The sequence below is a fragment of the Papaver somniferum genome, chromosome 4, assembly GCF_003573695.1.
Source record: "Papaver somniferum cultivar HN1 chromosome 4, ASM357369v1, whole genome shotgun sequence".
NCBI classification, from domain to species: Eukaryota; Viridiplantae; Streptophyta; class Magnoliopsida; order Ranunculales; family Papaveraceae; genus Papaver; species Papaver somniferum.
Genome location: NC_039361.1, coordinates 102,157,458 through 102,229,546, shown reverse-complemented (window position 1 = coordinate 102,229,546; position 72,089 = coordinate 102,157,458).

Sequence of the window (72,089 nt, the reverse complement as noted above, 5' to 3'; positions counted from 1 at the left end):
TTTGCATTTTCATAAGCATCATTCCTCAGTTATTCCAACTCGTTGATTTGGAGTTTCCGTTGGGTACCTGCCTTATCAAGAGAAAAGTTAAGTTTTTTAACTGCCCAATATGCTCGATGTTCTAGTTCAACAGGTAAATGACAAGGTTTGCCATACACAAGTCTGTATGGAGACATGCCAATAGGGGTTTTATATGTTGTTTTATAGGACCATAAAGCATCATTCAATCTTAATGACCAATCTTTCCTAGACGGGTTAACAGTCTTTTCTAGAATGTGCTTTATTTCCCTATTAGAAACCTCTACTTGGCCACTGGTCTGTGGATGGTATGTGGTTGCGACTTTATGAGTTATGCCATACTTTAGAACTAACGACTCAAAAGACCTATTGCAAAAGTGTGAACCACCATCACTAATTATAGCTCTAAGTGTGCCAAAACGAGAAAATATGTTTTCTTTTAAGAAGGACAGAACCACCCTATGGTCATTTGTTTTGGTCGCAACTGCTTCTACCCACTTAGAAACATAGTCAACAGCAACAAGGATGTATAGCTTACCTTCAGAATTGGGAAACAGACCCATGAAATCAATTCCCCAAACATCAAACAGTTCAACAATCAAAATAGGGTGCAATGGCATCATGTTTCTCTTGGAAATACTTCCTAGTTTCTGACAACGCTCACAAGCAATACAATAAGTATGACAGTCTTTGAATAAAGATGGCCAATCTGCAAGACTTTTACAGCAGTCGTCTTGGAACTGAAATGGCCTCCACATGCTTGGTCGTGACAAAAAGATATCACATCTCTTTGTTCACTGTTGGGGACACATTTCCTAATGATTTGGTCCGGGCAGTACTTAAACAGGTACGGGTCATCCCAAAAGAAGTATTTAACTTCAGCCAAGAACTCAGAACGGTCTTGTCTAGACCAATGCGAAGGCATTCTTCCTGTGGAAATATAGTTCATAATGTCAGCAAACCAAGGATACTCAGATACAAGCATTAGTTGTTCATCAGGAAAAGACTCTCTAATCTGCACGGACTCATCAAAAGACTCAACATTTAATCTAGACAAGTGATCAGCAACCACATTCTCAGAACCTTTCTTATCTCGAATTTCGACATCGAATTCCTGCAATAACAATATCCATCGGATGAGACGAGCTTTAGCATCCTTCTTAAAAAGAAGGAATTTCAGGGAAGCATGATCAGTGTATATGATGACCTTAGACCCTATCAAGTATGACCTGAACTTGTCCAATGCAAAAACAACATCAAGCAACTCTTTCTCAGTAGTTGTATAGTTAAGTGGAGCATCATTAAGAGTCTTGCTAGTATAGTATATCACATATAGAAATCTATCGACGCACTGTCCTAAAACAGCACCAACAGCAAAATCATACGCGTCACACATGATTTCAAATGGCAATTTCCAGTCAGGTGGTCGGACTATAGGGTCTGAAATTAGAAGAGTTTTGAGTTCTTCCCATGCACGCACACAAGCATCATCAAACACAAATGCAACATCTTTACCAAGTAGATTACACAATGGCCTTGAGATCTTACTGAAATCCTTAATGAATCTACGGTAGAAACCAGCATGGCCTAAAAGTGATCTAACCTCCCTCACAGAGTGAGGTTGTGGCAAGTGTTGAATGAGGTCAACTTTAGCTTTATCTATTTCTATTCCATTTTCAGAGATAATGTTTCCTAGAACTATGCCTGAGTTCACCATAAAATGACACTTTTCCCAATTCAAAACCAAAATTTTCCCTTTACATCTAATCAGCACATGAGTGAGATGGTTCAAACATTCATCAAAATAATGTCCAAACACAGAGAAATCATCCATAAAGATCTCAAGGAAGTTATCTATCATGTCAGAGAAAATGCTCATCATACAACGTTGAAATATGGCGGGTGCATTACACAACCCAAAAGGCATACGACGATAAGCAAATGTTCCAAATGGACATGTAAATGTAGTATTTTCCTGATCTTCAGGTGCAATATGAATCTGGTTGTAACCAGAAAAGCCATCTAAGAAACAATAGTAGCTATGCCTAGACAACCGTCCTAGCATTTGGTCTATGAATGGAAGAGGGAAGTGGTCTTTCCTTGTTACTGTGTTCAACTTCCTATAGTCAATGCAAACTCGCTACCGTGTGGTTACTCGAGTAGGAACTAACTCGTCTTTATCATTTTGAACTACAGTAACACCTGATTTTTTCGGCACAACCTGAATGGGACTAACCCATTTGCTTTGCTACCTGAGATTGGGTATATGATACCTGCATCAAGTAGTTTTAGAATCTCACCCTTAACAACCTCTTTCATGTTAGGATTGAGTCTCCTCTGCATTTCCTTAGATGGTTTACCATTTTCTTCAAGATTTATATGATGCATGCACACAGTGGGACTTATGCCTTTAATATCTGAGATTGTCCATCCTAATGCTTCTTTATGCTCCTTAAGTACTTATAAAAGCTTACTCTCATGTTCTATGTCTAAGGCAGATGAAATGATTACAGGAAAAGTATTAGAAGATCCCAAAAATTCATATTTAAGAGTGTCAGGAAATGTTTTCAATTCGAGCTTTGGTGGCTCAACAAGAGACGGGACAGACTTGGATTCAGAGAGTGGAAGTAGCTCCACTCTAGCTTTTAATTTGGTGATGTCCATGAGAGGTACAAATTCAAGAAAAGAATTCACTTCACTTATGTATTCATCATCAAAAAGATCCAAGTTAAAATTATTCAAACAAGCATGCAAAGGGTCAACAGACATGCTACTAGACAACGAATCCTGAATCAAACTTTCAATCATGTTGATTTCATGCACATAATTATCATCATCGAGATCTAAATGTTGTTGGATAGCATTAAAAACATTCAACTCCACAATAATGTTACCAAACGACAATTTCAACACTCCATTACGACAGTTAATGATTGCATTGGACGTCGCTAAGAAAGGACGTCCTAAAATGACAGGAATGTGACAGTCTGGGTTCTGCACAGGCTGAGTATCTAATACAATGAAGTCCACAGGAAAATAGAACTTATCAACCTTGATTAGAACATCTTCTACCACACCACGAGGAACTTTGACGGATCTTTCCGCCAATTGTAGAGTTATATGTGTTGGTTTTAACTCTCCAAGACCCAACTGCACATACACCGAATATGGCAGTAGGTTAACACTTGCCCCTAAGTCCAGTAACACCTTATTGACCGTATGTTCACCTATCATGCATGTGATTGTGGGACAACCTGGGTCTCTAAACTTAGGTGGAGTCTTATTTTGAATGATAGAACTATGCCTAGACAACCGTTCTAGCATTTGGTCTATGAATAGAAGAGGGAAGTGGTCTTTCCTTGTTACTGTGTTCAACTTCCTATAGTCAATGCAAACTCGCTACCCTATGGTTACTCGAGTAGGAACTAACTCGTCTTTATCATTTTGAACTACAGTAACACCTGATTTTTTCGGAACAACCTGAATGGGACTAACACATTTGCTATCTGAGATCAGGTATATGATACCTGCATCAAGTAGTTTTAGAATCTCACCCTTAACAACCTCTTTCATGTTAGGATTGAGTCTCCTCTGCATTTCCTTAGATGGTTTACCATTTTCTTCAAGATTTATATGATGCATGCACACAGTGGGACTTATGCCTTTAATATCTGAGATTGTCCATCCTAATGCTTCTTTATGCTCCTTAAGTACTTATAAAATCTTACTCTCCTGTTCTATGTCTAAGGCAGATGAAATGATTACAGGTAAAGTATTATAAGATCCCAAAAATTCATATTTAAGAGTGTCAGGAAATGTTTTCAATTCGAGCTTTGGTGGCTCAACAAGAGACGGGACATACTTGGATTCAGAGAGTGGAAGTAGCTCCACTCTAGCTTTTAATTTGGTGATGTCCATGAGAGGTACAAATTCAAGAAAAGAATTCACTTCACTTATGTATTCATCATCAAACAGATCCAAGTTAAAATTATTCAAACAAGCATGCAAAGGGTCAACAGACATGTTACTAGACAACGAATCCTGAATCAAACTTTCAATCATGTTGATTTCATGCACATCATTATCATCATCAAGATCTAAATGTTGTTGGATAGCATTAAAAACATTCAAATCCACAATCATGTTACCAAACGACAATTTCAACACTCCATTACGACAATTAATGATTGCATTGGACGTCGCTAAGAAAGGACGTCCTAAAATGACAGGAATGTGACAGTCTGGGTTCTGCACAGGCTGAGTATCTAATACATTGAAGTCCACGGGAAAATAGAACTTATCAACCTTGATTAGAACATCTTCTACCAAACCACGAGGAACTTTGACGGATCTTTGCGCCAATTGCAGAGTTATAGGTGTTGGTTTTAACTCTCCAAGACCCAACTGCACATACACCGAATATGGCAGTAGGTTAACACTTGCCCCTAAGTCCAGTAACACCTTATTGACCGTATGTTCACCTATCATGCATGTGATTGTGGGACAACCTGGGTCTCTAAACTTAGGTGGAGTCTTATTTTGAATGATAGAACTATGCCTAGACAACCGTTCTAGCATTTGGTCTATGAATGGAAGAGGGAAGTGGTCTTTCCTTGTTACTGTGTTCAACTTCCTATAGTCAATGCAAACTCGCTACCCTATGGTTACTCGAGTAGGAACTAACTCGTCTTTATCATTTTGAACTACAGTAACACCTGATTTTTTCGGAACAACCTGAATGGGACTAACACATTTGCTATCTGAGATCAGGTATATGATACCTGCATCAAGTAGTTTTAGAATCTCACCCTTAACAACCTCTTTCATGTTAGGATTGAGTCTCCTCTGCATTTCCTTAGATGGTTTACCATTTTCTTCAAGATTTATATGATGCATGCACACAGTGGGACTTATGCCTTTAATATCTGAGATTGTCCATCCTAATGCTTCTTTATGCTCCTTAAGTACTTATAAAATCTTACTCTCCTGTTCTATGTCTAAGGCAGATGAAATGATTACAGGTAAAGTATTATAAGATCCCAAAAATTCATATTTAAGAGTGTCAGGAAATGTTTTCAATTCGAGCTTTGGTGGCTCAACAAGAGACGGGACATACTTGGATTCAGAGAGTGGAAGTAGCTCCACTCTAGCTTTTAATTTGGTGATGTCCATGAGAGGTACAAATTCAAGAAAAGAATTCACTTCACTTATGTATTCATCATCAAACAGATCCAAGTTAAAATTATTCAAACAAGCATGCAAAGGGTCAACAGACATGTTACTAGACAACGAATCCTGAATCAAACTTTCAATCATGTTGATTTCATGCACATCATTATCATCATCAAGATCTAAATGTTGTTGGATAGCATTAAAAACATTCAAATCCACAATCATGTTACCAAACGACAATTTCAACACTCCATTACGACAATTAATGATTGCATTGGACGTCGCTAAGAAAGGACGTCCTAAAATGACAGGAATGTGACAGTCTGGGTTCTGCACAGGCTGAGTATCTAATACATTGAAGTCCACGGGAAAATAGAACTTATCAACCTTGATTAGAACATCTTCTACCACACCACGAGGAACTTTGACGGATCTTTCCGCCAATTGTAGAGTTATATGTGTTGGTTTTAACTCTCCAAGACCCAACTGCACATACACCGAATATGGCAGTAGGTTAACACTTGCCCCTAAGTCCAGTAACACCTTATTGACCGTATGTTCACCTATCATGCATGTGATTGTGGGACAACCTGGGTCTCTAAACTTAGGTGGAGTCTTATTTTGAATGATAGAACTATGCCTAGACAACCGTTCTAGCATTTGGTCTATGAATGGAAGAGGGAAGTGGTCTTTCCTTGTTACTGTGTTCAACTTCCTATAGTCAATGCAAACTCGCTACCCTATGGTTACTCGAGTAGGAACTAACTCGTCTTTATCATTTTGAACTACAGTAACACCTGATTTTTTCGGAACAACCTGAATGGGACTAACACATTTGCTATCTGAGATCAGGTATATGATACCTGCATCAAGTAGTTTTAGAATCTCACCCTTAACAACCTCTTTCATGTTAGGATTGAGTCTCCTCTGCATTTCCTTAGATGGTTTACCATTTTCTTCAAGATTTATATGATGCATGCACACAGTGGGACTTATGCCTTTAATATCTGAGATTGTCCATCCTAATGCTTCTTTATGCTCCTTAAGTACTTATAAAATCTTACTCTCCTGTTCTATGTCTAAGGCAGATGAAATGATTACAGGTAAAGTATTATAAGATCCCAAAAATTCATATTTAAGAGTGTCAGGAAATGTTTTCAATTCGAGCTTTGGTGGCTCAACAAGAGACGGGACATACTTGGATTCAGAGAGTGGAAGTGGCTCCACTCTAGCTTTTAATTTGGTGATGTCCATGAGAGGTGCAGATTCAATCAAAGAATTCACTTCACTTATGTATTCATCATCAAACAGATCCAAGTTAAAATTATTCAAACAAGCATGCAAAGGGTCAACAGACATGCTACTAGACGACGAATCCTGAATCAAACTTTCAATCATGTTGATTTCATGCACATCATTATCATCATCAAGATATAAATGTTGTTGGATAGCATTAAAAACATTCAACTCCACAATCATGTTACCAAACGACAATTTCAACACTCCATTACGACAGTTAATGATTGCATTGGACGTCGCTAAGAAAGGACGTCCTAAAATGACAGGAATGTGACAGTCTGGGTTCTGCACAGGCTGAGTATCTAATACAATGAAGTCCACAGGAAAATAGAACTTATCAACCTTGATTAGAACATCTTCTACCACACCACGAGGAACTTTGACGGATCTTTCCGCCAATTGTAGAGTTATATGTGTTGGTTTTAACTCTCCAAGACCCAACTGCACATACACCGAATATGGCAGTAGGTTAACACTTGCCCCTAAGTCCAGTAACACCTTATTGACCGTATGTTCACCTATCATGCATGTGATTGTGGGACAACCTGGGTCTCTAAACTTAGGTGGAGTCTTATTTTGAATGATAGAACTATGCCTAGACAACCGTTCTAGCATTTGGTCTATGAATAGAAGAGGGAAGTGGTCTTTCCTTGTTACTGTGTTCAACTTCCTATAGTCAATGCAAACTCGCTACCCTATGGTTACTCGAGTAGGAACTAACTCGTCTTTATCATTTTGAACTACAGTAACACCTGATTTTTTCGGAACAACCTGAATGGGACTAACACATTTGCTATCTGAGATCAGGTATATGATACCTGCATCAAGTAGTTTTAGAATCTCACCCTTAACAACCTCTTTCATGTTAGGATTGAGTCTCCTCTGCATTTCCTTAGATGGTTTACCATTTTCTTCAAGATTTATATGATGCATGCACACAGTGGGACTTATGCCTTTAATATCTGAGATTGTCCATCCTAATGCTTCTTTATGCTCCTTAAGTACTTATAAAATCTTACTCTCCTGTTCTATGTCTAAGGCAGATGAAATGATTACAGGTAAAGTATTATAAGATCCCAAAAATTCATATTTAAGAGTGTCAGGAAATGTTTTCAATTCGAGCTTTGGTGGCTCAACAAGAGACGGGACATACTTGGATTCAGAGAGTGGAAGTGGCTCCACTCTAGCTTTTAATTTGGTGATGTCCATGAGAGGTGCAGATTCAATCAAAGAATTCACTTCACTTATGTATTCATCATCAAACAGATCCAAGTTAAAATTATTCAAACAAGCATGCAAAGGGTCAACAGACATGCTACTAGACGACGAATCCTGAATCAAACTTTCAATCATGTTGATTTCATGCACATCATTATCATCATCAAGATATAAATGTTGTTGGATAGCATTAAAAACATTCAACTCCACAATCATGTTACCAAACGACAATTTCAACACTCCATTACGACAGTTAATGATTGCATTGGACGTCGCTAAGAAAGGACGTCCTAAAATGACAGGAATGTGACAGTCTGGGTTCTGCACAGGCTGAGTATCTAATACAATGAAGTCCACGAGAAAATAGAACTTATCAACCTTGATTAGAACATCTTCTACCAAACCACGAGGAACTTTGACGGATCTTTGCGCCAATTGCAGAGTTATAGGTGTTGGTTTTAACTCTCCAAGACCCAACTGCACATACACCGAATATGGCAGTAGGTTAACACTTTCCTCTAAGTCCAGTAACACCTTATTGACCGTATGGTCACCTATCATGCATATGATTGTGGGATAACCTGGGTGTCTAAACTTAGGTGGAGTCTTATTTTGAATGATAGAACTCGCCTGTTCAGCATGAAAGGCACGCTTATGCACATTAAGCTTTCGCTTTTGTGTGCACAGATCTTTCAAGAACTTAGCATAAACAGGGATCTGCTTTATTGCTTCAAGAAATGTGATGTTGATGTTAACTCGTTTGAACATCTCTAACATCTCATCGTAATGGGTACCTTTCTTCTGCTGCACCAACCTTTGAGAAAATGGAGCAACAGGAACATTAGCTGGCAAAGAAACATTAACATCAGTAGAATTTTTAGATATACAAACATGCTCAGAATCATTTTCTAAAATGGATGTTTTCTGTAAAGTTGTATGCAATGAGGAGTCTGACTCAGACTCACTAGTCTGTGGTACGCCTACATTGTTATCAACAATTTTACCACTACGAAGAGTGGTGACAGCATGTGCAGTATCATTACAATTAGATGTACTTGCCTGAAATGTTCCTTTCGGATTTTGCTGAGGTTGACTAGGGAGTTTACCCGTTTCCCTCTCATTTAGAGCATCACATATTTGGCCCAATTTAAGTTCTAGACTAGTAAACCTTTGGTCATTCAACTTCTGATATTGCAAATTTTTTTGACTCATTTGGTTTACACCATCATCAAAGCTAGGCCTTTTCTCTACAGGGTACTGTGTGTGCGATTGTACTTGGGGGTTTCTAGGATATGAATATCCTTGTGTGTTTCCTGAATTTCCCCCTTGTGCAGGGCCCTTGGACCATGAAAAATTAGGGTGGTTTTTCCACCCTGGGTTATATGTCTGAGAATAGGGGTTATTCTCATGCTTTTGATACAAAACATTAGCTTGTTCAGGTTTGGACTCTTGAAATGCATGCAATTGTGGGCAGTTATCAACAAGATGATCAGAACTATTACACGCAGCACAAATAGAAACCTCAACTTGGTTGCAAGAAGTAGTTGCAGCAGATTTCACACTTTTCTCTAGTTCTAAATCCTCAACTCTCCTAACCAATGATTCTATTTTAGCATTACCCTCAAAGTCAGACTCTATTTTATGCACATTACCCCTGATGGTCGACTTTCTAGCTTCTATATCAGACTCCCATTGCTGAGTTTTCTCGTCAACTTCATGCAAGAAGGCTCACGACTCGTCGGCACTTTTATCTGTGAACTCACCATTGCACATAGATTCAACCAAGGTTCGAGTGGCGAAATCCAACCCTTCATATAGAATTGTTGATAGTCTCCACTGTCGAAACTATGGTGAGGACATTGCAGTAACAAATCGTTAAACATTTCTAAATACTTGGACAATGTCTCACCATCTAGTTGAACAAAACTATTGATATCCTGACGACTGATGGCTGTTTTGTGATTTGGGAAGAACTTTTTGAAAAATTCTTTCGTAAGTTCATCCCAAGTTCTAATGGACCGAGGCCGCAAAGCATATAGCCAAGATTTGGATTTTTCCTTCAAAGAGAAAGGAAACAAACGCAATTTCAGGGACTCTTATGTCAACTGATTGAATCTGAGAGTCCCACAAATCTCCTCAAAGTCTCTCACGTGATGGTAAGGGTTTCCAGCATCAACCCCTCGAAACACAGGGATCATGTGTATCGTGCTCGCCTTTAACTCAAAATGACCAGAAGTTTCTGCTGGAACAATGCAAGAGGGATGGCTTGTCCTCGTGGGGTACAAGTAATCTTTGAGACTGCGGGGTTGGACTATCTCGTCACCCATTGTCTCAGGTTGGTCAGGTCTTTACTTGATAGACACAGGAATCTCAACTACGTCCTCTCGCTGAATTCTAACTAGGCGATTGGTCTGGTCTCGAAAAGTCACAATCATTGCTCAACAAACATACCATTCAACATGTTATACACCCAGTTAACCAGGCAAAAATTCAACTCAATTCAGAAACCAAGAACAACACAATTCCGAGTCTCAATTCATGGTTTATGTGAATGAATGTCTAGACTATGCAAGCATACATACAGATATCATGTTATGCAAAAATTGATAGTGCACAGTGAAATAAAAACTTCAACTAGCAAGTAAATTACCCAAATATCACAGGATCATACACAAAGATGTTATAAGTGGCAGGGATTTGACAATGCATTGCAACTAGTTTAGTTTACATGCAAGATGGTGTATCATTCAAGACAAGGATATTAAAGTTGAGGCACGATATCGCCGGTATAAGACCGGGTTTATGAACAACCAACATGTTATCTCGCAATCTTTTTCTCCTCACCTTTGGTTTGAAAAGCAGCACCACAGGTACCTGTTGATCTCAAAAGACGAATTTCAGTAACCAGATATACGCCGGTAAAGCAAAATCACGACAGTACATACACTGATTATGAATAACTGAGAAATGACTCTACAACATGACTATGATTTTGATTTACACTGATTTGCTAATCAGGACAGATTAAGCTATCAGTAACAAGGCAGTCACGATAGAACAGGATGAAGCTAACACAGACTACAAAGAGTTACAGAGTCTCAGACAAATTTCAAAAATGACAGATGAAATGTGAAACAACTATTTGAACTGATATTTTACAGGGTGGTATTGAACTATTTTATACAACTACAGGATTAGGCACATGAACTGACTGATATGCAAAGATTGAAACTACAATAATAATATGAACTATAAATGCAAATAACTAAGACTAGCTTTGGCAATGATACAACTAACTGAAACAAGGTGCAGATATGCGATGAAACTGAAAATCAAAAACTACAGATAAAGTAACACTAAGATGCAGACTTAACGCTACCGAATGCAACAGACTCAAAATGGTTTAGACTTGCAGGAATGATGAACTAGTTCTCAATGTGTAACCAGCTATGGATGATTTTGATTTACATAAATTGCTACAATACAAGACAGATGCAAGGACAGTTTCAACAAAGCAAGATATATGAACAAGTTAATTAACTAAACTACAATACAACAACAACGTTACAGACGGTAGTATGCTTTAAACTATGAAACCAAGAGATTCAACACTTGTGCAGACTAAGTTACAGGACACAATTTAGCTATGACGCACATAATAAGATTGGATTTAACACAAACAACACTATAGACAATGGTATTACTAAAACTAACTAAAATGATATGCAAGATTGGTATAGTACAGGTGATGAAAAGCTAAATGATATAGATTCTTAAATCTACAGCTAAAACTAGTACTAAGATGCAGATCAGGAGAACAAATAACTGACGCAACTGACAAGCCACAACAATACAAATAGAAGCAGTTTTTAAGTGAAGCAAGATGTATGTGCTAATGAACTTACTACTAAAATGATGATTGTATGAGAATGCAGGAATGAATCAGGTGGATTTAAACTAAAAAGATGATGCAAAGGTGCAGATATATGACTGAATGAAGTTTACAAACTAGAAAGAGACTAGTAGCAGATGCAGATAACTTTAAACTAGATACGAGATAAGATGGAATGCAGATGACTAAAAATGAAAGAAATTTAAATAGATGCAGGTGACTATGACTGAAATCTAACTTATGCTAATGATGCAGTTTATACAATATGGATTATAGATGAACAGTGAAACTACAATGGAAGGCTACAGATTTCCTAAACTAATAAGCACAATACAACAAGAATTATTTTATTTTTATTTCTTTACAATGATGTTGAAATGAGAGTGCAAGCTAACAAAATAGTTGAAGTTAAAAGAAAAGATGCAGCTACTACTGCAGCTAATATGCAATAGAACAAGCTACAACTTACGATGCAGGATAAGATGCAAGATGAACAGGCAGCACAGTTGAGTTATACTAACAACAACAGAAAAACAAAAGAAAATCTAACACATATTTACAACACTAACTGAAAATCAGTAAAGCTACACTGAAGATATATGACAGGACATACTTTCAATATGCACTGCAGCAAATCGAACAACACGCGATATATATAAGATGGATTTAACATCTAAGTTATACTTTAGCAGTAAAATCTAAACAATTATATATACAGCCTACAGAAGAAGAAACTTGAAAAATTAAAACTACAACTAAACACTTATATATAAAACTTGAAATGAAATCAGTAAGATTAAACCAAAGAAACAATTACACCGCTACCAAGTCCCCGGCAGCGGCTCCAAAAACTTGGTAGGACTAGAAAGTTACCTAAAATTATATTGCAAGTGCACAGAGTCTATAGTAGATAGGGAAAATACAGGTCGATCCCACAGAGACTAGGGCGATGTAGAGTTGATTATAAGGTCTAACCAGATTAAGAGATTATTGTCGATACGACGAAACAGTTGATATAAAGTACAAACTAAAATGAAGAAAGCAAATGAAATACAAGATTTAAACGCACAAACAAGAAGTACTAAGGCATTTGAATCCAGTACTTAACCTAGCCTAGATAATTTAGCTAACAGTGTTGTCCCTTGAATCGGCGGTAGAGATACAAGTCTTCCGTTCTTCCAATATTGTAAAGATTCTTAAGTAGAAGGTTTATTGTCAACTAAAGGATTAATCCCTAGAATTAGGTGTCTTTTTACAGCACAACTAATCACAGACCAACCATATCAAATGAAGCACACGTTGGAGTAACATCGATGTTCTAACGACTACGGATGCAAGACATTCGAAGTGAAAGTTATATGCTGGCACACAAATACTAAACCATTCCATATGCAGTAGATTTCAATTTGAACAACAAAATCAGCCAAAATAATCTAACTAGATTAAGACCTTCATCTCAACCCTAGCTGCAGATTTAGAACATGGCTTTAATAGAAATAGCTGAAATATGAAGTTTTGATATTGATAAACTCATTGATGCAAGTTCATCTCTTTTCAACTGAGTTCTACTAAGTCACTCAACAACAAAAGCAAAGGATAGAAACAAGGAATGGGAACTTATTTTCTACTCTTTTTCCTCACTCACTGCATACCCAAATACATCATAACAACCCCTATTTATACAAAGATTTCTCCCCCAATTTTCAATCCCTATTCTGATCAATAAAAACAATATTAAATTTTGGGGATTTTTTTCTCGAAACTCACCACTTTGTAAGACTCATCATTCATGCACCGCCACTGCACTTATCTTCATCCTTTTGACTAATGTTGTCGCTCTTTGAACTCAGACCTAACTGACATTTTCTTAATCATCACTGCTACCCTATTTCCGTCGATTGCGCGTTGTTGTTGCTGATGTTTGCAGAGAGTAACAAAATCAAATCCCTAGCTTGTCCTATTTGTATAAGTCAAATCCTAGGGTTATGACTTAAAAGATAATAGAAAAGATAAGCAACTAGTCTTGACAGGGTAAAAGTGGTGATAGAGGTATGGGTTTGATAGATTTGACATGAAGCTTGTTATTGATGAGATTGGAAGAGTTAGGGTTGATGATTGAAGGGGGGTTTTCGGGTGTGTAGGAGAAAGTGAAATGAAATATGGATTAAGGGTATGTTTGGGTGTTGTTTGGATTAAGGGTCTGTCTTTGGTATATGAGAATGGAACTTGGGCTAGGCTTGTTTTCTTTAACTCCCCAAATGGGTATAACTTGGATTATGGACCAATATTTCATTTCATGCTCAGATAATCCTTCTTCTTGAGCTTCTCATCCACTAGTAGATTCATTAGTTTCACAAGTCTGCTGGCACCCTGGTTGCCTTCTCCACTACACGCGTCTGGCTAACATCGACTTGGTATCTAGCTCGACAGGGCATTGTAGCTCCACTTCCTTCATAGCACATGTTCAAACCATTCTTTTCATTCCCCTGGTATTACAAAACAAAAGTCAGGACAATTGCCACACATTTTACTCGCAACGAATAAGAAGTACATAGTATATAGTTTGGCATAATTACAAGCAATTAGTGCAACAAAATACCCTACACCTACAAAATGATATGAATGTATGCAATATTAGGTGCCCATCACCCACCGGACGGATGGTCATGCCGTGGCCCGTCCCACACCTATATTTTGTCATATTTTTATTATTTTCCTTCATCTCATGAAAATCCCTTCATTCTAACAAATATCCTTCATTTAAGGAAACTCCTCAGTTTCATGGTATTTCCTCTGTATCAAAGAAATAATACAAATTAGGAAAGGTGTCGCGGGACTAAACCTACTAGTTGTCCGGTCATGCCCTAGTTGTGGCCGGTCCCACACCTTGCATTCCTTATTATTTTATTATTATTTCCTTCATCCCATAAAATTCCTTGATTTTATGATATTTCCTTCACATCAAGGAAAAGATATAAAATTAGGGAAAACTCGCGGGACCAGGCCCTAGCCGGCCGACCATGCCCTAGTCGCGTCCGGTCCCACACGTCTTTATTATTATTATTATTATTATTATTATTATTATTATTTGTTTCCCTCATCTCATGGAAACTCCTTCACTTTAAGGAAACTCCTTGGTTCGAAAAAACTCCTTGATTTCATGATATTTCCCTAAAATCATAAAAATAATATAAAATTAGGAAAAGTGTCATGGGATCGGGCTTATTGGCCGGCCGGCCAAGGCATGTCCCACACTTCATGATTCATTCATTTTATTATTATTATTTCCTTCATCTTATGAAATTTTCTCAGTTTGAGCAAAAACCTTGATTTCTTCATATTTTCTCAAAATGTTGCTCAAACGCACATCAGAAAATATCAAAATTCTCAGGACTGAGACACGAACACTTTGGTAATATGAACATATTACCTTGACCGACCAAGGTCGAATCTTTGGCTTGCAAGAAGTCGGTCCCACATATTTTCATCATTTGACCTAATTTGTTCAAATTAGGTTCAAACTCTTCCAAACAACTTGGAATTTCATGAAACGATCGTCATTCGGTCCCATGACCAACCAGGGCTGGTTTCATGACCCCTTGGTCGGTGGTCCCTCATCTCTTTATATCAGGTTTTATCACCTAAGGCTCAGACGAGCATTATTTAATGAATGATTAAATCAGCATTTAATCATCCTTTCACCAACTGGTCTTCGAGAGACTTTGGTATTTGCTCACTCGAGCATCTGGGGTCTACATAGTCGATCCATCATCCCATGTAGCCGGTCCCTCCTTCACTCCGTGGTTGATTTTCAATAAATCATCAATTGTTTAAACCAGGGTTTTCGAATCCAAGGTTCATAATTCCAGATTCAAACGCTAATAATTTTACGTTGATCCCATGATCAACATTTTAATTGATTATACTCGGTTCATTTGCCAGTATTTTAATGGAATATTTTATTTGGTCTTGCTACCAATAATTCATCAAACGAGCAACATTTGCTCAGACGAGCAATATTTGCTCAGACTAATGAATATTGGTTCAACTATCAATATTCAACAATTCATCAAATAAGCAATATTTGCTCACCTTAACTATCAACATTTACTCGAGAAATATACCTATGTCTCAACAGACACGTTCAATTCATGAGTCCTAGAACATTTGCAAATCATGTTCGACTCAGCAATACAAGGACTCATCTTCCCATAAAGTCAGCAACTGACTAACTAAATACACGTCTCCTTGCAGACTCCACAATCACGAGACATCAATCGTGTCACATGGGGGGATATCAACTAGGGTTTTGGTCTGGCGGTCTACGGCACGTGTGTTCATACACAACATGAGAATGTGAGCAAGTCATGCAATCAGTTGGAGGAGCTAGCAAAGTAGTGGATGGAAAATCAACCAAGTCTCCGCACGATGAGCAACTGGTTTTAACACGATTTCCACTTCCCCACTCTTTGACTCCAGCAACTGTCACACTTAATGGGATCAAGGTGTTTACAATTCTAGCAATATAAATAAGTCTCTGAATCATGATTGAGGACAAGCCAATCTCTCGTCAAACAGACAACAAGAGATGAAGAACTCAACATATGAGCAATTACTCTCAAAAGAGCAAATTCAATCAATCATAACTTATCTTTTTTCTTCACGCAGAATACACAACACACCTACAATATTCTATCACCATTGATCTCACACATTTCTCAGCTTCCCTCCTACAGATCGACCCATCCTCTCCTGTGACCGAATTGACTCTGGAACGACCATTGTCTTGGTTTAGACCGGAGTCCTACAGATTGATCTCTTGAATTCAAAGCACTCCCTTTTTGCAGTGCATCTGTGTGAGGTTTGACAGTTTGCTTGGTTCAAGGAGTTTCCTCCGCACGGTCGTCTCCTCAATTCTGTAAAAACCAGCAACTCGTTTTGCCCCATCTACACTAGTTCAAATGACTCAAATGAACTAGTTAGATAGTTGTTCAATTGCTTAGATCTCATAGAAGTATACAAGACACAATCGAAGCAAAATAGATTTTGATTCACTCGAATCAATTCATGAACATCATATCCACGGTTTGTAAAGATTGCATTCCTTATTATATAAATGTTTTAGTTCATGAACAAACCGATTTTAGAAAGTAACCTGCTTAAGTATGCAAACGGGTACGCATACTTAAGTAGCTGGATTGAGTTTGTATTTAACTTTCAAACTCCAACAGAAATTCACAGACGTGAAACTTCCGCCAGTATGCGCATACTTACCCGGATTTCCAATAACCACCGGTATGCGTACGGGTACACATACTTTAGATTCCCTTTTTTTGACTTTTACACAAATGTGAGAACACACTATGTTTATATCCAAACATGGTTACATGTTCTAAACTCTCATTTCAATCATTGAAACTTTCTTAGATGATGTTAAAATAGTTGTTATCCACAAACTATTTTCATCAAAGCGATTTTCAAGTTATTGAAATAATCGATATGACTTTTATCACGAGTAAAGATGAACTTGGCTAAAGAGAAAGCTTACCAACACATATCTCGAGAAATAGATAAGCGAGATAAACTCGGATCGAAATGGCAAATGTGTATAATTGAAGTCTATATAGCAATATGACTTTTGTCTCAAATAGGAGATAGAGTAGATAGACTTTTGAGTGATAGATAAGTTCAAGTCTCCATATACCTTTTGTTGATGAAGTTCCACAAGTTCCCTTGAGTAGTTCTCCGTCTTCATTCGATGAATGTCGTGGAGTCTAAAGCTCAACTACACTTACTATCCCAATCCAAGACTTAGTTATAAGTAGACTAGAAATCAAGACTTATAACAACCACACCCAATAATTCGTTCGGAAATCTGTATGGACTAAACTCCAATATAATTCCGAGAGCACCAACTTAAAAGCGAGCTCAATCAAGAGATATATCAAAGAGATTTATCTCTATTTCTCAATGCAATCAGCAAATCAAACAAATAGAAATCCGTGAGCCTGATTGATATGAGAAATAACTTAGACGGTACCAAAGACCAATGTCCAAGTGTTAATCAAGTTATATCCAACAAACAAGGTCGGATTTATCAACTGATTGAACTATGCACAACCTTTGATATTTCAATTATATAAACGAATATAATGCGGAAAAAAAATAACACAGACACCGGAAATTTGTTAACGAGGAAACTGAAAATACAGAAAAACCCAGAGACCTAGTCCATCTTTGAACACCACACTGTATTAAGCCGCTATAGACACTAGTCTACTACAAGTTAACTTCAGAATGGAACGTAGTTGAGCCCTAACCAAGTCTTACACCGATTAAGGTACAGTCGTGTTCCTTACGCCTCTAGAACTACACCGGATTCTGCATACTTGATTCCCTTAGCTGATCTCACCCACAACTAAGAGTTTCTACGACCCAAATTCAAAGACTTATAAACAAATATGTCTTCCACAAATATGTTTATTCTTTATTTGGTTTTTGTTTCTTCTTTTGCTAAATCAAGGTGAACATGAACCAATTGATAATCTGGTTATATACTCCCGAAGAGCAGTCTAGAAATATCAATCACCTCACAATAACCCAACTGATTAACAGAAAAAGTTATTGCGGAATCATAAGAGTCTGATACGAAGAACTGTTGTGATTACTTTTTATATCTTACCTATCAGAGATAAATCTCGAACAAATCTTAGATAAGGTAGTACTCAACACAATATAACAAGTAAGATCAGAATACACAACTACAAAGAAAATAGTTGGATATGGCTACACGAATCCCAAACGAAGTCTTCAAGTCGTTAACCTAATGTGGTTTTGGAAAAACCTAGGTTAAAGGAGAATCAACTCTCGTTTGCAACTAGGACACAAGAAAATATCGGGATTAGGTTTTCCAGTTACTAGAGCTCTCCCTTATATAGCCTTTCAAATCAGGGTTGCTTACAATCAAAGCTAAGATAGCTTAGAAACAAAGCATTCAATATTCACTGTTAGATGAAATCCTGATTTAAGATTCAAGCTAAGTCTGCTTAATAATAAAGTAATAAATCTCCACCGTTAGATGGTATTAGCTTGTTACACAAATGAAATATACCTTCATTTAGATATGGTTAACCGTACCTAAATGTGTATATTGATTTGGCTCAATAACAGTTAACCGAAGTTAGCCATATGAACACTTTTGTCTTAACCACATTAATCTAACACTTCTAGATCAAATATGATAATCAATCAATCATGAAAGATAATCAAATGAATCTTATTGTGTTTCAAATAGAGTTGTTCAATTGTTCACTATGTCATAGAAATATATATGAACAAATTGAAACAAAATCGGATTGATTCGTAATTGTACAAAGTACTTATACAAGAATAAATTCATGAACATTAAGCCACGATTTGCAATGATTACATTCCTTAATTCATTAATATTTTAGTTCATGAGTATGTGAATCATACTTAACCGAATTTAGAACTTAACTAGTGTGTTCGCAAACTAGGTATGCGAACATCAGTTCTGGGCCTTGGCCTTGTCCAGCCGTTTGCAAACCAGGTATGCAAACAACCGGCCCGGATCTTTATAGGTAAAACCGTTCGCATACCAGATACGCAAACAAGGTTCCCGGACCTGAATTATAACAATACAATTCGCATATTAGGTATGTACATTGTGTTGTATATAGACATAATTAATTGTTCTAAGCTCCCATTTTAATCATTGAAACATCCTTAGAAGACGACAATGGATGTATCACACATACCATTAGCTTCAAGTAATTTCCAAGTGATCGAATAATCAATACGAAACTTTCCAAGTCGACATCAAATGATTGTCTCACACAAATCATGTAAGATGTTTCATGGAAATTTTCACATGATCATCTTTTGACTTAATATTTAGTTTCCAACAAATAAATTGTCTCCAACTAAACTCGTTACAATAATGATGAACATAGTTAAAGAAAAAAGCTTCCAACACATATTTCGAGAAATTGATACGCGAGATAAACTCAGATCGAAATATCAAATGTGTATAATGTAAAAGTTTATATAGTTATACGACTTAGTATCGTTAGAAGATAAAATAGAATAGACTTCTGAGTGATAGATAAGTTTTAGTCTCCACATACCTTTTGTTGATGAAGTTCCTCTAAGCTCCCCAATAGATCTTCGTATTCAATCGATGAACGTTGTGAAGTCTAAATCTCAACTACACATTCTATCCTAATCTGAGACATAGATACAAGTAGACTAGAAATCAAGTATATAGTTTTGATCAACTAACTTGACAAAAAAGCTTGAGATAGCAACACTTGCGAGTTCGACCGAGCAGTGCTCTAACACTAACATTCCAATGAGAATCTAAATATGTACCAACTGAAGACAAAAATTCTGAAGATTATTGGAAGGAAGTGGTAGTTTTTGAAGATAAAATTAAGGAAGTGATTTATTTGAATACTCCAAACTCAGCCTTTTCTGAGAACGAGAATATATCAGGTCACTTGGGTGAAGGACATAAAACACATGGGAGCAATTCCATCATGGAGTATGGTCATAATTGTCTGAAGCAAAAGATGGCAGCTGGGTTTTGTCATTCCAAGAACAGGCAATACTGTCGTTATGAACAAATGTTCAACTTCGAAAACAAGGTCAGACAAAAATGCTGCTTTAAGCAACAACTTGAATTTGAATTATACTCTTGAGTTTGGATCTAGGTACATGCCATTGCAGATGGTGGAGGAGTCAGGTGAAGTGAAGTCTTACACGGAGAATAGCTCTCCAGAGAATAACACATCCACGACGAAGTCTGCTAGGAAGGAGTTGGAAGACAATGTAGTGCAAAATTTAGAGGAGGTACGGCAAATTAATGAGGCTAATGAGGATCCATTAATTGAAAAACAGTTCATTCTCTTATACAGGTTGCCTGTGGTTAGGTACCATAAGTAAAAAACATAGAGAAACGTTAAAAAAAATATGACTAACCTAGTATTGAGGTACGGGCAGCGTTTTCAGGATACGGAAAGTACCACACAGGATATGCATTACGGTATTCAAGAGGAGGGAGAGGATACTCCTGATAGATATGAAGCGGAAGAACATAATTTAAGCGATGAAGAAGAAAACAACAGTTCAGAAGGAAGAAGATAAGCAAGAGATGATGGTACTATTAATGGATTTTAAAATCCTAGGTTAGAATATCAGGGGAATAAACGACTACCACAAGCAAGTTTCAGTCAAGAATGCGGTGGTTGATCAAAGATGTGCGATATGTCTAATACAAGAAACCAAAATTCAGTGAATGTCGGATTAGTTCGTAAGACAACTGTGGCATGATGATAACTTTGGATGGTGTTATATTCCATCAGTTGGTAACAGTGGTGGTTTACTGACCATATGGGATAGCTCAAGGTTTGAAAAATTAGATGAAAGACTTGGTTATAATAACATCACTTCAATTTTTTCCACTAGAATCAGTGGATTCCAGTGGGTTGTAGTTAATGCATACAGTCCATGTGAATATAATTCTAGAACTGATTTTTGGGTAGATATGCATGAAGCAAGAAGATTGTGGGCTGGCCCTATTTGCATAGCGGGGGATATGAATGCGGTTTGAAAAGGCGAGGGTACCCAAATATACCTCAAGCTAAAACTTTTCCTACCTAGAAGTCCTTTCTCTGAAAGTGATTGTCTATGGACTGAGTCGAGAAAATACAACTAATCGGTTCACACTTCGTGTGATCATCTATGGATACGAGATCGAGACAATACAACAACGAAGTATGTTTACTTGACACGAAGGTTCAGACTTAACCAAACACAATAGGATTGCTTATCAAGTAAATAGGAATTAACGTTTGTGTAATTTACTTTAATTATAATAAAACAATTATAATGCGGAATACAAAAGTAAATGACACAACAAGATTTTGTTAACGAGGAAACCGCAAATGCAGAAAAACCCCGGGACCTAGTCCAGAATTGAATAATATCGGGATTAAGCCGCTACACAAAATTACACTAACTTCGTATAGTTGAGACCAAGTAACTAACCCTATAGTTCACCTAGTTCCTTCTGTATTCCCACGCCTCCAACTTATAAATAAGTCAAGTACTTGGAACAATTCCTTTGGTTCGTATTCCAAACAGTAAAGGATCAACAAATATGTTTGGTATCAACTTTATTCAACCAAGTGATATGAGTCGGACAAAGGCTCTTCCGTTTATCTCAACATAAACTCCTTCGTCAGGTCCTTAGATCTATCTTATATTCAATCACCCAAAGGTAATCATTTAAGATTAAGCCAACAACACCTTTAATCCTAAGAATCGTGTTGATGTCGATCTACTAAATTAATCAATCCAATCTACCACAAGGATAAACCTATTATTAATTGGATCATCTTTTACCGAAACAAGTATTGTGCACACCAAAGATTACAAAACCCAAGCCAGATCTTCAATATCTTCTTTGTCTTCAAATCTTCTTAAATCTTCAATAAAAACCTGCACATAATCACTTGAATCTCTTGTGATCAATCACGCACAGAACGGAGTCTGTTAACAATGGATTATCACAAGATCGTCTTTATAACTAACAACAGTCTAAAGATCCCTGTCGAAACTCTGAACTAGTTTGAGTGAATCTTATATCAGAAGAGAATATTCTCAAGAATAAACAAACTAGGTGCAATCAGATTTCAACCACCGTTAGTCAATCAAATCAATCGAAAACAAAAGATAAACCGCAATTATCTAGTTTCCCACCATCGGTACACGCTAGAGCTTCTCAATCCCAAAGAAAACTTTAAACTGAGCGGCCGTAAGAGATTTCACCTAATTAGGTTACTCTCCTCTCCGAATAGGCGGCTACACCAGTAACAACAACAAAAGAATAAATATGTTGTTTCGAATGATTAGTTTGCTAGAAAGGCAAACTTCGAGTATTTATAGACAAGGAAGTTTGGACACCAAGGAATTTCCAAAACCGAAAGTATTCTCAAGATATTCATTAAAGCACAGATTCGGTTTTCATAATTCCTGGAAATGCTCTATCCAAAAATAATGATCGAAATCTCTCGGAAAATCTAATTAGTAAATGCACATTACTAATTCTGTAATTTCCCTACAAAATGAAATTAATAGCCTTAATTAAAAGATTCTTAACTTACTTATGTTTCGATCCTGCCGTTAAGGAATATCTTTGAAAAATTAAAGAAATAAACATTCACAGCACGTGTTCAAAGTTTGTCGACATCTTTACTTTGTAAGTTCTCTTTCACACTTACAAGCTTGAAACTGATTTGCCACACTTCCAAACAAGTTTAGAATTGGTTCATCTAACTTTAAAGAACTATTTGATTGATCAAACCAACATTCAATCACAATCATGGGTTTGCGGTTCTACCAAAACAAGTTTCGGTTCTACCTCCATGTGAGTACTGTGCATAGTCATACTAGATTTTCAAAAAATCGGTTGACTAGGTATTAGGATCGGTTCCCCACATATATATGGTATATAACTTATATGTGTTGCACATGTCCATTGGATCGGTTCCCCTTTCTGCTATAAACCTTGTTGCACCCCATACAAGGATCGGTTCCCTTTGACGTACTGTACACCTTACAAATATCGGTTCCCCTTTCCTTTTAATTGGTCAGACATACAAAATCCGATCATACCACAGGTGATTACTTAATATCGGTTTTACTAATAAAAGTTATACCAATACACAAGTCAGGCCTTTGCGAATAGTTCTACCAAGAACACAACAAGTTGTGAGCGGTTATACTCTATCACACATATTGGTTGTTCATAAGATATGCAATGAATTAGCAATATATATTTACGAAGAAAAAAAAATCAAAAAAAAAACATACTCCATTAGAGGTCTTAGCCAGAGGTTCTGTCGTTGATGTGCACGACATCTCTAGAGATATTGAAGGATTTGGTTGGGAATTAATGGTAGAGTTCTGCATAATATTAGGAGACTGCTTCTTAGATCCATCAGAAAGGTTGTTACGTGCAGGAGACTTCCATAGAGAAGTAGTTGGTGGTAAATTACTGGTAGGGTTATGCATAAGATTAAAAGAGTTAGTTACTTTTGAAAGTTACACATATTTCTATTTTTCTAGGTTCTCTAATTTACACTTGGATCGGTGATTCGTATAATTGATATCATCTTTGTGTCTCATATATCCTTCGTAGTTAATACGAACTAGATAGACTGGTTTATGTATATTCGACTTACAAATAAAACAATCCAAGCAACTAACCTTCTTAGCATGCTCGGTAAACTTAACACCATACTTTAGCCAAAGAATCGTTTTTCCAAGAGTTTGTCCTAATGTTTCCATACCAGCAAATCGTACGGGTAGACAGAAATTCTCTTTTATTACTTCCTCAGTTAGGATTTTGTGGAAATCAACCTCTACCCCATTCTTTCCATATAATTGTTGTTTACCTTCTAACAAAAAAGCTCTACCTCTAGCAAGTAAGTTTTCCTTGGACAACTGGTCAAGAAGGTAGCACCTTCTACCCTGCGGAAATATATGGCATATGAACATCTTCAAGCGAAAACTTCAAAGAAAATTTGAGATTTAAAATGCATGTAAAAATAAAACAGATATCGGATAAGCTGTTGTAGTTGTCGTGATCTAAGATTGGCTCCGATTAGATGGAGCTTTTGATGTCACATCCAGAGTATGTTTCCCCGAATTTTGTTGACTTACCTGCAGCAGTAGAGTAATATTCCATATTCGGGTAACAAATATACCAAATTCCACCGTGAATGCGAAGACACTGATGAATTGAATAGGTAACAAATGTACAAGGTTCTCCAAAATACACCCTAGAACCCGTGATTCATATAGTTGATAGCATATTTCAGACTCATATGTTCTTAAGATCATGTAACTGGTTTAAAACACATACCTTCGGAACTTTTTCAGATATTGCAATACGAGATTGGATTCCGTTGAGTAGAGCCGGTGATTTCACATCCTCGGAATGTTTTGATTTACTTACCTGCATCATAAAATTGAAATGAAAGTTGTACCTTCTTTTTGCAGTGAAACCATTTAAGCATAATGCACAACTGACTCATAATCAAATAGCTAACCACGTATCTCGTTCTATAAGGTTCTCTAAAATATACACTAACATCCGTGATTCATATAGCGGATATCATATTCATCTCTAATATCAAACAAGATATATATATATATATATAACTGTTTTGTGTAAAAACATATCCAATGAGTGAATAAAGCAAACAATCCAAGCAACCAACCTTTTGATCCAAGATGGTTGGATTTAATGGCCAACTAATTTCAGCATCACCAACATCTTTTAAAGTTTTTATCCCAGATTTGCCAAAGGGTAATTTGATGGTTTCATTTAGTACTTCACTAACCCGGACGCTATAGCATGTAACTGAACCCGTCACTCCTGACTTCAATTTAAAGAATTCCGTCTTTGTAGAGGAATCTCTGCCAATGGAACCAATGTTGTCCTTTTCTCCAAACCAAATTTTGCATCCCATGCCCTGCAGAAACACATGGCGCATGAAAGATAGTAAATGGAAGATTAAAAATTTAAATGCGTTGGAAAATCGTACAACAATAGTTTCTTTTTCAGATGGCACATTCTGAGATTCCCCCGTGGATGGAGGAGAGGGAGACTTCTTTTTTTATACTAAAGACGTCGGGGATTCGGTAGAAACGGTTGGCGTTTTAGTACAAGGAGAGTCCCGCTTCGCGGACCCTTTCATGCTTTCAGATGACCTCTGCGGACCGGATTCCCATGTTTTTTTGGAAGTTGCTTAACTGATTCTGGACCTATCTTATTCTTAGATCGATTGGAAGCGCTGCTAGGTCCTGCATCCTGTGACTGTAGTTGAACACATTGTTAGATAAAATCAGATATTGTCTGCCAATTTTTTTTAAAAGTTGCACAATCTAATCAAAACTCAGTTCACTTACTTCTCCTCAAGACTTGCTGATACTATTTCCCAAAATGTTCGCAATGTTCATTCCTTGAGATATCAAGTTATCTGTTAATCTCTGATACACAACTTTAGTAGACTCTAATTCTTTCTCCTTAGCTTTCAGCTTTTCATGCAGTTCATCATTCTCTTTCGAGGATTGTCTTGGTTTTCTTCCATTTTGAAAGTAAACGGTTTTCGTCACTCCAAAGCCAACCCACTTGACACGTCCACTCTTATCCGGGCCGATCGCAAGTGTTAGGGCATCCTCATTATGACCAGCCATTCGAGTTCCCTCTCGAATCATCTTCTGCATCTCTTCCTATTCAAATAATGTGTTAAATTCTGATTTAAACCTTGCGCACTTATTTTGCACTTACTTTGGTTAAAAACATGAGGACTGTTTGTTTTCTCACAATTTCATATGTCTTCTCCCTGACAAAATTGTCTGGTAAAGTTCCGTGTTTGTCTTCGCGTGCTTTTTCCCACATGAAACACCGGTCTTCAAGATCTTCTTCGGCAACATCTCCCCTTTGGACCTAGTAGTTACCAGAAACAAGTAGGGATTTACATACGCACATATATTAACAGTGTAAAACAGAAAACCAATTCCAAAGCATCTAATGTGAGAAAATTATAGATTGGTGTAAGAAGGCACACCTCTATACCGTTATCAGTTTCTGCGTATATGAGACACGCAACACAACATACAAAACAGAAGTATCTGATATGACCGGTTTTATTGTGCAGTGTATAATAAATAAGACAACATACTTACTAATTTTTATTTTAATCCCGTGTATCCTCCTCATCCTGTCCGATGTGGGAACTTGGATTGTGATATTGCCTCTTTTCCCTTCTCCGAATTTTCCTTGCAAAGGAAATAAAAATAATTTCATTAATATGCTACGATAGACAATAAGAACGAAACAGAAATTAGAAAAATCAATGTGTATTCCATACCTTAAATTTTGGAGAATGCATTACATGATCAAGGAACTTGTCCCCGCTTTCTTGGTCCACTACCGTTCTATACTTTTTGGGGACAGTTCTTAGTTTGTCCGATGTTGATGGTGGTTTTCGGTTTAAGGGTAAAATCGTGAAACTCTATGTTTTAATATGCTACCATCCTGCAAATGAACAAAAGACATTTGAAAGTGATGAGTGCATACACCTTTTCACTTACATATGTATTGAGAAACTCAACATATTTATGAAATTTATCCAGAATGGTGCATGAAGCAACAATCCCAGATATTCTATAAATTTTAACCTATTGCATTATTCACTAATGCATGGCCTGCCTAGTATTTTCCTATGTTATGTTCCCAGCCGAATTCTCAATATTGGCATGACATGACGATTAATGTTCACTCGCAACGGAGTAGCATGAATCTCCCGAAGTGTCAGTATTAAGACCTGCATGAAAACACTCACATAGGCTACACCACCCTCTGACAAAGAGATCAACGTGTTTACACACTTTTTAATTAAAAATTAGCGCGACAGGACGTGTTTAAATTCCTTAAGGAAAATTTAGACTGTCCATATCAATCTTAAAATACGATCACGGCCACAGGATTTGGCCACGTAACTTAACAAGCCTAGCTTACTCCTAGCGGAACTAGGAGATCATCATGATAAACATCGGCAGTCCCATTAACATCCCGACCGGTCGAAATTTCTTTAGCTCACCCGCAACGCCTTTGAACGCTAACCCTAACATGGGTGATCGAGCTGTTGAAAGATGAGCTCAAACGGGCTAAGACCGGCAAAAACGGTCTCAAAAAACATCATGACCGCACAACTTAGCTAGCCTAGTTGGACGGCTTATATTTTCCCTCTAATGATCAAAAGGGTACTGGGCGTGATCACCGAAGACCAAACTACATTCTTGGTCAATCGACTTGCCCACATCAAACCAGAAACGCGTTGAACCGCTCACCCAAAGAAGGGTGATTGCGCGAATTTTAAAATCCTAAATTGAATAAGTGGCGTTATACAATTGCCGAAAATCAATCGTGTCTGTCCATCTTCGCCATCCTAGTCAGATGACCTAGATCCAGTTTCAGGCGGCCAATGAGGTGCTGACGCCTTCACTGGCGACCCACCTCCATACCTGGTTGATCGAACTACACATAGCAATCCAAGAGCGCGTCAAACCGTTTTCCCAAAGTAGGGCAATCGCGCGCGATTTAAACCCTAAATTAAGTTAGCGGCGTTTTGCAACTGCCGGAAATCATCTCGTTCATCCAACTTCGCTAGCCTAGTCGGATGGTTTAGGTTTATTTTCAGGAGGCCAACAGGGTAACTTTGTGATCATCGGCCACCCCTCCTCCACAGGGAACGATCGACCAAGTGGTAGCTCACCCATGGGGTTCCCAGACGATGTCCCAAAGGTGGCACGTCATGCCACCTTTTTAAGACGTTCAATTCGCGACTAACTTGAACGATCTCTAAAACAACGATGTTTCCTGCACACCTATTATTTTCAGCTGCTTTCTTAAAAGCGATGCTTTATTTACATCGATCATAAGCGATGTTTTATAAACATTGATTTCACAAATAATTTATTATTTGACCTAAAAGCATTATGTGCTGCTTTTAGCGGCGAGTCTCACGACTTCACCCATTTACTCGAGACATTAAACATGTCACAAACTGGGGGATGCTCACTGTGGTATTGGTCTGGCGGTTTACAGCGTGCGGCGTGCAACGCGTCTATTACAAGAAAGTGTCAGGAAAGGACGGACGGTTAACAACAATGGGAATAGTGGGTGAAAATGTGCCCAGTTTTCCCTGGTAATGGAAACATGGTGATCGCCACTTTTTACACAGCCCCACTTCTCCACTACTTAACTACCTCCTCTTCCTACGGGATCAGGGGTGCGTTCAATGACTTGTATAAATAGGATTTCAACCTATTTCAACACAAAAAGACAAGTGTTATCAACACAAGTATCCAGAAACCATATTCTGATATAAGTCATAAACAACCATACCTTCATAATTCAACATTATGATCTTAAACACCTTCTTCGCTTGCCTCCCTAAGATCAACCTTTGTCCTTCACTTTGTGACCGAATTGAATTTAGAACGACCATTTATTGGTTTAGGCCAGAGTCTTACAGATTGATCCCTCGAATCTAAAATTACTCTTGTGCAGTACCTTTGTTTAGGGTTTGAATTCGTTTCTCATCAACACACCCAAATTTACCAAAAACAGCACAATCAGTTTTTACCCTCAAACAACTGGCGACCATAGTGGGAGATTAATCTCTCGGTTGCAAGATCAATTTTTTATTTCATTTCAATTTTCTCAAATTCATGATGGTAGATCTTAGGTCTGGGTCAATTACCAATTCTGATGCTACGAGCGATGATAACACTCCTGGTGACAATATTCATGTCGTTAGCACCAATGTACATCCTTCCAACACAGTCAACACATCGAATGGTCTTACATCCTCTAGCACCAACACCAGTAATGTCGGAAGTATCCCCTCTGGCGTGACACCGCCTATTACCAGAGCCAGATCCGCTGCTACTCCTAATATTTCTTCGAGCATGACACCTCCAATCGTCACCAGGGCTGCCACCATTTCTTCATCGAGACGAGAGACTGGAGGAGCCAGAGGAAGCCAACCCCCTATCACCATTGTTGATTTGATGGAAAGAAATGAAGTTCTCGCTAAGGCTCATACGGACATGGCTACAACTCAAAAAGAGGTACTCACTTTCCTCAAGACGCTAACGGAGCGACTACCACAAGAGTCGCGTCAACCGATGGAGCCTAAGGAGTAATTTTAGCACTCCTGGCGCGAGTGCTTCAATAGGGCGTGCCTTCATAGATGAGTAAGTTCGTGTTGCACCTGAACGCTCACGAAAAAGGAATCAGCCGTCTAACTTTATCACACGTGAGGATCTGGAGCGTATCCTCCAAAATCGAGGCAAAGAAAACCCGGTGGACATGCACCAGCACCAGCCTCTGTATCCTCCTGATGTGCAAAGAGTTCCTCTCCCGAGCGGATACTCCTCTCCTTAGTTTTCCTTATATGATGGTACTGGTAACGCTCGCGAACACATTTCCCGTTTTTTGGAATCCTTGGGAGAACACGAATACAATCATGTCCTCCGCCTGAAAGAATTTTAAAGTCGCTTACCGGAAGAGCGTATACCTGGTACAACAACATCGTACCAAACAACGTATCCAACTGGTGTGAGATGGTCACCGCTTTCTATAAGAAGTATTTTTTCGTTTCCGAGCAAATAACTTTCTCATACTTGGGAAGAATGTTTCAGCGAAATAACGAGCATCCAAACGATTACGTCAATAGATTCAGAATTCAAGCTTTGGATTGTCACGACCCAAATGTGACCGAACTACAGTTGTTGGAGTCATGCATTAACGGTATGGTTCTCATCTATCGAGCTTTACTGGAAAACCTGCGTTTCCAGACGTTCTCTGAACTCCATGAAGCTGCTAAGAGGTCAGCTACGACCGCACCAGCGCTGTTAGAAAGAACCAGACAGGCCAGGAGTGAAGATGCACGCGAAACTCGAGGAAACAGACGTCTCATCAACAAGAAGTATAACACCGGTCCTTATGTAAGCGTGGTAGGTGAATGAGGGAAAAGGAAATCCCCATCAACGGAACAACAACCCAAGCGTGCAGCGCCGCCGCAGAAAACTCCATCCCGAAAAGCCCTGGCTAAGACTCCTATGCAAGAAACCGGAGATGCTGCTCCAGACTTCCCATTCCAATAAACGAAGTCATTGAACTCCTGGAAGCATGGATTCAAGATGACACCATTAAGCTACCTCCTCTCAGACATCCGCCAACTGAAGAAGAGATGGAAAATCCCAAATATTGTCGTTACCACAGGTTTGTCAATCACCCAACCAGTGACTGCAACAAATTGAAGCGCATTTTCAAAGAGAAGGTGGACGCGGGAGAACTTCAATTAGGAAATGAAGGAGTCCACAGATACCCTCTTCCTGTCAGGAGCTGTATGATTTCTGGGGGATCCGTCCACAAAACTGTGCAGTCTATGATGGAGCATTTATGTGAAATTATTTATTTCTCCAAGGCGCAACGTCAAGACATGTTTGGAGTCCTCAACCATGTCGTATCAGGCAAGCGTCTGTTTCCAGTTAGAAAGGCTGCTCTCAAACCCCAATCTTTCCTAGGAAATGTGAGAAGTAACTGGGGACTCCTAACCATCGCTCACTTAAAGGATGTCGAGTTTGACAACACACTGATTAATGCAGCATCTGATTTCAATATTGTCACTGTCAAGACCCTGAAAGTTGTAAATATTTCAAAGCAGGAAGTTGTTCACTACCCAACCATAATAAAAAATTCTGAAGGAGAAGCCAGAGATGCTTACGAGTACATTAATCTTGAAATCAAGGTGGGAGATGCTCTAACACACGTTAAATTCCATATAGTTGAAGAATACCCAAATTATGATATGGTCCTGGGGCGCTCATGGATACACGACAACAAGGCGGAGCTAGGAGTATGCCCTTTGTCAGTGTTTATAACTGAAAGGATCTCCAACAAGCCATCAAATATCGAAGATTACTTGTTGCCGTATCAACAACTCACAAATGTGATGCAACTTCCTGGAGAGAGCTCGTCAGCATTCGTTCGCAAATACACAAGTAAGTCTCATCAAACAACCCTTTTTGCAACCAGTCACTTTCCCTCCCATCAAAGCTTGGGGACTCGACCCGATTATCAGCCCAACCACTACTAGGAGATGTGAATGGGATGCTGGTCCTTTCAAGTATTTTTTCAAGAGTTTAGAAGCTGTCACAGTTAAAGACAAGGAATCTGGGAAGGTAATAGCGCAACGCCCAAATCCATACCAAGTTGGAGATATGGTAGTAAGAGTTACGGCTCAGCCTGCTCCGTCCGATTCCACACAAGGTAAATACGAGCGATACCTAGTAGCAGAGATTATTTTGGGAGGTTACTGCAAGCTCATCAATACTGACAAGATAGAAGGCGTAGTAATACACGCCCGGTGGCTCGAACCCTTCAATACCTAATGTCGTGCTGCCCTCTCCTCCAAAATTCCTTTAATGTTTTCTTTAGCAATTTCCTTTTTCATTCAATATTTGTAATTCCTCCAAAATGATTCCAATGCTTGCATTCATAATCAGGGTTTCAATTTATCAGTTAATCAAAACATCATTTCTTTTAAAATTCTTACTCCTGAATCATCTCACAGCAAAGTCTCAAGTAAACCCAAACCCTCATAAAATCATCACCCATTGATTCAAAACAAAAAAAAAATACCGAAGAAGGGAATACATAAAGAAGGGCAAGACGACCAAAGGGAATCATCACGCAGCCAGTACACGGTTCTTGGCAAGAATCCTGAAGTGAAGCCTGCTTCAACAAAGAAACGACCCCTCAATCATCGTGTGTTTAGATCCGGGAAAGAAGTTTCACCACCAGCAATTCTTCGGAGTTTGAAAAATCCCTTCACGAAATCAGGAAGCAGCAAGCTAGCGCATGGTGCTCCTGGATTGCAACCATTTCTTCAGGTGTGTCCAATCACATCACACGAGCTATTAATTAGAGAGAGAGCCTCCACACCTAGCAAATACGACTCTTGAATTTCTTGTTCACGGAAGTACAACACATGTGATACACAAGGGCGCTATCAAATGGGAGTTACAGGTTCGTGGCTGAATCCTTAATTTTCATTGTTGCATTTCCTACCTCAAGATATTATTATTAGGTTTACGTACGATTATCATGGAGGCATACCTGGCCACATAAAAGGAAAACACGTCACCGCTGATGTGTGTCGCATTTTCATCGGCCGCACCTCGATAGAATGAGGAGATCCTATTGAAACCCTACTGGGGCACGCTACAACTAGAGTCTCAAGATAACGTGAATGGAAGAATTATTATCTAATAAGGTTCAGGCTCCAGTCATATAAACTGAAAACCGCTGAATACCAAAAACGTCTACAAGCAACGAAAAGATGCTAAAAAAAAGAAGAAGAAATGATACAGCGGGATATATAGTTGTCGGTATTAATACAAGGATCAATGGCGCCTTCGCTGGAATCTTCATTGGAAGCTGCTTCAACATATTTTTCACATGGCGCCCCCACATCCTCTCCAGAAGAAGCCTCAACTTCCCTTTCGGACGCCGCTCTAACACCTCTCATCAGCCACTTCAGCGTTCCCTCTAGCAGTCGCTTCGATATCCTCTACAGAAGCTACTTCGACCTCTTCCTCGGAAGTTGCACCGAAATCCTTTTTAGAAACTGCCCCAACAACGCCTTTTGAGGATGCTATGGTTCATACACATCAGAGTCGAGAATTATGATCCCGTTACGAATAGGATAATCATACTTATTTCCACCTGGAGATTGCTTATACTCAACCATCCGCCGCTTCAATCGAGCAGCGAATCTTTCAGCCATGACACTTGGGGGATGAGATGCTTCCACGTATCCACTTCTCCTCCATACCAACTGAAGCCAGAAAGCTTGAACACGCTCTCGAGTAACGCATAAGTGCACAAGAGACATGCCATGTATAACACGACCAGCTTCGCGAAACGTGGAATCTATTTTGGCCATCACCTCCTCGGATGTGTTAGCCATAGGTTTATTGACTTCAAGGCTCTTCTCTGGAGAAATTGAAGAATAATCATCACCAGTAGTTCCTATCATATACTGCAAAGAGGCATTATGATTTATCAACAACTTACGTGATCTAAAAAAAAATCAAAAATCAAATCAAATCACGTGAGAACATGACGTAATACCTGGAACAATGAAGAAAGCAACTCTGTGATGATCGATGTGGATAAAAAGACTCAAGCGTTTCCTTTATATTCCACAAACCAGCAGGGTACCGGGAAGAAAAGGAGTCTCTGCCTGTCGTGAATAAATGCTTCAGATGCGGGATAACAATCAAATATATACTTCTCTATCTGAAGATAACTGACATCTGCTGAAAAGAAACGTATCTTGCTCAAGAACCGAGCCAGCCTCTGTGCTGGTAATGTACGCTGAACTTCTCTTGTGAATTTCTTCGTATGTCACCATCTAGTGCTTACCCCGCAATAACATCGTTATTACTTGCTAAGAAGGGGACTTAATGTTGATGGTGGTGTTCATTTTAGGGCTAAAATCATGAAAACCTATATTTTAATACGCTATCATCCTGCAAAGAAACAAAATCCATTTGAAAGTGATGAGTGCATAAACTTTTTCACTTACATATGTATTGAGAAATTCAACATATTTACGAAATTTATCCAGAATGGTGCATGAAGCATTAATCCCAAATATTCTGTAAGTTTAACATATTACATTATTCACTAATGCATGGCCTGCTTAGTATTTTCCTATGCTATGTTCCTAGACGAACTCTCAATATTGGCATGACATGAAGATTAATGTTCACTCGCAACGGAGTAGCATGAATCTCCCGAAGTGTCAATATTGAGACCTGCATGAAAACACTCACATAGGCTACACCAGCCTCTGACAAAGAGATCAACGTGTTTACACATTTTTTAATTAAAAATTAGCGCGATCGAACACGTTTAAATTCCTTATGAAAAATCTAGACTGTCCATATCAGTCTTAAAATACGATCACGACACAGGATTTGGCCACGCATTTCAACAATCCTAGCTTACTCCTAGCGGAACTAGGCGATCATCATGATAAACACCAGCGGGACCACTAACATCCCGACCGGTCGAAATTTATTTATTCACCCGCAACGCCTTTGAACACTATCCCTAACATGAGTGATCGCGCTGTTGAAAGCTGAGCTCAAACGAGCTAAGACCGGCAAAAACGGTCAAAAAAAAACATCACGACTGCCCACCTTAGCTAGCTGTTTGAGGGTGAAAATGGTTTCTGCTGATTTTGGTAATTTCGGGTGTGTGGGTGAGAAACAAATTTAAACCCTAAACAATATACTGCAAGGGAGTACTTTAGATTCGAGAGATCAATCTGTACAAATCCAGCCTAAACCAAGAAATGGTCGTTCCAGACTTTCTTCGGTCACAAAGTGAAGGAGAAAGGTTGGTTTTGGGGAGGGAGGCGAAGAGAGTGTTGAGACCAGAATAGTTGATTCTGGAAGAGTAGTTGTTTTACGACTTGTATCAGAAAGTGGGAAGCTAACAGATGGGAAAGCTAGCAAAAAAAATTCTGAGTGTTGTATGCTCCTGACTAGAACTTGTTGTTCGGTGGAAATAGGTAAGACCTATTTATACAAGTCGAAGTGAAACGTACTCTGGTCTCGTAAGAATTGGAAAAAGGATGAGTAAATGGGAGGAGGTGGAAACCGATAACGCTTGGAATTTATTTTCCATAAAATAAAGCGTTTTATCATTACTCCCTGTATTTACTAACCGCCTCATCCTTATGACACTGTCTTGTAACGGGCGTAGTGTACGTCGCACGCTGTAAACCTCCAAACCAATACCCAATGAGCATCCCCCGGTTTGTGACATGTGTTGATGTCTCGAGTGTTTTCGTGGAAAACATGTAGCATGTTGCTGTTGTTTGGAAAGTTGAGCTTGGGAGACTTGCCGGCTCGGTGGTGACCTTCGACGATCGAGATTTTGCATCTTGAGAGGAAGGGTATCCGTTGCTTATTGAAACCCTTCTTTTGGTAGCCAGTGGCATGAAAGCATGGACGGCATGCCTAGTTTAGGCGTGGCCAAAAGCTAGGGTTTTGGCATTGTTTGGGCGCGACCAAAACTAGGGCTTGGCGTCGAGCCAAAAGGTTACCCTGCGTTAGCTAGTAACCTTGGACGGCTAAGATCTGCGTCTTAGATGGAAATGTGGTCGTCGATTGTTGCAAGTCTTCGTTTTGGAAGTCGTGAAGGGAAGGCGAGCATGGTATGGTTTAGGCGCAACAAGGTGGCTGGCACGGCATGCCATTGGCACATGTGGCATGGTCGGCATGCCTTGGCGCGGTTTAGGCGTGTCCAAAACTAGGGTTTTGGCGTTGGTCCAAAGGTTACGATGCGTTGGTTGGTGACCTTGGACGGCTAAGATTTGCATCTAAGATGGAAGGGTGGTCGTTGATTGTCGCACGCCTTCGTTTTGGCAGCCGTGAGGGGAAGGCCGGCATGGTGTGTTTAGGCGCGGCAAGGTGGCTGGCATGGCATGCCATTGGCACATGTGGCATGGTCGGCATGCCTTGGCGCGGTTTTGGCGTTGGGCCAAAGGTTACCATGCGTTATTTGGTGACCTTGGACGGTTAAGATTTGCATCTAAGATGGAAGGGTGGCCATTTATTGTCGCACGCCTTCGTTTTGGAAGCAGTGAGGGGAAGGCTCGCATGTTATGGTTTAGGCGCGGCAAGGTAGCTGGCACGGCATGCCATTGGCACATGTGGCATGGTCGGCATGCATTGGCGCGGTTTTGGCGTTGGGCCAAGGGTTACCATGCGTTGGCTGGTGACCTTGGACGGCTAAGATCTGCATATTAGATGGAAGGGTGGTCGTTTATTATTGCAACCCTTCGTTTTGGCAGCCAGCGACATGTAGCGGGGCCGACATGGCTTTGGCATGGAATCGTGGCTGGCATGGTTTTCCATTGGCACGGTGGCGCGGCTGGCATGGTTGGCATGCCTTGGCGCGGAGGTGTGGGTGGCACGACATGTCATTGGCACGGTGGCGCGGCTGGCATGGTTGGCATACTTTGGCGCCGAGACGTGAATGGCATGGTTTTCCATTGGCATGGTGGTGCGTCTGGCATGGTTGGCATGCCTTGGCGCCGAGACGTGGATGGCATGGTTTTCCATTGGCACGGTGGTGCGGCTGGCATGGTTGACGTGCCTTGGCACGGAGATGTGGCTGGCACGATGGCGTGGCTGGCATGGTTTGCATGCTTTGGCGCGGATACGTGGCTGGCATGGTTTTCCATTGGCACGGTGGTGCGGCTGGCATGGTTGGGATGACTTGGCGCGGAGATGTGGCTGGCATGGTGGTGCGGCTGGCATGGTTCGCATGCCTTGGCGCGGAGATGTGGCTGGCACGACATGCCATTGGCACATGCGGCTGGCATGGTTGGCATGCCTTGGCGCGGAGACGTGGCTGGCATGGTTTTCCATTGGCACAGTGGTGTAAGAATTTAGGGTTTGGTGTACGAAGGTGATGTCGGTCAATACTAAGGGTTCTACGGTGGAACATGACACATATATATGTAAAAAAAAAAGAAGGTACCCTGGTAATTCTTACGTAGGCGTGTTGAATGATTCAATAAATGCGTTATTGGTCCTAGTGACGTCATGTCAGATGTAAGGTTTTACGATTTCAACCCTAAGCTAAAAGCCACCATCAACATTAAGTCACATGCTTAGATCGGAACAGGAGCATTGTTGCGAGGTAAGCATACGGTGGTGACAGTCGAGGACAAAATCAAAATGACAAGTCGTGAAAAGATGGTCAAGAAGACCCGACTAACCTTTTTCGAGAGGTAAGGAGAGTTCGTGATTTTCGTGTTGGCGGCCTTGCATAGATTCTACTTGTGGTGTTGCTGGCTAGACCGTGAAGTGGTGAGATGTAGATTGTCGGCTTGGAATGGGAGCCGCAAGCATTGGTAGGCTTGGAATGGGAGCCGCAGGCGTTGGTCGGCTTGGAATGGAGGAAACTGGCTTCTGGCAGCGGAATGGTGGAAACTGTCTTCAGTCCGCAGAATGGTATAAACTGGTTTCAGAACTTCGCTACCAAAAGATGGTGATGACTCTAGAACTTCGGTTATCAAATGGTAGTGATGGCGCCTGACAACTTTGTCGAAATCAGGGTTTGGGATGCTGAAACCCTAATTAGCGCTCCTTACTAAAATCGTTGTATGATTCTCGTACGAACTCGGATTTTAACGGTCCGCCCCTCCATCTGACCGAAAAATAATTTCCTATATCCTTACGCGGGAATATTTAGTTTTTGAGCTCGTTTCGGAGGTAAAAACGGCCCGACAGTGAAACTCAGGAAGAATTCAGGAGGGATGTTGCGGGCCCGGGGTAGCATAGTCGCGCCGAGTCATCTGTACCCGTTAATGGAGCAAGAAGGGAACTTTATTCTGTGCAAAACTCTAGAAACTCTGTCTGTATGAAAAGAGGTATTGGCCTTCTTCTGTTTTCTGTTGCTCGTTTGTATCCGCGCTTTCATCTGCAGTGTCTCTCCAGTGGATTCCAAAATTTACCAAACTCCATTGCATTCTTGGGACGGATGGATGGAATATATGCTTGGCAATGATCATGTCAGGGTTAATCTTGGAGATTGTGGTTGCGGTGTCGTTACATCCTCGGCTTTAGGTTGTTCAGTGCCTGGACCTTCTGATCGTGATGATGATGTGCTTTGAATGCTTGTATGGTCGAAAACTTCTGGGGGGCCCAGATGAAATAGGGAGACGTTCCGTTGCCGATGTGCTTCTATCAAGTCTTCCAGGACTTTGTTCCAAGCAACATCCTTCGAACCATCTTCTGAATCTTGGACTATCGTATGGAAAGAGATGTGGTAAGACGTCCCTAGTTATACTTCGATTTGATCTGATGGCATGGATGGATATGTGAATGTATCTTTCTGGCGCGCTCTTGAAGTCTTCGATGTACATGTACGGCTTCATGTTGAGAAATTCCTACGGCTCGTGAAACTTCGACAGTGATAATGTTGAAATCAGAAATAACCTGGTTGAGGGGAGTGAAAGCGTCTCATGCTGGTAGTCCCCATGTGTATCCTATTTTCATTGCATCGCCTTGAATCCACGTCCATGTAATTTGATACAAGTTTATCGTACTCTTCTGGATATGACGCTGGGATGCTCAGGATATCGCATGGAAGAAATATTCTGGATAGCAAAGATGTGGGAATGAGAGAGTTATGTTGTTTATCATGGATCTCTCTGTTTCTTCAAGAAAATATTTCAGCCGTGTCTCTGGAGTTATCTCATGAGTCTTTGATGGTCGTCGATGGACTGCGAAGAGAAGTCCCCCGTCGCATTTTTCTTTAGTTTCTGAAGTTGTTTTCCTATGAGCAGGATTGGGATCCTCCGCGACCTCGTAAAGTGTTGAAGGTGTCTTCTAGACAGAGAGGTGATGATATTCTTGCGCTGCACCCTTGAAGAGTAGATGACCTTGTTGCGGCTATGGCCTTTTGGTTGACTGCATCTTCTGAGCTTTGACAGTGAAGGGATTCCGTGTATATCCTCAGTCCTCAAGTATGGTTTACATGTTTCCATATTTGTAGTGATTGCTGATGTGGTGAAGCTCTGGCTGGTATCAACAAATGAGCGGCAACAATTCTTGGTAGCAGATGTAATCAGAAGAGACTACATTGTCGTGGTAACAAAGTAGGTTGGCTGGAATTGTATGGGCATCTGTGGAAGTAAAAGGATTGGATGGAGTTGTACGGGCATCCGTGGAAGTAAAAATATTGGATGGATGCGTAAGCGAGTAAACTGTCCATGACTACGAAGATTGGTTGGATGTGATCATGATCCTTGACATGGGGAGCATGGTGGTACGATACTTTGCAGTAAGAAGCATCATTGAAGCAGCTTCGGCTCTTGGAGAAGATGTTGAAACTTAAGAAGCCGAACGCTGAAGCTTCGTCTTTGGATCCTGGAGAAGCTTATGGAGAGAACGCTGAAACGGAGCGGCTATTGGAGCGAGCGTTGAAACGGAGCGGCTATCGGAGTGATCGTTGAAGCGGAGTCGCTGCTGGAGGATGTTGAAGCGGAGCGGCTGCGTTAATCAGTGTGATGTCAAACTGGGCACCCTTCAAGCGAACAATAGTTAGGAGTCCCCAGTTCCATCTATCATTCGTTCTTTCCAGGAGAGTTTGGGGTTTGGGAACGACTTCTTTGGTTGGAAACAACTGCTTCCCTGATGCAGTGCGGTTGAGGGATGCAAATATGCCTTGACATTGTGCCTTGGGGAAATATAGAATCTCATATAAATGTTTCATCATAGACTGCAAGATTTTGCGAGCGAAGTCCCCAGAAATCATGCATCTCCTGACAGGAAAAAGAGTCTTTGTGAACTCAGGGTGGTTGCTGATTTTTCTTTCCTTCGATTTTGGAGAAGTCGTTCCTGATCTTTTCGTATAATGAAATTAGATTGTTGATTCCCTTCTACTGGGCGTTCAAGAGCAACACTGGAAGGATGCAAGCTGCTGTAAAGATGCAAGCTGTAGCGCTGGAAAGGATGCAAGCTGCTGGCGCTGGAAAGATGCAAGCTGATGTAAAGATGCAAGTTGTTAGCGCTGGAAGGATGCAAGATGCTGGCGCTGAAAAGATGCAAGTTGTTAGCGCTGGATCGGCTTGGAATGGGCGCTGGATTGGCGTGGACGCTGGCTTGGCATGGACGCTGGATTGGATTTGGTATGGCGCGGACTGTCGGCTGGGCATGGCGCGGACTGTTGGCTTGGAACGGCGCTGGGTTGGCGTGGTGTGGACTTGTTCTTGCGGGCCTAGTTGCCTCTTTCCATACGTGGCTCAAATAGGAAATCATTTCCTTATTCAAATTCCAAAAGTGTTATAAGTATGAAAGGGGTTGGCTCTCCTTTTTATCTCGTATCTTTGTTCTCACGTCCTGGTGTTAGCGGTAGCAATAAAGTGGGCAATCATATTCCAGTTATGTACTCCAGCGTTTCTCTTTCAATTTGTTTTCTTGTTTTCTTGTGTTGGTGCAAACCCTAGCCATAGGTATGCCTTCCATAAATCTGTAGAGAAATATTGTTCTTCTGAACTGGTGTAAACCCTAGCCGTGGGTATGCCTTTCATAAACTTGTAGAAACACTTAGTCATAAACAATTCCTCTTCGAATATCACCGTAGTAACGTCGGCTACCTCATGAATAGTGACGGGTAATCATTATTATGCAAAGTAGGCACGTACGAGTAGGTGACTGTTTTTTTTTTTTTGAAAGGCAAACAAAGCGCTTGGTTTATGGTTTTGATTTTCTGGATTTTTGGGTTGATAGACAAGTATTACCTCTGAAGGTTTTGGATTATTATTTGGAATGAACTGTTTTAGAATATTGATGTTTTTGGTTATGAATATAAGTGGCATGAGTACCACAGGGAAGTCATGGAATTGTGAATGTTGTGCGATAGTAGAAAGCATGAAACACGGGAAAAATATGGCTATGAGTTTTTTATCTCCCCTGTGAAGATTTGAAGTAGTAGACCATGTATTTTGTCTAGCAAGACTTACTCGGTTTTTCGGATCTCTCGATGAAAAGGAATCTCCCGGGTGTAAGACCGAGTTTTGTGGGAAGCACCGCCGTGACTGTGGAAAGTCCTTAGTCATCCCTTATCGTGTCATGACTGGTAACCGGCCCGTCTGGTAACTGAGCCGTCGATCCCTGGGCGGGTCGTTTGGATTCTACCGTCCTGACGTCTGGGTCGAAATATGAGATCGAGGATTGAAAGTTGACATTGTAACCGAAAGATCAATCTCCCACTGTGGTCGCCAATTATTTGAGAGTGAAAATGGTTTCTGCTGATTTTGGTAATTTCGGGTGTGTGGATGAGAAACAAATTTAAACCCTAAACAATATACTGCAAGGGAGTACTTTAGATTCGAGAGATCAATCTGTACAAATCCGGCCTAAACCAAGAAATGGTCGTTCCAGACTTGCTTCGGTCACAAAGTGAAGGAGAATGGTTGTTTTTGGGAAGGGAAGCGAAGAGAGTGTTGAGACCAGAATAGTTGATTCTGGAAGAGTAGTTGTTTTACGACTTGTATCAGAAAGTGGGAAGCTAACAGATGGGAAATCTAACAAATGTTTTTCTGAGTGTTGTATGCTCCTGACAAAAGTTGTTGTCCGGTGGAAATAGGTAAGACCTATTTATACAAGTCGAAGTGAAAAGTACTCTGCTCTCGTAAGAAATGGAAAACAGATGAGTAAATGGGAGGAGGTGGTAACCGGTAACGCATGGAATTGATGTTCCATAAAATAAAGAGTTTTACCATTACTCCCTGTATTTACTAACCGCCTCATCCTTATGACACTGTCTTGTAACGGGCGTAGTGTACGTCGCACGTTGTAAACCGCCAAACCAATACCCAATGAGCATACCCCAGTTTGTGACATGTTTTGATGTCTCGATTGTTTTCGTGGAAAACATGTAGCATGTTGCTATTGTTTGGCAAGTTGATCTTGGGAGACTTGCCGGATCGGTGGTGACCCTTTGTCGGTCGAGATTTTGCATCTTGGGAGGAAGGGTGGCCGTTGATTATTGCAACCCTTCGTTTGGTAGCCAGTGGCATGAAAGAATGACCGGCATGGCTTTAATATGGCCTAGTTTAGGCGTGGCCAAAAGCTACGGTTTTGGCATTGTTTGGGCACGACCAAAACTAAGGCTTGGCGTCGAGCCAAAAGGTTGCCCTGCGTTAGCTGGTAACCTTGGACGGCTAAGATCTGCGTCTTAGATGGAAATGTGGCCGTCGATTGTTGCAAGCCTTCGTTTTGAAATCCGTGAAGGGAAGGCCAACATGGTATGGTTTAGACGCAGCAAAGTGGCTGGAACGGCATGCCATTGGCACATGTGGCATGGTCGGCATGCCTTGGAGCGGTTTAGGCGTGGCCAAAACTAGGGTTTTGGCGTTGGGCCAAAGGTTACCATGCGTTGTTTGGTGACCTTGGACGGCTAAGATTTGTATCTAAGATGGAAGGGTGGAAGTTAATTGTCGCACGCCTTCGTTTTGGAATCCATGAGGGGAAGGCCGGCATGGTATAGTTTAGGCGCGGCAAGGTGGCTGGAACGAAATGCCATTCGCACATGTGGCATGGTCGGCATGCCTTGGCGCGGTTTAGGCGTGGCCAAAACTAGGGTTTTGGCGTTGTGCCAAAGGTTACCATGCATTGGTTGGTGACCTTGGACGGTTAAGATTTGCATCTAAGATGGAAGGGTGGCTATTGATTGTCGCACGCCTTCGTTTTGTCAGCCGTGAGGGTAAGGCCCGCATGTTATGGTTTAGGCACGGCAAGGTGGCTGGCACGGCATGCCATTGGAACATGTGGCATGGTCGGCATGCCTTGGTGCGGTTGAGGCGTGGCCAAAACTAGGGTTTTGGCGTTGGGACAAAGTTTACCATGCATTGGTTGGTGACCTTGGACGGCTAAGATTTTCATCTAAGATGGAAGGGTGGTCGTTCATTGTCGCACGCCTTCGTTTTGGCAGTCGTAAAGGGAAGGCCGACATGGTATGGTTTAGGCGCTGGAAGGTTGCTGACACGGCATGCCATTGGCACATGTGGCATGGTCGGCATGCCTTGGAGCGGTTTAGACGTGGGCAAAAATAGGGTTTTGGCGTTGGGCCAAAGGTTACCATGCATTGGCTAGCGACCTTGGACGGCTAAGATTTGCATCTAAGATGGAAGGCTGGTCGTTGATTGTCGCACGCTTTCATTTAGGAAGCCGTAAAGGAAAGGCCGGCATGGTATGGTTTAGGCGCGACAAGGTGGCTGGAACGGCATGCCATTGGCACATGTGGCATGGTCGGCATGCCTTGGCGCGGTTTAGGCATGGCCAAAACTAGGGTTTTGCCGTTGGGACAAAGGTTGCCATGCGTTTTCTGGCTACCTTGGACGGCTAAGATCTGCATCTCATATGGAAGGGTGGCCGTTGATTGTTGCAACCCTTCGTTTTGGCAGCCAGCGGCATGTAGCGGGGCCGGCATTGCTTTGGCATAGAATCGTGGATAGCATGGTTTTCCATTGGCACGGTGGCGCGGCTGACATGGTTGGCATGCCTTGGCGCGGAGGTGTGGCTGGCACGGCATGCCATTGGCACATGTGGTGCGGCTGGCATGGTTGGCATGCCTTGGCGCGGAGACGTGGCTGGCATGGTTTGCCATTGGCACGGCGGCGCGGCTGGCATGGTTGGCATGCTTTGGCGCGGAGATGTGGTTAGCGTGGTTTGCCATTGGCACAGTGGTGCGGCTGGCATGGTTGGAATCCCTTGGCGCGGAGACGTAGCTGGCATGATGGTGCGGCTGGCATGGTTGACATGCCTTGGCGTGGAGATGTAGCTGGCACGGCTTGCCATTGGCACGGTTGCGCGGCTGGCATGGTTGGCTTGCTTTGGCGCGGAGACGTGGCTGGCATGGTTTGTCGTTGGAACGGTGGTACGGATGGCATGGTTGGCATGACTTGGCACGGAGACGTGGTTGTCATGGTTTTCCATTGGCACGGTAGTGCGGCTGGCATGGTTGGCATGCCTTGGTGCGGAGACGTGGCTGGCATGGTTTATCATTGGCAAGGTGGTGTAAGAATTTAGGGTTTGGTGTACGAAGGTGATGTGGTCAATACTAAAGGTTCTACCGTGGAACATGACACATATATATATGTAAAAAAAAAAGTACCCTGGTAATTCTTACATAGGCGTGTTGAATGATTCAATAAATGCGCTAGTGGTCCTAGTGACGTCATGTTAGATGTAAGGTTTTACGATTTTAACCATAAGCTAAAAACCACCATCAACACTAGCCTAGTTGGTCAACTTAGATTTTCCCTCGAATGATCAAAAGGGTACTGGCGTGGTCACCAACGACCCAACTACATTCTTGGCCAGTCGACTTGCCCACGGCAAACCAGAAACGCGTTGAATCGCTCGCCCAAAGAAGGGTGATCGTGCGACTTTTAAAACCATAAATTGAATAAGCGGCGTTATACAACTGCCACAAATCAATCCTATCTGTCCATATTCACCAGCCTAGTCGGATGATCTAGATCCAGTTTCAGGCGGCCAATGAGGTACTGACGCGTTCACTCGTGACCCAGCTCCATACCTAGTTGATCGAACTACACATAGCAATCCAAGAGCGCGTCAAACTGTTTACCCAAAGTAGGGAGATCGCTCGCTTTTTAAACCCTAAATTAAGTCAGCGACGTTATGCAACTGCCGCAAATCATCTCGTCCATCCAACTTCGCTAGCCTAGTCGTATGTTTAGGTTTATTTTCATAAGGCCAACAAGGTAACGATGTGATCATCATCCACCCCTCCTCTATGGGGAATGATCGGTCAAGAAGTAGCTCACCCATGGGGTTCCCAGAAGATCGCCCAAAGGTGGCCAATCATGCTTCCTTTTTAAAACGTTCGATTCGCGACTAATTTGAACGAGCTCTGAGACAACGATGTTTCATGCACATCGATTATTTTCAGCTGCTTGAGTAAAAGCGATGATTTATTTACATCGATCATAAGCATGCTTTATAAACATTGATTTCACAAATAATTTATTATTTGACCCAAAAGCACTATGCACTGCTTTTAGCGGCGAGTCTCACGACTTCACCCATTTACTCGAGACATCAAAGATGTCACGAACTGGGGAATGCTTGATGGGGTATTGGTCTGGCGGTTTACAGCGTGTGGCGTCCAATGCGCACATTACGAGAAAGTGTCAGGAAAGGACGGACGGTTGACAAAAATGGGAGTAGTGGGTGAAAATGTGCCCAGTTTTCCCTCGTAATGGAGACGTGGTGATCGCCAATTTTTACACATCCCCACTTCTCCACTACTTAACTACCTCCACTTCCTACGACATCAGGGGTGCGCTCAATGACTTGTATAAATAGGATTTCAACCTATTTCAACACAGAAAGACAAGTGTTATCAACACAAGTAGCCAGAAACCATATTTTGATACAAGTCATAAACAACCATACCTTCATAATTCAATATTCTGATCTTAAACACCTTCTCTGCTTCCCTCCCTAAGATCAAACCTTCTCCTTAACTTTGTGACCGAATTGAATCTGGAATGACCATTTCTTGGTTTAGGACAGAGTCTTACAGATTGATCTCTCGAATATAAAAGTATTCCTGTGCAGTACTTTTGTTTAGGGTTTGAATTCGTTTCTCATCGACACACCCAAATTTACCAAAAACAACATAATCAGTTTTTACCCTCAAACATGTGGTCTTTCCTCAAAGGGTTCTACATGATTTTTGTACAATTTCCTTCTGAAGTCCCGCAGTTGAACAGGTAGACGCTTCATGACCGCTCCCTTCATATAATGGGTAACCTCAAAACGAAGCTGCAATAACATCTAATGTATGTTAATCACAGACTCACAGTTAGATAACAAAAACGACGAATTGATAACCGCATATACATACCAGAAATTCCTCCCACATATTTTCTTTTGTTTTTGAAGGGACTTCCTTCCAACATAAATATTTTATGCCAACCATATCATGGGCCAAATAGCCTAGGTAACTACTGAATTTAATTCTATTGTCACCAATAGGTCGGAACATTTTGTCAAAAATCATATCCCGTTTTTTGGCATTAGATTCCGAGAAGTGTTTATGCAGCTTCAACATTCTTGTCATTCCCCTCTCTTTTTTGATCTCTTCTGTAGAGTGTTCTTGTTGTGGTTGCTTTTCTGCTTATAGACCCTTTTCCAATTATATTTCTTCTACCACTTCGAGTTCATTTTCAGAATCGTCTGACTTTGGAAATAACTGAGGAAACATATGAAACCATGTGATGTTTAAGTACAAACAAGTAAGTATATGATTCGAACATTGCCTGTTAATTCTTCAAATCTACCATTGGTTATAAAATCTTCACCATCATCGTCATCTGATTGTACAATATCATTATAAATCTCATCTAACTCCGTTGTGTCCTCATCAGAATCCCCCTCATCATCTGGTTCCCTCCATTGGTCATCCTCTAGGGGCACGTTGTAATCATCATCTTCTCCCATGAGAAAAGATGTGTAGGTACGTGCATCTCAGTTAGGAATTTGAGCTTATTTTGGAAAATATTAGCTAAACCTAACAGGATAGGCAACATGTGTTACACCTATTTTCTATTATATGAAAAGAAAACAAACATGAACTCATTTATGCATGTAACTTGAGGCTAAAACATCATTGCAACATATAAAATCTCCTCATGATTATTGTGTTATCCACAAAGCGAAAGGTACCGGTTAAACGGTCTTATATAACTTTTTGTTACAAAATCCAAGAGCACTAAAGCACTACATGATGATTATCCATTTTTAGATTGAAGATGATAGTCAAATTGGCCAACCAGCAAAATGGTATTATTAAAAGTGGCAACTTAAAATACAGATGTTACAGGCTCGCCAAGTAACAAAGACTCAAATGATTAAATCTTGAGAAGCCTTGTATATATATATGATTGACACAACATCATCGATCAAAGTAGAGTTATTAACTCTCAATGAAAATCCAACCCAAACAATAAAAAAAAACCTAGAAAACAATTAGCATCAGTAAGTTTTTTGTTTATTATATAAAACCTAATTAACTAGTAAAACATAACTAAGTAACATGAAAGAAAGATTCTTACCTAAATCTTATAATAGTTGATGCATGTAACTTAAGCCTAAATTTAATATTCATTCGATAATGAGTTGTAGAAATATTACCAACAACAAAGATCGAGTTTAAATAGGTAGATTCCTTGTAAAGATTAAAGATAGTAATATAATAAAAACCTTAATCATGCTTTAACTAGTAAACCTATAAGAAGCAATAAAATAAAAACCCTAATCATGCTTTAACTAGTAAACCTATAAGATCAAACAAAAAATCTAACATCAATTTAAGATTCATTCGATAATGGGTTGTAGAAATAATACCAACATCAACGATCGAGTCTGGAGAGGTAGGTTCGTTGTAAAGATTAGAGATAGTAATAGAATTATGATTTCATAGAGAGAATGAATCGAGTTGAAAACTGAAAAAGTAGATCAAACTCATCTTTCTTTTTCTTTTCGGAATTTAACCAAACCATCAGGCGGGAATTGATTTTCCTTTTGAAATCATCCCGCCCAGTAAAATTCATTTTCATCACCCGCCAAACAAAAGATTTTTGGTGTTTTTCTTTTTTTTTCTTATTTCCAAATATTTGATATGTAACCAATATGGTTAGTTTCCTTATTTTATGATAGAATGTATCGTAGACAGTTATGATAAAATTGTTTCCCAAAATTTTCGAAATTTAGTTTCCTATCTCTAACCAACTCGAGAAGAGGCTATAGAAAAAAATTACTTTCCTATTTCGAATAATATTTTTCTTAATAATTTTAAGTTGGGTTGTCTCATGCATTATTCTTGGTTTATGGAGGAAACGTATGAATTATTAGTGGCACCTATGTAGGAAACGTATTATTCTAATCATACAGTAAGCTACTAAAGATAAAGAAACTAAACCCATCCATTTTCATGTTCAACATTTCCAGAAAACATAAAAGTTCAACGTGAATCATTCATCACATAAATGTCAACCTATCTATCAGCGTAAAAAGCCTGCATCTAGTGCAGTACTTAAAAAATAAATACAACCACCATTGAAAACAAAATGGTCACACGAAATGCTTTATATTTAAAAATATGTAAACTAAAAGTTCACACATCAAAAACCCTGTTTAAAAAGCAAAGAACTTGTTAGATGAGTCTGGTTCTTTGTAAGATTAGTCTGGTTCCTCATTCTCATCCAAATCCACGCAAAGATCATTATCATTAACATTGTCGTATAGCAGTACTTTAGTTTCCATAGCACTTTACTTGTTCAAACTCGTATTTTTGTTAAAAATATTGGCAAGGAGATAACAAGATCAGACCAAAAGTGATAAATTGATTCTTATTGTTTACAGGGGGGACAACTGTATTTTTCTACATTTCCTCCGTTCTTTCAGCTAATTATATTTATTTTTCCAAAAGAATGCACACCTCATAAATAAAAAAATTTGCAAGAGTATATTGCATTCTGTAAAGTCTATGAACTTGTAAATAATTATCTGATTTATTTCATGATTCTAATACCTACATAATAAAAGAATTCATAAACATCACCTTCTTCTAAATGAAAAATTTAGCAAACGAAACAAGAAATGAAAACAAATTTCAAAGCATCCCCAAAAAGAAATCGATAAATCAAACCCTGTCGTAAAAAAAAATTCAAATGAACCATCCCCCATCTTCAAGCAATACTTATCGCAATGCTGAGGTGAGTATGATCACTCCAACCAGCAGGCCTGGGGGCCTTGTCATCCTCAGATTTTCCATTTTCTGCTTCATCAAGCTCTACATGCTTGTTAAGATCATGCTTATTAAATTTTGGATCCTCTGCCATATACGGAACATCGAGATCTTCATCAATAATTTCAATAATAGAAGCAGGAACATCAGCATTCACAGTAGGAACATCAGCATTCTCAACACTACTGATTACAGCGTTCATAGGAACACCAGGAATAACATCAGCATAAATAGGAACATCATCATTCTCAACACTACTGATAACAGAACTAATTACAGCGTCGAGAGGAACACCAGGAACAACAGTTACTCCGTCCACAGTAATGATAATCCTCAATTTACGAGGACCAGCCATTAGTCGAGGACATTTTTGGATCCTCTCTTCAGTTTCATCTCTATAGTCCCTCTTAGCAGAACTCATTTTCCTCTTAATACTCTATGTTAATTTTTTCTATGCTTGGTGTAGTTTATATATATTTCTAAGGAAACCCCTAATTTTTTAGGTTTTCCATCATTATCTCAAATCACCTATTCTTTGGTATTTACACCGAATATTGTAGTAGTATAATGAGATATGGAATGAATATTTTCATGTTTATCTAATTTCCTTTTTAATCTAATATACATTACGAACATAACAAACTAAAATAACTCATGATCTCATGAGATATGGAATGAATATTTTCATATTTATCTAGTTTCCTTTTTAATTTAATATATGATCTCTTAGGAAATACCCAAATAATTTTTCTACTTTTCAACTAATTACCAAGGTCAGTTGGGGTGGCCCGGCCGGCTGGACCATAGGTGTAACGCAAAAAAAAAGGAAAAAAAAAAGGTTGGCTGGTTAAACAATGACCCAACATTTAGCGGCAACACTATCATGTTGATACACGAAATTGAACATTTCAACATAGAAAAAAATCCAAACACCAAAAAAAAACAAAAAACAGAACTACAAGAAAAAAAAAAGCAACATAGATAACCCAAGTAATAAATTGTACATTTCAGCATAGAAAAAAATCCAAATACCAAAAAAAAAAACTACAAGAAAAAAGCTACATAGATAAGCCAAGGAATGTGTTAGTGGCATGGACATCATGAGTACACGTTTCCGATTGTCCACCAAAATTATTCAACGAGACAACGCTCCTCATGTGAGGAATAATTGCAACCCTTGTTTTCCACGGTAGTGTCCCCCAAACTTACATCCAAGTTCTGGTGAATGTATTGTAACGTAATAAGCACCTACTCTGCCAAAATAAGAGGTCCTTGTTATTTACAAAGGTTATCGGGTTATAAGTCGGTCATTCATCCTCTTCAAATAAAATGCTTATCTTATAATTCCAATTCCATTCCCCGCCAGGTACCTATGTATGAATATTTTCTTCGGAAATGGGAGCCCAGAAATCTATCTGGGGCCGATCAATCCCCTCATGGATGTAGTAAATAAAATGCGAACTCCGAACATGACCATCCCAAGTGATGGGTAAGTATTTATCCAAAATTCACTCCCAGGAATATGATGCGGGGTGGCCAAAATTAATGGAACGTCTCAGTGTCCAAATTGAATGACATTATGCCAATATCCCGCTGACAACAATCCATCCAAAAAATACAACCATGTGCGTACACACCTGAATTCCGAAAAGTATAAGAAATCTCCCCTGCTATGTTCCTCCATCCCCTCTTGTCTCCTAGAGTGTGTATTTGAACTTTACCATCCACGTGAATTCGAATTACCTTGTACTCATTGGTACGTTGACAGTAGCTGAAACCCCCAGTTACGTTGTATCGCAGATACCATGAAAGTACTGGATCCGGTGCAATTGGTATGTATAGTTGTGGAAGATGGAGGTGCTCACCAGTTTCTGGATTCATAATATATGCATGATCTTGTATGCCGTGGTGTGAAACATAAAAACATACCAGACCGTTGCAACATCCAACTATTGGGTGCAACATAGTCCAAACATCATGGGTCCCATCATTTGGGGCGTCGTGATTGTTGGCTGTTACGATCCGGCTGAAATCTTCCTCTCAATAAAAGAGTTGGGTAACTTTATATTTCCCCATTCTTGGTGTGACACCAAAAAGGAATCCAATTCTTTTGTCCCCAAGGATAGTATTCCATTCTTTGCATACACATTTGCTTGCCAAAACGTTTTCTGCAGTTTGGATGCGCTGAAGTATCTCGGTGGTTAATTCCAACAACATATCCATCACTATTATACTGATGAAAGATTATCAAAAAAAAAAAATTTACAAGCTTTTAGGATTTTTTTATTGTAGAATGCTACAAGCAGATACGAGTAAAGGTTATATATATAGACATCCAATACACCTGTTGGCTAATTTTTTAGGTTTTCCATCATTATCTTAAATCACTATTCTTTGGTATTTACACCGAATATTTCAATTTCCATATTACTAAAAAATAAGATATTGTACCAAATATAATGAGATGTGGAATGAATATTTTCATGTTTATCTAATTTCCTTTTTAATCTAATATACATTCCGAACATAAAAAACTAAAATAAATCATGATCTCATAGGAAATACCCAAATAATTTTTCTACTTTTCGACTAATTACCTAGGTTGGTTGGGGTGGCCCGGACGGATGGACCATAGGTGTAACGCAAAAAAAAGGAAAAAAATCAAAGGTTGGCTAGTTAAACAATGACCCAAACCGATCAAAAAAATAAACAATGAGCCAAACTAAATTGTACATTTCAACATAGAAAATAAATCCAAACACCAAAAAAAAAAAAAAACAACTACAAGGAAAAAAAAGCTACATAGATAACCCAAGGAATAAATTGTACATTTCAACATCAAAAAAAAATCCAAATATCAAAAAAAAAACACAACTACAAGAAAAAAGCTACATAGATAACCCAAGGAATGCGTAAGTGGCATGGACATCATGAGTACACTTTTCCAATTGTCCACCAAAATTCTTCAATGAGATAGAGCTCCTCATGTGAGGAATAACTGCCCATGTTTCTCACGGTAGTGTCCTCCAAATTTCCGTCCAAGTTCTGGTGAGTGTATTGTAACGCAATAAACGCCTTTTCTGCCACAATAGGAGGTCCTTGTTATTTCCAAAGGCTATCGGGTCATGAATCGGCCATTCATCCCCATCATTTCCAAGAAAATTCTAATATCATGATTCCAATTCCATTCCCCACCAGGTGCCTATGTACGAATATTTTTTTCGTAAATGGCCTAGGAGCATAAATATATCTTGGATCAGTGTGAGATTGGTTGGGGGTTCAACTACAGTCCAGACTGAAGTTAGTTTGGAGTAGGCTAGTGTCTGTAGCGGCTTAATACAGTGTGTGTTCAATCTGGACTAGGTCCCGGGTTTTTCTGTATTTGCGGTTTCCTCGTTAACAAAATTATGGTGTCTGTATTATTTCTTTTCTGCATTATAGTTTGTTATATAATTGAAATATCACAGGTTGTGCGTTGTTCAATCAATTAGAATATCCGACCTTTTGGTTGTTGATTTAAATTGATTGACACTTGGATATTGGTCTTTGGTACCATCCAAGTTATCTCTCTAGTATTTGATAAAGACTCGCAGATTTATATTTGCTTGAGTATATATCAAATCGAGAGATTGAGATATAAACTCTTTGATATACTTTTTATCTAGATTGAGTCTGACTGTCTAGTTGATTCTCTAGAAAGTATATTGGAGTTTGTCCATACAGATTGCTAAGCGAGATATTGGGTGTGGTTATTAGACCCCCGCTTTTTCAATTGGTATCAGAGCATGCAAACACGTTAAAGACCTTATAAGTCTGTATTTGTAGCGATCTGATTATGGACAAGTCTATCTCTAATAACGTACCAGTTCAGAAATTACCAGATGATTCTAAAAGCTTGGATTCACCTGAGAGAACTTTCACATCTAAGTCAATATCTAAACATTCTCTTGATGTAAAAACTGTTGATTGGGAAACTCTCCTAGAAGAACAGTTGGATGAAATTTCTGATGAAGGTGATTCAGATATTGATAGAGATGTTGATGAGGAAGTCTCAGAGTATGTTAAGTTTTTGGATTCGTGGAATATGAAGAATATTACAACTTCTCATGTCTCACCTCTTCTGACTCCTCTCTGTCGAGAAAACAAGAAATTGAGAAGATGTTACGCAGGTGTTTATTTTTCGAATCGTTCTAACGAATCGATCCTCAAGGATTCTGAGGAAAACCTACGTATGAAGTCACTAGAATGTGATAATCTTTATCAAAAGTACTTTTTGTTGGAAGAGAAACTTGCAGAATTTGAAGCAAGGTTTAAATCTTAACAAATTCTTTTTGATGACAGAGAAAGTGCTTGTCTCACTCGAGAAAAATGCCTTGAGGCTGATTTAGCTGCTGCTCTTGATAAAATCAAGATGTTGGAAGATGACTTGAAAAATTTCAATACTAGTTCAAGCAAATTAACCACTATTTTAGGAGCAAGTAAAAATCATCGTGATACACGAGGATTGGGCTATAAGGGAATAGATGCTCCAAGTATTAGCAAAGAGGTAAAATTTGTCAAGGCTAGTGATTCTTCTCAACAAAAGGTTTCCATTGATGACAAAGTGAAATACCTAAACCGGCAGTTAAGGTTCAAAAGAGCAAAGTATATCAACCTCCAAAGTCAGCACACACGGATCGAGGGAAGAACATTCCTTATGTTTGCCACTATTGCGGAAATAAAGGTCACCTGGAAAGGAGATGTCGTTTCCGTATAAGGAATGAGAAACTTCATGAGGTTCTTGTTTGGGCATCACAAGAAGTTGTAAAACCAAGATCATATGTTAAGACTAATCCCTTTAACGTTACAGGTTGTGATTTTACGACCTTTAGGCAAAGGAATCAGTGCTGTGATAAACCTAGATTTGCCTATAAACGTCATACGAATCCTTTTCACAATCATAGTAGTTATCAAAAGGATAATTTCGTAAAGACGAAGACAAGATCCGATGCTTCCAATTGGAGAAAGACTAACTTGCAAAAGAATAGTCAATCAAATTCTCTTCCGAGAATTCTAGAAGGGAGTAATGGGAAGAAGGTTCTGATTGTTCCTAAACACATTCAGAAGTGGATACCGAAGAAAGTCAATGATGTTTTGAGTGTGAAAAGGAATGATCTCCCAGAAAATTCCATGACTATAGAGAAGGCGGTATCCATGATGTTGGAACTTAACAAGTTCTTTGGAAAGATGGATTTGGATGTGAAAGGTTCTAAAAACGATCTCTTTCATGATAATCCAAAAGTCACTTGTGGTGAGCAAGATATTGTTCACCTCAACACAACTTGATTGTGTTGTAAGTGCATCCTCACCAATGAATGCCCTGCTATGTATACGGTGAGGGAAGCACGTAAATTGGGGCACACAGATTATGTTCGGTAAGGCTACAGAATTTGATTGGATTCTTCTAAAAAGTTATGTCTATAAACTTGAGCAAGGCTTGTGTTTTATTTTATTAGAGTACTTATAATGATGTATGTACCTTTATTATCGTTCATTTCTACCTAACTTAATATGTGTTTAAGGTTCTTAAGTGTTTAGGTTTGAAAATAGTAGTTCAGGATGTTTGGACTCCATGGTACACATACCTGGTATGCTTACCATTATTTAAAATCAAAATCCAGGCATTTAAGTACGCATACCCATTTGCATACTGCCCCAGGTCATGAAAATTCGTTTGCAAACCCGTATTCATACTTGCCTGCAAACGTCGATATTCAATGAACATGTTTTGACCGTAACTTCTTCGTCCGAACTCGGAATGACCTAATTCTTTTTGAATTCTCTTCATCTTTGAAATCTCTTCAAAATGGAGATGAGAATTCCTGATTTTGGATGAGTTAAGGTTGGTTTTTTTCTGCCTCTTGTTTTTGAGTGTTTTGTTCCACTTGTTCCACTTCTCTTGGACTTGGGAACTTGGATTCTTGTAGTACCACTATTCTAAGCTCATTTGTAGATTTTACAAGAATGTTGTTGGTGAATCACAAAGAAGAAAGTTCAAGATGGACAGTAGTACGTATTACTATGAGATTCTTGAATGTGCACAATCATCTTGTGTGAACTATGATGCATGGTCTTTATTGACTTTATATGTTCTTCTCTGTTAAGAAAATATTTTTATACGCCTTTGGTATCTATTCTTGGTGTAAATCCGGGCGAAAAAGATTGATTCTACCCTCTAAGGAAAAATTATCTTATATGTGCATTACGAGTTTGTCTTGATGCCTAGGAAACTTCTTATGAGAATTTATTCTTGTTTTTGAGAAGGATTACTAGAGTTTGGAATAGCAATAATTATGATTACACATAGCTATTGCCAAATGTTTTCATCTTCAATGTTTCTAGATTTATTTATTTAAATGCTAAGTTATTTGGAAGATGATTCTTGCAGTATTAATCTTTATGGTTTTATATATTGCAATTTGTTATGGGATATATATATTTGCATCCGTGAACTATGATTGTCCCATACCTTGTCAAAAGTAAAGTCTTTCGTAAGTCGATATTCACGTATTGATAAAAGAATGAATGGACTTTTGACAAATACAAAAGTTAAGCCTATTATGTCAATTATTGATGGAAGATAGGTTAAAATCTTTTGTTTACAAGGATTATGTCTATTGAATGTCGTTATGCGAACAGTGATGGAAAATAGAATGAATCCTTGCTTATTCCACAGTATTTGGTCGACCTCCGGTCTACAATTTTTGTATATACTGTGTTGTCTCATATGGTGTCTTATGTTGAGCACTATTGACTGAGTTGATTATTTTCTTATGATTAACTTAGTTATTGTTCCGAGAGGTACTTTATGTCGAGCATGACCAATTAAATTGATTACTTTTTGTGGTTAATTTGGTTGTGTATTCCGATTAGATTAATTATGGGTTCTCTTGTGATTAATCTAATTGAGTATTTTTGAGTCTCCATAAGTTCACTTATGTTGAGCATTTCCGATTAAATTAATCATAAGTTCTTTTTTGGTTAATTTAATTGAGTATTTTTGGATTCAAATTCATACTCGTATGTGATTTGTTATGTACAAAGAAATCCTTCTTTTCATTTTGAAATTAAGGACGCTCTTGTTGTTCTTTCGGGAATGACATTTTATGGGGCAGAGTTCTTAATTGAACTTGTGCTTAATTGCAAAATCTTTGTGGGGAGTGCGGCTGTGGAATATTATAGCGGTTATCTTGTATCTTTATAGACTCCTTGATGAATGCATTTAGCTTCGGCTTTATGATTGCATCTAAATAAGATGATATATGCTTTCTTTTGGTCATGAAATTTCTCTTTCGGAAATTTCTTTAGGATCCCGTTCTTGTACCTTTGCCAATTTTATTGACAAAAAGGAGTACAATTAATATGTAGTTCACACTACAAATAATATGGTTTTCGGATTATTATGTAAGGGGGAGTGGTTTCCATGAGATATGGAGTATTGACTAAGGGGGAGTGACATATCACCATAGTATTTTTGTTAAAGTTATGATACAATTAAACTTTGACGCTGTGTAATGATACTATGACACTGTATAACAATGACTGAGAACTCTTGTTTTCTCGTTGTTATATATACAGATTTTCAACAACGATGATGCTAAACTTACAACCTTTGGGATCATTGGAGTACTTGGAAGTGACGAAGATTTCGAGTAATGTTGAAGATTAGGAATGTGGAATAGGAGATACAAAAGTTTATTTATATATTTTTTGTATTCCATATGTATTGATAGTTTTTTCACTAAAATTGACAAAGGGGGAGATTGTTAGAGCATTGCTCGGTCGAACTCGCATGCGTTGATATCTCAAGCATGTTTGTCAATGTTAGCTGATCAAAACTATAAGTCTTGATTTCTATTCTACTATAGCTAAGGTCTCGGACTAGGATAGAAAGTGTAGTTGAGCTCACTAACTCCATGGAAATCATTATACAAGACGAAGGACTACTCAAGGAACTGGTGGATCTTCATCAACTAAAAGGTATGTGGAGACTTGAACTTATCTATCACTCAAAAGTCTATTTATCTCCTATCTTGAGACAAAATTCGTTTTGCTATATAGACTTAGATTACACTTATTTGGTATTTCAAGCCAAGTTTATCTCGCCTAACTATTTCTCGAAATATGTGTTGGTAAGCTTTCGCTTTAGCCAAGTTCATATTTACCTAGTGACGAAAGTAGTGTTATGTTTCAATCACTTTGAAAATTGCTCTGACGAAAAATGGTTTGTGAATAACAACTATATAATGTCCTCTGAGAATGTTTCAATAATTGAAATGAGAGTTTAGATTATATAACCATTGGAGGATATAAGAATTGTTCTGGAAACACATATATGTATAAGTCCTTATTCCTTGAACCGAAGTTTGTGAACTTTTTTGATCAAGTGAACCGGAGTATTGCATGAGCTAAGTCCGCGAACTGGCGAAGTTCTCAAACCCGAGAATTTCTGCTGGAGTTTGTAAACTCCATCCGGGAACTTAAGTCCGCGAACCCAGTCCGCGAACTTGAGTAGGTTATATCTAAAAACGATGTTTGTGCACTTATTCATATTAACTAAGGAATGCAATTGCAAACCGGGTCTATATAGTTCATGAACCGATTCAAGTGAATCAAATCGTTTTTCCTTCAATTGTGTCTTGTGTAGTACATAAGATTTCTTGCAATTGAACAACTCTCTAACTAGTTCATTTGAGTCATTTGAACTAGTTATGGTGAAGAAGAATATAGTTGATATGAAAGTGATCATATGGCTAACCATTTGGTTAACTATTGTTGAACCAACTAGTGTATAAGTTTGGGTATGGTTACACAATCCTAGAAACGTGCATTTCATTTGTGTATAACAAGCTATGTTTTCGATCTAACGGTTTATAAATATTAGCTTGAATCTAATCAGGTTTTCATCTAACGGTGAATATTGAATGCTTTGTTACCAAGATAACATTGATTGCAAACCCTGATTTGGAAGACTATATAAGGGAGAACTCTAGCAACTGGGAAACCTAATCCCCACACATTCTGTGTGATACTAGTTTGCTAAGCTAGAGTCGATTCTCCTTTAACCTTTGGTTTCTTCTTCTAAACCAGGTTAATGACTTAAAGACTTCATTGGGATTGTGAAGCCAGACCGATACTACTTTATCGTAGTTGTGTGATCTGATCTTGCTATTTCTATCGTACGAGTACAATTGTAATACTTGGCTTGGGATTTCTATCTCCGATAGGCAAGATAAAAACTAATCACAAACATCTTCATCTCATCATTTGTGATTCCACAATATCTTTTTTCGCTGCGTCGATTAAGACTATTGTGAGGTGATTGATAATACTAGGTTGTTCTTCGGGAATATAAGTCCGGATTATCAATTGGTTCCTGTTCACCTTGATTTATCAAAATACGGAACAAAACTCGTAGGTATATTCATGGAATACGGATTTATCTATTACCATAGACTTTTCTGTGTGATACAGATTTGTTTATTAAAGTCTTCGACTTTGGGTCGTAGCAACTCTTAGTTGTGGGTGAGATCAGCTAAGGGAAACAAGTACGTAGTATCCTGCTAGGATCAGAGACGTAGGAGAATAAATGTACCTTGGATCAGTGTGAGATTGGTTGGGGTTCAATTACAGTCCATATCGAAGTAAGTTTGGAGTAGGCTAGTGTCTGTAGCGGCTTAATACAGTGTGTATTCAATATGGACTAGGTCCCGGTATTTTTCTGCATTTTCGGTTTCCTCGTTACAAAAATTATGGTGTCTGTGTTATTTCTTTTCCGCATTATATTTTGTTATATAATTGAAATATCACAGGTTGTGCATTGTTCAATCAATTAGAATATCCGACCTTTTGGTTGTTGATTTAAATTGATTGACACTTGGATATTGGTCTTTGGTACCATCCAAGTTATCTCTCTAGTATTTGATAAAGACTCGCAGATTTCTATTTGCTTGAGTATATATCAAATCTAGAGATTGAGATATAAACTCTTTGATATACTTTTTATCTAGATTGAGTCTGACTGTCTAGTTGATTCTCTAGAAAGTATATTGGAGTTTGTCCATATAGATTGCTAAGCGAAATTTTGGGTGTGGTTGTTAGACCCCCGCTTTTTCACACCCAATACACCTGTTGGTGAATGGTCACGTCTTTAATGAGAAGGCATTATGTGAATGGTCGCGTCCTTAATGAGCAGGAAAGTAGCGTATATTTGTACGTTTTATCTTAAAAGCGGTTATAGCTTATGCCGCGAATTTAACCTAGCTACTATTGGATTCTAATTTAAAGGATAACCCCATTACGTCATGAAGTAGGTCTGAAAGGACATGAAATTTTATTAGGGTGTTATAATTACCCTACTATTACTATCTAGAATTTTCTTTGAATTCAACCGCTGCATGCGTCTCTTGGGAATAGGTCTTAGAAAAAAAAAAGATAATAAATGTGAAAGAGGAATTAGGGATTATATTCATTTTCCAAAGAGAAAATTAATCCAAGAGAAGAGAAGGAGAAAAAAAGTTTCAGAGATAACAATGGCTCCAAATAACCCAGAAAAAGGGAGTGGTTCCAAACCATCAAAAGGCAAGACCCCAATGACAGAGGAAGAAGTTGATAAAGAGGAGTGCTTGAAGAGAAAGGAAGTGATGATGAGGTTCAAGTTAGTAGTATGTGAAATGTATTTGGAGCAACTAGAGAAAGCTAAGTACTATATATCGAAAGCAGTAAGATTGAATAAAAAGAAGAAGAAAGAAGAGGCAAGGAATATGAGAGAAGAGGAAGAAGTAGGTTTGCATAACAATAACCAAGATGATGATATGGATCTGTTTCAGAATGAGTTTTATCATGCAAACTCAGTATATGAGGCAGAAAATGAAGAGACAAAGAAGAGAAGCATATAGAAACTAAAAGATGAACAATACCCAGAAGCATATTTGCAGTTGTTGCAGAAAAAGGAAAGGAAACAAGGTGTGTTTTTAATGAGAAGGTTTAGGTCTAGAAGAGCATCAATTTATGCAGGAAGATATAAGGATTATACAGACCACCCTGTGAATGAAATCAGTGTAGCGGATGAGTATCAGGCGTACCTATCACGAACAGCACTTGAAAATGAGATCATACTCAACATAGTGATTGATTCTGAAACTGATATGCGATCGGAGAGGGAAAGGTCGGATTACGACTCCGAGTGATGGCCGACAACAGGTAAGACTCTACCAATTCCAATTTTTTTATAGCTGGTGGATTTCTTGGGTTAAGTTGCTTTAATAGAAATGATGATACAGATTTTTTTAATGGCTACACAAGTTACTATTTTGAAGAAATGGGAATCATCAAAGTACAACGAAAAATTGGAATTAAGAGTGGTCTAATGGGAAATTGTGGACTGTGGACGACTGAATCTTGTTTTGTTTTTTGAAATTTATGTTTTTGATTAAGGATTTATTTTCATTTTTTTTGTAATGTTAATGACTGAATGGTGTTGGAATTGCTTAATTAGTGACTGTTTAATGACTGTCTAATGGATTAATTTTCTTGTTTAATGAATGTTTTCTTGTGTATGATTAAATGGTGTTGAGTTGTTGGTTGCATTGTCAAACTCAATTTATGACCAAAGAAATGGATATATAGAAAGCACAAGTATTATGTTGAAAACTTGGAAAAATCACGCCTAATTGTATTACACAAATTTGACATTGTATCGAAATTACAAAGGATTGCTGAAATTACATGGATTCTATAAGACTAGAGTCCATCAAGGGGAAGGGGTCTTCTTGGCTTTCATTTGAATTACAAAAACCAGCTGCGATTCTCATTATAGCTACTTGTGCACCAATTCACTAATGCTGACCTCCTGGAATTAGAATACCCATCACAACAACATCTTAATATTTACAACGACATTAGTTGATAATATAAAACAGGAATTATCCATAAAATACAAAACGTGAATTTACCACTACAAATATGGGCTAATGGTACCATAATTTATGTATCTTTGAAAAGACGAGAGTACCCAAATATACCTCAATCTAAAACTTATCCACTTATAAGTCCTTTCTCCGAAAGTGATTGTCTATAGACTGAGTCGAGACAATACAACTAATTGGTTCACACTTCATGTGATCGTCTATGGATACGAGATCGAGACAATGCAACAACAAGATAACTTGTGTGATTGACTATATATGGATACAAGATCGAGATAATACAACAACGAAGTATGTTTACTTGATAATAGGTTCGGACTTAACCAAACTCTAGGGATTGTCTATCAAGTAAAATAGGAATTAACGTTTGTGTATTACTTCTAATTATAATAAAAAGACACAGTAAGATTTTGTTAATTAGGAAACTGCAAATGCAGAAAAACCCCGGGACGTAGTACAGAATTCAATACTCTCATAATTAAGCTGCTATACAAAATCAAACCAACTTCGTATAGTTGAGACCAAGCAACTAAACCTATAGTTCACCTAGTTTCCTCAGTATCCCTGCGCCTCCAACTTGTTAATAAGTCACGCAGTTGGAACAATTCCTTTGGTTCGTATTCCAAACAGTAAAGGAACAACAAATCTGTTTGGTAACAACTCTTTTCAAACAACGTGATATGAGTTTGACAAATGCTCTTCCGTTTAGCCAATAAACTCCTTTGTCGAGTCCTTAGATCAATCTCTCAACAACTACCGAAGTAATTGTTAGACTATGCAATCCATACTATTAATCACAGAGAAGTGTATTGATGCCGATCTACTCAACTAATCAATCCAATTTATCACAAAGATAAACCTATTATAGTTGGATCCTTTCCAGCTGAAACAGGTATTGTGCACACCAAAGATTATGAACCCAAAAAGTCTTCTTGTCTTCAAATCTTCTTTAATCTTCAATCAGCACCTACACACAATCGACTTGAATCTCTTGTGATCAGTCACACACAGAATGAAGTCTCTTAAGGGTGTATTATCACAAGACATATTTAGATCTACAAACAGTCTAAAGATCCCCGTCAAAACTTAGATCTAGTTTGAGTGAATCTTATATCAGAAGAGAATATTCTCAAGCATAAACAAACTAGGTGCAATCAAAGTTCAACAACCGTTAGTCAATTAAATCAATCAAAAACTAATAATAAACTGCTATTATCTAGTTTCCCACCAACGGTACTAATAGAGCTTCTCAATCCCAAAGAAGTCTTTAAACTGAGCGGCCGTAAGAGATTTCACCTAATTAGGTTACTTTCCTCTCCGAATAGGCGGCTCCACCAGTAACAACACAACTAGGTAGTAGTCTGGCTCTGAGGATTAGTTAGCTAGAAATGCAAATTCAATATTTATAGACAAGGAAGTTTGGACACCAAGGAATTTCCAAAACCGAATATTCTCAAAGATATGCAATAAACACAAAATCGTTTTTTATAATTCCTGGAAATGCACTGTCCAAATATTGACCGAAATCCCAATAAAAAAATCTATAATCAGTAAATGCACATTACTAATTATTATTTTCTAAAGATATGCATTTATTGCTAGAGATTAAATATCATGTAAAACCTAAGAAACCTTAATTAAAAGATTCTCAATTATTTTGATCCTGGGATTCTCCTTTAGCTATTAAGGAATATCTTGAGCAATTAATGATAAGAGTTACTGCACAAAGTATGTCGACATCTTTACTTTGTAAGTCCTTTTTCATACTTACAATCTTGGAAACGATTTTCCACACTTCCAAACAAGTTTAGAATTGGTTCGTCTGAATTCCAAGAACTATGTGATTGATTATCCTACCAAATCACCAATTATGGGTTTCACGGTTCTAACAAAACAAGTTCGGTTCTACCCCCATGTGAATACTGTGCATAGTCACGCTAGTTACCTAAATTCGGTTGACTAGGTACTACGATCGGTTCCCCACAACTTATGGTAACTACCTATGTTCGGTTGCACATGTCCATAGGATCGGTTCCCCCAAAATTACAAACTTTTTGCACATGTTCATAGGATAGGTTCCCCCATCTAATAAAAATGTGTTGCACCTCTTACAAGGATCGATTCCCTCTTTCAAATTTGTTGCACCTCTTACTAGGATCGGTTCCCCAATGACTAGATAAAAGTTGTTATTTACAAGGCATCGATCATACCATCTTGAGTGATTACTTAAGATCGGTTTCACTAATAAAAGTCATACCAATACATAAGTCAAGCCTTGTGAATAGTTTTACCAAGATACATAAACAAGTTTATGAGCGGTTATACTAAATATTGGTAATTCAAAATATATTTGCAATGAATAACAATACCAACAATCCTAGCGATTTCCCTTTCGATTCACAAAACGAGTTTATGAACTTACTTCCTTTAAACGAATGTAAAACATTGTTTCCAAGGATGAAATCTTCACTCATACCCATACATAATCACAATAGCATTCATATGATCATGTCGATGTCTTATATACAAAGTTTAATGGTTAAGCAATAAACCTCGTATTGTATTCCTTAATACTATGTCGAACTAGAGTTTCATACACAGCTTTGCAGTTATGTTTTCAATATGCACGACTTGAAATATACGTTAGGGAAAGAAACAGTTCAAGTCAAATATTACTAACCTCAAGAGGAAGGATGATTTTGTCGTTGCAGCTCCATTCTTCTTCACATTCTTCAAGTCTTCATGTAATACTTGTAAGTCTCATATCCTAACACTTTCAATCTAACCTATACTAAGTTGACTCTAGTATATAATCAAGCGACTCTTTAAATGAGTTTTGATTCACTAAAATATGACAATTAAACTTGACATACCACCGCTTGGGGGGTTCAACCGAGCTATGCTCTAACAACCTCTCTTTTAGCCCCTACATTTTTTGGATAAAGAACATCGAATATTTCAATTTTTGTATCACTATATATAAATATGGCAGAAAATAGATAATGATATATATATATATATATGGAATGAATATTTCATCTTTATCTAATTTCCTTTTTAATCGGATGTAGTTTCTGAACATAAAGAACTTAATAAATAAATCAACTTAATTTTTTCCGGCCACCATATATAATTGTCAATACAAGGAGTTTTTCTTCTCTCCTGCAAATCGCTCTTCGTTTTCGATCAGAATGAACAACACATCCTATTGTTACCAATTTATTGTTATGGGTCCTAAAACTGTTAGATAATATTCATTAAGAACAACCCTAGAAGACTATTTTAAGATCTCAGATTACGATGTACGAGTTCTTCAGCCTAGACTCGGCGTGTTCATAATCTGCATGAGGAAGCATGCAGATTATTGGCGTTTGCGTAAGATTAATGCATTTGCTGTCGATGAGCATTGTGTGAAATTGGTGGATGGGGAAAGTAAATGTTGTTCTCCCTTTGATCGTGATTATTCTGGTCTCCAACAACATGTGAATATACTTCAAGAACGAGCTGATCGGCTTCAAGAACAATTGCTTTGTGATATTAACGACTAGAACGTGGCATTTATAATTCATGATTCAACAAGAGACTAGATTGACAAAATAGGTTTCTTATTGATCAGTATTTCTTATATTTCTTAATTATTTATTAATAAAAAAGACGTAATAACACAATTCTAGAAATTAAAATGAGGTGTTACATATGTCTCTAATTTGTTTTGTCCATTTATGTTCTGGTTTTGTGTTTTGGTGTCAAACACCAGTTTCAAATCTATAATTCGTCTACAAAAAGAATCCTGATTAGTCACGTAATTAACATTTTTTTCGACTTCTCAAATCCCCGTCAGTTACAAAATCTTTTTTATTCGTATACATTTTCAAGAATATCATCATTGATTTGTCTATCAATCACTTATACCTTTTGCATCTCAAATTCTCACTTCTTTTTACATTTTTCTTTTTCTCTCTCGGATTTACTTTTATGAACACATAAAAGTCTCCCTATATATTTGCAAAATTTATAACCATAAATACAACTGGAATACAGAAATGCCTCCCTCTATACCAAATTGAACACCATAAAAGAAAGTCCCCCTCTAAATTCGTCGAGAATATGTTTAAAAGCATTAACTCCATTAAATAAAATACCAACCATTATTACCCAAAATAAGACCAAGTTCGATTCTTCAAATTTCAAAAACAACTTTTAGTCCAGACAAGATACGGAAAAAAAAAATCAAAGATGAGAAATGGTACTATTAAAAATATATGTATATCTAACATCAAACTACATTACTCTGATAAAAACAAAAACAAAAATACTACACACGGAATATGTTTGTGGCATGGACATCGTCAGTACATGTTTCCGATTGTTCTCCAAAATTACTCAACAAGACGGAGCTCCTCATGTTAGGAATAACTCTAACCTTTACCGGCCACCTTCTCTCCGCAATTTCTGTCAAAGTTCTGGTGAGTTCATTATAACGCGTTAAACAGCGATTGTTTTGCAATAAAATGTCGTTGTTCTTTTCCAAGGCTATTAGCTTATAAGGCGTCCACCATAAATTCGAAGGCTCTTCCAAGAAAATTCTCCTCTTAAGTTCCCAATTCCATTCTACACCGGGTGCCCGTGCATGAATATCATTATCGGAAATGGGTGCCCAAAAATCAATCCAGAAATCATAAATATCGTGAATGTTGTAAAATAGAAGACGAACTCCAGACAAGACCATTCCAAGTCTTGGAGTACTGAAACCACCATTCTCATAAATATGATGCGAGGGTGGAGAATGTGACTGGAATGTCTCACTGTCCAAATTGAAAGATACTATCTGAATATTTTCATAAAATAATGATTTATCCAAAAAAATACAACCATGTGCGTACACACCTGAATCCCAAAAAGTAAAAGGAAAATCTCCGATTTTCCTCCATCCCCTGTTGTCTCCTAGAGTGTGTACGTCCACTTTACCGTCCACTCGACTACTTTGTATTCACCGGTATGTTCACAACAGCCGAAACCCCCTACAACAGATCGTCGATCCCAACTAATTTGTGGCGTTGGTGTTGGATCGCATATTTGTGGAAGATGGAGGTGCTCACTCGTTGTTGGATTCATAATATAAATAGGATCTTGTATGCCATGGTGTGAAACATAAAAACATACCAGACCATTACAAGATCCAACGATAGGGTGTGACATGTTTTCATCATAGGATTGGATAATATTCCAGGTACCATTGTTTCCAAATAACATCTGATAGAAATATCCCATCATCGTGCAGTAATATTCCTCCTCAATTTGTTCTATGTAGAAGAGTTGCATAACTTTTTATTATCTCATTTTTTGAGTGAAACCAAAAAGGAGTCCAATTCTTTTGTCTGCAAGGAAAAACTTCCACTCTTTGCATACACATTTTCTTGCCAAAATACTTTCTGTACTTGGGAGGAGGTGTAGTATCTCGGGAGTTAAATCCGGCAACATTTCTATTACTATTAGTGATGAAATATTTTATTTTTAAATGTATAAGCATTTAGGATTTCGTTTTTGTTGAATGCTATACTAGAAGATACGAGTAAAGCTTATATAGACATCCAATGGATGCAATATGTGTCCCCACACAACACACCTGTTGGAATTTTCACGTCTTTTGGTGTTTCAAAATCTATTCGGTTAATGTACTACAAAGGGGTGCGAACCATTACACCGTTTGGCCAATGGTCTCATCCTTAATCAGCATGACTTCTTTAAAAATTCATGATCCAAACAAGAAACAAATATTTTCACGTGTTTGTGTGAGATTTATTCCAGTTTATCAACATTTTATTTATGTGTCCATTGCAAATAAAAGTTAGGGTTATGACCATGGTATATTAATCTTTTGAAGACAAGAAATTAGGGTTATGACCATAGTATATTAATCTTTTTAAGAAAAAAAATGATACCAATATATATTGCTACTGCCAATCATAGCTGTAATTTATGGTGTTGACCAATATACGAAAGCCAAAAGAGAATTTGGGCATGGTTATAACGCTTGGATGGAGGGAATTGTTGCGCATGGCTTTGAGTAGGTGTGAATTACCGAGGGAATTACACCAAAAATAGAAATTTGTTCAGAGAAGATTAGGCATGGAAAATCATGGAGAGAGAGATACTTCAGATACCTACAGATTTGGCAAGAGTGTAGCTAAGGCATGCACATTAGCGAAGAGTACATGATTATGATCTACTGTAAGATAAAGCATATACTCCATGTACTCAATCAACATGGTTCTGTTTACGCAATTTTTTCGTGCTATTTTTTCGTATTTAGATAAACCATATATATACTAAAATCAATGTGGTGTTGTACACGTATATGAGCATATATTTATCGATATGGAAACTGTTATATTTTGTTTACTTGAGAGTGATATGCGTAATACAACTAAATTAGGTAATTGGAGATAATGCTCATAACCTAAAAAAGATTAGGGTTTTTCTAATACATATATATATTATTAAATAGGTCGTACAAACCACACCAGCATATAAGATAGATTTATATATTAGACGAAGAAAACGAGTTCCAATAAGAACAATACCGAGAGGATTAAAACAATTCCAAAGATAGTAATGGTTGTACCAAGAAATCTAAGGATCACCATAACTATTGATGGCGTGTGTAAGGTTCCTGGCATGCCCCTGTTAGCTGAAGTTCAAGATCATGTTGACAGTCTTACTCTTCCTGCTTCTGCTTCTGTTGAAATGGATGGTGTCCATGCTCCCATTCCTTCGAATCAGCCTGTTGGTGAAACTGTGTCTGGCACACCAGAAATACCCAGGGAGACACCTCTAGAAGAAAAGGTACTTGAAGTTCCAGCACATCCTGCTAACGTTGCAACACGAGTACCAGATGTGATGGTTTTAGTTGAGCAGATTATCAAAGAAACTTTCGAATAATGTGGTTTTTGTTTTTAGAAATTATTTATTTTGATTAATTTTTTTTTAAAAAATATTGAGGATGTTGGTATTATTTTTCTTCGTTTAGTTTTAGAATGAATATTATAAAAATATTGGTTCTTTGATATATGCTCATTGTGTTCATATTCTTTGCTTGATATTTGTTTGTTAATCAATCAATTTTAATTAACTCGTTGAGTCAACACAATTCAGTTTTCTATAATATACCTTATATAAACATAAGCCCTTATGATTGTTATCAGATTTTAATTTTAATTTAGGCACAACCAAAATGGAAGAAATATAGCAATAATTTATGGAAAGACTAGAACACAAGGAATCTTGGCACCAATGCCAAATTTGGGCCAAGCCAACCCAATGTGACAGAAATTTTAGAAACAAAAAATAATCTTCTTTATATTGTTTGGCAAAACAGAAGAAGACGAGTACTGAAGAAATTTATCTTTTCTTTTGCATGTACCTAAGAAAGCAACAAGATACTCATTGTGGCTACCCAGATCTTCTTCTTTTGCATGCGCACAAAAAATAAAATACTCATTGTGATTGCGTAGATCAGTGGAAGTGAAATATGAGAAACTGAAGCATAATGATGATTGACAAAAGCAGTAGCGTGGTGATTGACAAAATACTGCTTTTGAAGGAGAGAATATACTCCAGAAGGTATGATAACACCCATAACCCTATCAGTAACCCTGTTAAGCGCAATTACTTCATACAATCAACCACTTTTATCTAAGGTAATATATATATTTCCAAATAATATGGTCCCAAATTCTACCAAAAATAAAATGTTAATAAATTCAAAAAAAAAGGAAAGTGTTTTACTAAACAATTAATAAATTAAAAAAAGGCTTCATTGCTCTGATCAAAGATACTGCTACAATTAAGAATTATACTTGTTTAGGTAGTCAAAAGTGTGAGAAGCATATAGTTAGGTTGTTTTCTTTCTCTGCTTTATATCTTGTTACCAAAAAAAGTAAGTTAAAAAATAAGTGTGAGAAGGCTATACCAACTTTTTATTGTTTTTGATAAGACCAAAAGTTATCAGATCTTGTGGGGTATACAATACTGGCTCTTTTTATAATACTTCTCTTTCTGTTACACATAACAAGAAGTCCCAAAGTACAACTACCATAAGAATGTACCCCTAAAATCCAAAAATCAATCATACGAATGTTCCATATATATACTCCTAGTATTTAGTGATAGGGCTGGTATTTAGGACAGGGTCCTACTACAATATTCTACACAAATTGTTAAAGTAGAAATGATCAAAGATCAAAAAATACCACTGCAAACTGGGGTATTTATTATTGTACTAGCTAATTCATTTGTTACTAGTGCCTTGAATATAGTAGTATCTTTTCTTTACTACTGAGTCAACTACATTGCACTATTTTACTCCCAATTCACATATTCTTAGAAGCAAAATAATAAATAATTAATATAGAAGTAGCTAGTGCCTTGGAAGATCATAAATGCTTTTTGGTGCAATTTTTTTGATTAAAATCCCAATTCATATTCTTAGAAGCAATTCTAGATACCTCTTCAAATTAAATTTGTATTAAAAGAACCGAGATAAGTACTTATTTTTTTAAAATACTGGCCGATGATACAGGATTTTATCATATACGTGCCTTTAATCTGGACGAAACATGAAATATCAGCGATATATATGAATATCCGATAATATCGCATTATTGGTCGTATCGGACCGATCAGCCGATAATATTGGCAAGGATGTTTGGGGATGTTAGGTTATCAGGTGAAAATAGTTTATTCGATTGGTTGGAGAACGACTATGATTGGCTTCGTCGACAAGACTCGATCGATATCCAAGTTTTTTACCAATGTCACTCTTGGACATGGCTTATTCAGCTAAACCAATTTTTATTTCGATGTCACGATCTTAGAGAGTATAGTTCATCCAAATCTAAGTTTCCGAGAATAATTCCACCAAGATAAATTGATTGATGGTAATTTTTCATTTTTTCCGATGTCATTCTTGGACGAGCTTATAAACCAATTTTTATTTCGATGTCACGATCTTAGCAAGTATTTATAAATCTAAGTTTCTGGGGAATATCTCCATCAAGATAAACTGATTGATGGTAATTTTCTATTTTTACCGATGTCACTCTTGGACGAGCTTCTAAACCCCTAATTTTTATTTTGATGTCATGATATCTTAGCAAGTATATCTCAACCAAATCTAAGTATCCGGGGAGTATATTCACCAAGATAAATTGATTTAACTTTTTATTTTTACCGATCTCACTCATGGACGAGCTTGTAAACCAATTTATATTTCTATATCACGATCTTAGAAAATATTTATCGTCCAAATCTAAGTTTACGTGGAATATCTCCACCAAAATAAATTGATTGATGGTAATTTTCAATTTTACCGATGTCACTCTTGGACGAGCTTCTAAACCCCTAGCTTTTATTTCCATGTCACGATCTTAGCAAGTATTTTTCATCCAAATATAAGTTTTCGTGGAGTATATTTCCACAGAGATAAATTGATTGATGGTAATTTTCAATCTTTACCGATATCACTCTTGGACGAGCTTCTAAAACAATTTTTATTTATTTCGATGTCAGGATCTTAGCAAGAATTTGTCGTCCAAATCTAAGTTTCCAGGGAGTATTTCCACCGAGAAAAATTTCTTAATGGTAATTTTCCATTTTTACCGATGTCACTCTTGTACGAGCTTCTAAACCAATTTATATTTCGATGTCACGATCTTAGCAAGTATTTATCGTCCAAATCTAAGTTTACGGGGAGTATCTCCACCAAGATAAATTGATTGATGGTAGTTTTCAATTTTTACAGATGTCACTCTTGGACGAGCTTCTAAACCAATTTTTATTTATTTCGACGTCACGATCTTAGAAAGAATTTTCGTCCAAATCTAAGTTTCCGAGGAGTATTTCCACCGAGACAAATTGCTTAATGGTAATTTTCCATTTTTACCAGTGTCACTCTTGGACGAGCTTGTAAACCAATTTATATTTCGATGTCACGATCTTAGAAAGTATTTATAGTCCAAATCTAAGTTTACGGGGAATATCTCCACCAAGATAAATTGATTGATGGTAATTTTCAATTTTTTCCGATGTCACTCTTGGACGAGCTTCTAAACCCCTGACTTTTATTTCCATGTCACGATCTTTGCAAGTATTTTTCATCCAAATCCAAGTTTTCGTGGAGTATATTTCCACAGAGATAAATTGATTAATGGTAATTTTATATTCTTACCAATGTCACTCTTGGACAAGCTTCTAAACCAATTTTTATTTCGATGTCGCGATCTTAGCAAGAATTTTCGGTCCAAATCTAAGTTTCTAGGTAGTATCTCCACCCAGATAAATTCCTTGATGTTAATTTTCTACCCATTTTTTTTATATTATACTATTTATTTATTTTCCAAAGCTATACTTGTTCACTAGCCAAGTTATCGTGCTTGTACGTGGCTAAGTGTCACACCTCCAAATGCTCCAAGCAATTTTTAGCGAAGGTATAACCCGGCAATACAGTGGTTCAGTGATCTCTTATCACCCACTAGTATTTCAGTCTTATAAGTTTGCACCAATGCAAACAACCAACTCTACCTTGAGTATGCAACAGAGGACTTACTTAGATTTTCTCTACCAAACAATGTAGCCCATACTACAAAGAGGTTCCTCCCATGTTTATGCTTCACAGAATTGGGGAAGTATTATCGAATCAATAGAATACCAAAGCCAAATGCATAAGCCAACAAACTCACTTTCATTAGCTTAAGGGGAAGATACAAAACTCGTCCAACCAATGGACTTACAAGCTTATTCTCTAAGCCTAACGCAGAAATCACTCTCTACTGCAAATGTGGTTCCTCAACACTTGAACTATTGAACAACTTCAATTACAAGGGTTCTCTGGCTATTTATAATTCCAAGAACCAGGGCCAATCCTATGCAACTCACTTGCATGCTCCATGAACAACTATTTGTCTATGGGCAGTTCCCTAACCGCCAGATTTACTTTTAACTGCTAGCTTTGGTGCTGGCTTGCACAATGGCGCCAAACCAGTCTCAAACGGTTAGGTCATGCAAAACTCGGTTATAAAGCCACTTTATAACCGTCTCTAACTTTCTCTTTCACTTTGGCATGCGTGTGATGCACACACACTCGCAACTGACAGCTTGAACTCAAGTCCGACAATCATTATGCGTCACTGAACTTTGGCCCTGCCAATGTTCGACAATAATTGTGCTTCACTCACTCTTGGCCTACGCAAAGTTCTCGATAATGATTACGCTTCATCCAACTTGCACTTCTTCCAAGTTTTCAACAATGGTTGCGCTTTATTCATTCCGCTACGCACATAACTCATTTGGATGCCAACATCCAAATATCATGCCAACTGAGTTTTAACTTGCTTAGTTCAACTTCATACTTCATATGCATCACTTGCATTCCTTTTGCCTGAGCAATTGATACCAATGGCGCGTTTGGCCCCGCCATTGTTGC